Consider the following 72089-nt stretch of genomic DNA (forward strand, 5'->3'; position numbering starts at 1 on the left):
GAGTGGGTCACACGATTTAATGCCTCAAAAATCCCTTAAATATTTATTTTCGTATGTTTGTGAAACAAATATCTATCAGCTTTAGTGGTTAGGTGTTCTGGGAGTGGTTGGGAGGTCCCAAATTCAAGCCTTAGCTTAGGCAAATTTTTGTTTTTAAATGAATAAACTTCTATCTCTAGTCAATAGGCTTATAAATAAATATTGGTAAAATATGTCAGAATGGGCCTGCTGGTCTGGTGGTTAAGTGGAGTGCAATTGAGTAGGTGTTGGCCTACCTGGGCTTGCAACATGGGCCTGTGGGCCCATTTTCACTGTTTGATTGCTAAGGTTTCACAGATCGTCCAAGTCGACTGTGAACCTACTGAAGGGTCGGTAAGTTTACCTAGACCCCTAATTGACTAAAATGACTGAAAGACTGTTATATGCCTATATGAGATAGATATGTATGTTTTTACTTTGAGCATGCTATATATTCTATACTGTTTATACATGAAACCATGACATGACTGTATGATGTATTGCATTGGGTTGGGGATTGATATTGATTGGAGGAAGTGTACTGAAAGGCTTCGAGCCTAACTTGCTGGTAGCTCAGCTACAACTACTGTCTAATGTCACATTTGGTACTACTTTGGACTGTAGGGATGGGTGGGTTGATTATATCCCCACAAGGAGTGTAGGGTTGGACGGAGATGGAGTGTAGAGGCTGGCTGGGTAGGACCTATATATTGTATAATCTGTTACTTTACTGATTATTGTTACTGTAATGGGCCAAGGCCCAAACACATGATTGCTTGTATGCTGAGACGAGCTAAAGCCCAAACTGGTATTGTCTCTGACACTGAAAAGGGCTTAGGCCCAGACTGTGATTGCTTTCTATTTGTTTGCTTTCTATTTGTTTGCTTTATATGGGATTACACACTGAGTTTTCGTAAACTCACCCTTTCGATTTGACTATACAGGTAATCCTTAGACATAGGCGAATCGGTGCGACGGAGGACTCACAAGTGCCACACGACCTATTTAATTCGACTTAGTACTTAATTATAATTTTGATTTTATTTTGGGGGTATTTTACTGTCATAATGGCCTCTTTGGATTTTTATTTTTAATTTCAGATTTATATCTTTTTGGTTTATAACTGTTAGTGATAGGAATAATCGAGTTTTCAAAATGAATCAAACGTTTTAACAAAATATATGCAAATACGTAAATTGTCTTAAAAGCTTCCGCATAGATTAAACGTTTTGAAAATTTTTGACTGATTAATTAACACGACTTTAGAATTAATAAGAAATTCTTAAAATTTTCTAAGTGGAAATTGTTTTAAGCAAAGTTACGATTTTCCAACATAACCTCTGGTTTTCAAACACACTACCATGTGACATCGCTAGATTCGGCCATAACGTCCAGGCTGGGTTTGGGGTATTACACACGAGCTAGTCAAACAGTTGTGTAACCCCTGTAGGAAAATTTTTCGTTCACACATGAGCATGTGTTTCTGTCACACGGTCACGTATCTCTATCACACGAGCGTATGTTTTAGCCATACGATTATTTATCTCAGCCACACGAGCGTGTGTTTTAGCCACACGGTCGTGTCTTTCCTACGTTCTAAATAAGTAATTTTGTCACACAACACAGCGAGTTACACAGTCTACCCAAACGACCAAGTACAAACGAGCATGTGCCTGAGCCACATGGTCGTGTAACTTAGTCACACGATCGTGTTTCTCTGTCATACGGCCATGTGCCCTTATTACACGGCCTGGACCTTTCCACATGGCCTGGAAAAACGGTCGTGTGACCCTATTTTTGTAGTTTTTATTCTTTGTTCGTAAACTAACATGTTTTAGCTCCTGTGTAATCCAATGCTTGTTTAAGCCTCTGTAAATGTGTTTGGGACTCCGGTACAGCTTGGATTCGTGTACGTATGTGTACTTATATGATTAAATTTATTTGATCGTTTAAGTGTTAATGTGATGTGATGAATGGATTTGAGTTTCTTGTTGTTATCGTCACTTAGTAAATGAATACAAGTGTAACTGATTCTGAAAATGTTCAACCGAATGTGTAATCCTATTTTTTTATGTTCGTCTACATGTTGTGTGCATTTTTGGATTTGCATAAAAATTTAAAATTTGGTTATAGAGAGAAGGAAGTTTGATTTGACAGTTTAATTGCAAAATTTTGTTATAGTGGTAATACCACAATATATATATGTCAGCTCAGCTACATATTTTCATGTGAGTGGCTTAGATCCACTATCATGGTGGGTAGGGTGGATGGGCCTACCATAGCCTTTTGTGGTGTGCAGGGTGATCGGAGTGGTGTTTTGTTTGGTTGGGTGGGTTTTTATTGTTACATATCCGGGCATGTCTTGTTTGCATGAACATTTGTATATGAATGTTGGAATATTAGCAAAACAAGTTGTTTATACAAATGTAATTAAGTAATATGAAACATAAATGTGCTATGTGTTCCAATAATGAACCTATTTGGCTTTCGTGTGTTTGGGAAATTTTGCATGCTTATGACTTGCATATTTGTTGTGTGTTATTTTAATGTGAAACATAAATGTGCTATGTGTTCCAATAATGAGATGATTAAGTTTGTTGTGTTTCCATTTTTTTTGAAAAACTTTGTTATACTGTTGGCATTTGTTATTTTTCATTCTAACATTACCTAACTACTTTAGTTTTAAGACTTAGACTGAGCTTGTGTAGCTCACCCCTTTAGTTTTTCCTCTTTTCAAGTAACCTTCGTAGCTAGGTCTTGGATTCGGCGTATCGGAAGTTTCAGAATGTTTCAAATCATTTTGGTTACTAATAAAGTATTTCTTAATTTTTTCTTAATAAATTGAACTATTTTGGACTGTAAATATGTAACACCCCAAACTCAGCCTAAACGTTATGGCCGAATCTGGTGATGTCACATTGTAACACCCCTTACCCGTATTCGACGCCGGAATAAGGTACGAGGTATTACCAGAACATATACACTTATAAACGTATTAAACCAAGTTATAAAATTTCATACAGATTAAAAATTTAAAAGTATTGTCTTCGAATCGCAAATTAGGGCTTACGAGGCCCAATATATACTCATTCGATCCAAGCCTTATAGTTACCACCATTGTAATATATTAGATATTCAATATCTCGTAGAGATTCTCTAATCTATCCCATATACTTTGACACAGATTAATTCACAATTCACAATTTTTATCATTTCAAAGCTTATAAGACACATGTACATATCTATACTAACTCATATGAGTCTCATACTCATTCATATGCTCAATAAATCCGTTAAATCATTTCAACATCGAAGAATCCACATTATGTCAAAAACAATACTAATAACAATCATAAATCTTTTCATATTAATTTCATGTATCATTTACTGAACTTCATATATCATTTCATAAATATGTAATTCATTAACACATCTTGCCATATACAATATCCAATTGGTGAAATCACTTAATTGAATTCAACTTCAACAATCAAAATAAATCTATCACTTGAATATAACTCCATGTAACACTTACCAACTTTTTCAAATTAGTGAACGTCTTACGGAATTGAGTACTTATTTTCTCGATACCATAGTCCAACTATGGTCTTACACGTAATCACATAACATATATCGATGCCATAGCCCAGCTATGGCCTTTCACGGAATCACATATCACTTATTGTCATGGTCCATCCGTGGTATTTTTCGTCAATTCATCTTTATCACTGAACGAAAGTACTCAACCCTACGTTCTACTCAATTTGAACTTTCATTCCAATTTATCTATCTTTCTCAACAATCATAATTCAACCATGAATATGTATATAGAATAATACATTATGTCATGCATAATACTTACAAATAATTGTTTGGTTTCAGCCATATGAATTTACAATTCAATTCATAATAACTAATTGAAATGAAACATTATGTCATTTCTAATTCAACGTTTATCAAATATAATCAGGCATATGACTAATTTATACACAAATCATTCATATATTTTATATTTCCTCCTCCTCCTCCTCTCCATTCCACATCCTTAATTACATAACACTCTTATAAATAACATTTTCTATAATTTTACTATTCACTCACATGTATATTCAAAACTATCTATCCGAGTTAGAGTCACTCAATTATTTTTATCTGAAGCTACAGTGCTCCAAATTAAGATATGTTAATTTTCCCTGAAACTAGATTCACATATATTCTTACCATAAAATTTTCATAATTTTTTACTTAGACAATAAGTACAATTTATTCTTTAAATGTTCCCCTATTTCATTGCTTAATAGTTCTGACTCTCTTCACTAAAAATTAATTATCTCACTGTACAGAATTTGGATCGTACTTACGTTTATTTCACTTGAAAATATACTCATCCAGAGTTCTAAACATATAAAGTTTAGCCCGTAATTATTTTTTTACAATTTTAACAATTTTCCAAAGTTAGATTAGGGGATTCCAAATTCATTCTGGCCCTGTCTCACTAAACTTAAAATATCTCAAAATATAAAACTCTTTTGCTTACTCTATTTCTTTTATGTAAAAATAGACTCATTGACCTCTCATTTCATCTCTTATTCACTCTCTAATTCGATTTCCACCATTTTTGGTGATTTTTTAAAGTCATACAACTGTTTCTGTCCAAAACTATTTTGCTGCTAATTCTACTATTTCATAATTTCACTTTTTCACTTTCGATCACTATTCAATTCAATTCCACACATATATTCATCATTCAATTACACTTATTTGTTACATAATTTCACTTAGTCAATTTCCCATTGAACACTCAGAATATACACGAATACGTAGAGAATTAGTACATAAGTGCCACACTGATATGTAGCTGAAGCTACCACTGATACGTAGCCGTAGCTACCACTGAAATGTTGCCGAAGCTACCACTGATATGTAGTCGTAGCTACCACTGATCAATAACACTAGAAATGTCCACGGGCCTACTCACACAAGCTTTCAAGTGTCTGCAACACATGCTAGATCACCCAGCACCCGGGACTCACTGTAACACTATAACACTGGTCTCTAGTGACATGTCACTTTTATCCACTTCTATTCCTAAGTTCAACCGGGAATTTACACTTAACACTTTATTTTAAACACTTTATCACTTGAATAATTCATAAAAAATTTTCCTTCCACATTCAATAATAATTCACATATCAAATATAATTCACAATTTATAAAAATATATTGTTATTATTTACACATAACTTACTTTGGTGCAACAATATAAAAATTTAGCAATTTAGTCTTTAATCATTTCTTTTCTCTGACCAAGGTTGATTCCACTTCTTTCTTGATCTATAATAACACATTTGACTTATTTAATACTCAAATTTATCAAAACAGTCCTTGACTCAAACTTTGGCAAAATTATAATTTTGCCTCTAAACTTTTGCATATTTACACTTTTCCCCAAAGCTCGTAAATTAAACTTCATCCCTTATTCTTATGTATTATGACATGCTGAACATTTTTCCCTTCTATGGCAACATCAAATTCACACTCTAACACTTACTTATTAACATTAGGTATTTTTACCGATTATGTCGTTTTACTCGTTTTCACTTAAAATCACTTAGCAAAAGTTGTTTAACATAATTTCAAGCTTCATATTCTACCATAAAACATAAAAATAAGCACATTTCACCTATAGGTATTTTTCCAAATATAAACATTGGGTTAAATTATTGCTAGAATATGCTACATAAAGTTATCGGGACTCTAAAATCGTAAAGAACATTAAAAACGGGGCTTGGAATCACTTACTATGGAGCTTGGAAGCTTGAAAACCCTAACTATGGCTTCCCCCTTGCTATTTTCGTTCATCATGGAGAAGATACGCACATTTTGCCATCTTTTTCCCTTTTTAATTCTTTTTATTACTAAATTACCAAATTGCCCCTAACTTAAAATTTTCCTATTTCACTTATCTCATGTATATTTTTGTCAATAATTTAACCAAAAAATGGTCTAATTACCATATAAAGACCTCCAATTTAAAGTTTCATAACAATTGGACACCTCAAACATGTAGAACTCAACTTTTGCACTTTTTACAATTTAGTCCTTTTGACTAAATTGAGTGCCCAAACGTCAAAATTTTCGAACAAATTTTTTTACGACATTATTTCGTAAAATCTTAGACCATAAAAATATAATAAAAAAAATTTTGTCCTTGCCGAATTTGTGGTCTCGAAACCACTATTCCGGCTAGGCCCAAAATCGAGTTGTTACAAAATAATTTATATGAATTATGGTATAATTTTGTTTTTGGACTTTAGAATCTATAGTTTTTATACCAAACCAAAAATTTTGGGTTTCCATGCTTGTTTTCTTGTTAAAATGGAAACATGAATTCCCGAGACTATGATGATTTTATACATTCAAGTATTAAAGTATTACTATTACGAATTCTGAGTTATATTAAAATAATGGGTTTTTTTTTTGTTACACTGAGTTTGAAATACATGTTAACTAAAGTGTTTCTAAACTAAATGTAAGGTTTCAAATTGGTTTTCATGTAACTTAAACGACATTTCAAACCACTGTTTGCAAAATTTGGTCGGAATTTTCTAAATTTAGAAAAAAAATGGTTTTCAAAAAAGAAATTCAAGATTTTTAAACAATGTTGTGTTTTGGCCATTTCGATGGCCATTGTAACCTTCAAAATTCGATTGAAACTTCTGGGCCAAGTTCTGGGGTGTTACAATATGATTCCAAATAATCATTAAAGTTATACTCGGTTCCATTAGTAGTTCGCAAAATCTTAACCTTAGCATCAAATTGAGTAGTAATCAATTTATGAAAAGAATGAAAACACGAGAAAAGATTACTTTTGGACTTTAATAAAAATACCCATGTCATCCGAGTGCAACAGTCAATAAAAGTAACAAACCAACGATTACAATATAAAGAAGTAAGGCAAGTAAGTCCCCAAACATCCAAATGAATAATCTCAAAAGGAACAACACTTTTATTATTATGCAAAGGATAATTGTTTCTTATATGCTTAGCAAACTCACTGGCATCATAACCTAAAGAGTCTAACTGAGTTCTTGAAAACAAACTAGGAAACATCTTAGCAGGAATAGTAAATGATGGATGTCCTAACCGCCTACGCCACTGAATAATCTCTCGATTGACATCTTTATTGTCTCCAAATAATGCTTGAGACATATTGGATGATCAAACTAAAAGATTTAAGCCATCACACAATCTACCACTCCCAATCATCTTCCCTGTCTAGAGGTCCTAAAAAACACAGTGATTGAGAAAGAGTTCTAGTTTACAATTTAAGGCTTTAGTGATAGTACTAACAAATAAAAGGTTAACTGGGAATTTAATGACATAGAGGACAGAGGATAAAGTGATATTGGGAGTACAAACCATAGAACATGTTCTAGAGATGGAGGTAAGGGAACCACCGGCTAGTTGCACACTATCTTTAGATGGACAAGTAGTGCAACACCCCTTACCCGTATTCGACACCGAAATAGGGTATGAGCCATTACCGGAGTTTACTAATTAACTTTCAGACATTCCAGTTTTATCTAACATTCATATTCATAACCAATTTAACTTATACACACCATTATAACAAGAATCAAATCATCCAAAATTATCGATAGAACAAATGGATACAGTGACATATCTCCAACAAGCTTCCAACTCAATCGAGCTTCCGATAATCATTTAAATGCATCAAATAATTATACATATTACCAATAATAATTCGATTCCAATAATAAAACACATATATATAATATTCATTACCAACTAGCATTCACTTCAATTAAAATTATATAGAATATAGCTCATACGAGCTTACCAGACTAAATTGCAGAAATACCAAAATTTAGGGACATTTTGGAAATTTTCTATTTTTCTCAAATTTCCACCCAATATTGTTCTAAATTTCATTCAATTTTGTAATTTAGATAAATGACCAATCCATTTCATGCAATTTGGTCACTTTTTGACATTTTTACAAATTTACCCTTAAAGTTTCACATTTGATCAATTTAGTCCTTGAACCTAAAACATGTAAATTGGTCATTTTTAATGAAAACTCATGCTAGTAAAATAATCATATATTTTCCTCCTCCTCTCCATTCCACATCCTTAATGTATATAGCATGCTTATAGGTAACATTATCTATAATTTCACCATTTACTTATATATATTCATTCAAAGTTGTCCACTTGCATCATAGTCACTAAATTATTTATATCTTGAGATAAAGAACTCCAAATTAAGATCCGTAAATTTTATCTAAAACTAGACTCACATATGTTCTTACTATAAAATTTTCAGAATTTTTGGTTTATCCAATAAGTACATTTTATTCTTTAAAGTCATCCCTATTCTGCAGTCTAACAGTTCTGACCCTTCTTCACTAAAAATTAATTATCTCCTCTTAAAGAATTCTAATGATGTTTATTTTTGTTTCTATTGAAAATATACTTATTAAGGATTTAAAAATATAAATTTAAGCCTCTAATTATTTTTATCCAATTTGTTATGATTTTCCAAAGTCGGTATAGGGGAACCCGGAATCATTCTGACCTTATCTTGGAAAACCTACTATATATCATAATTTACAATTCTATTGCTTACACTGTTTCTTTCATGAGAAACTAGACCCAATAATATTTAATTTCATATTTTTTTCATCCTCTAATTCAATTTATACAATTTTTGGTAGATTTTCAAAATCAGACTACTGCTGCTGTCTCGAAACTATTTTAGTGTAAAATGTTGATAACTAAATTTATAACACTTTCCTTTCCTTTCTCTTCAACATTTTCCATCACTTTCTCTTATTTCCTTTTTTTTAACATAACAAGAATATAGAACCTTATATAATGAAACTCTACCTTAACATTAATTTCCTACTTTTTCAATAATATCAAACTCAAAAGTATATAAAAATCTTGATGTTCTTACCTTATGCCATTGATTTCAATATTTAACTTGATTTTCTCCCTCCTCCAGCTTCTATTTCTTGAATCTAACTTGATATTCTAGCTCCCGCTAGTCTCCTTATCAATTTTCTCTCTTGGTGGCTATGAAAATTTTTTTGATTTCTAAGTGAAAATGGTGAATTTTTGGTGGGAAGACCAAATTGTAAAGGAAGAAAAACTTCTTTCTTTTCCTCTCTTCTCACGTTAGTTTCATGGAGAAGAGATGATTTCTCATCATCTTTCCTTCCTTTTATATTAATCATTTATTAATAAAATAATACTAAAAATCTTAATAAAATAATAATTAAATAACATTTATCTAATTAATTAATTAAAATATCACCAACATCATCATTACTTTCTAGAATTCACTCTCCTTCTAATTGACCATTTTTCCCTTCATAATCTTTTGAAATTCCATCCTTGAGTCATCACTTAATTTGGTAAAATTGCAAGTTAGTCCCTCAAAATTCTTCATCTTTTCAATTTGGTTCTAATTCATCCATTTTCTTTAGTTTCTAGATTATTCCACCCTTAAAATATTTACACTATTGGTCCTTCAGCTTTTTCATATTTACACTTTAACCCCTCAAGTTTTGAGTATTTACTCTTGAGCAACAAAATTTTTCTCACCTCTGCGATTTAATCCTTTCTTGAATTAATATGTCATAATATACCTTCCATTGTTGACATAACTCAATTTCCCTTTTTATCACTTTATTTCCTTATTTTACCATATCAGGGATATTATCTTACTTCTTTTTACTGTAGTAATTTTCGGGGTATTACAATTTCATAGCTAGTTAACCCTTCTAGCTTCTAGAATTGAAATTCTACATTTTATACAAATAGGTCCTTTCCTTAATTAATCACTAAATCGATAAAATTTTCATATCAATATTTTCATGCAACCTTCCTATCATAATGCAACCCATGTCATAATTTTAAAATAAATTTTTCCTTGTCGGATTTGTGGTCCCGAAACCACTATTCCAATTAGACCCAAAATCGGGCTGTTATAAGTAGTATATTTAAATAAGCTTTTGTTTGACCCTGTCATATGTCTATTTGCACAGGAATCAATAATCCAAGAAGTAGATGGAGCATTTAAAATAGTACCTGAGTTTGCATGATTAGACTTGGCAATCGAGGTAGAATCTAATTGAGACAAGATGCGTCGAAGATGTTGAATCTCATCTAAGGTAAAACTTCCAGCAGAAGTAGACTTATCCTCTGTTGTCACAAAGTTTGAAAAATGTGCCTGAGGCCGAGAATTACCCCCTCATTTTCCACCACAACCTCGAGTGGGGCGACCATGCAACTTTTAGCACGAATCTTTAGTGTGCCAAGGCTTTCTACAATAGTCGCACGTCAAGTGGTCCTTGGCAGACTTACCAGTCGATGGACCATCCTAGTTAGCAATAAGGTCAGCTTTCTCTAAAGGTGGATTATAAAGCATAACAATATGACGACTCTCCTCATGTTATACATAAGAGTATGCCATATAGAGGGAAAGGAATAGAGTCTTACCAAGAACTTGAACCTGAATTTGATCATATTCAGTATTCAACTCAACCAAGAAATAAAAAAACACGCTCCTTTTCCACCACATTCTAAAATTTTTTAGCAACCTTGGCACAATTCACTTGTAAATTTTGATAAAAATCAAGTTCCTTCCATAACCCACTTAATTTATCAAAATATTGAGAAACTGTTAGCTCCTCCTGTTTTGTACCATGAACCTTATTACGTATCTCAAAAATTTACGCACCATTCCCAACACAAGAGTAGGTGAGAGCAGCAACATTCTAAATCTTTTTCGCAGTATCAAGCAACAAATAGGTTTTGGAAATATGGGGTTGCATAGAGTTGATAAGCCATGCCATAACAAGAGAGTTAATTGAATCCCACTAACTAAAGGTTGAATCAATGATTTCAGGGTTTGACGATTTAACTGTGATATATCCCTGCAAGCCATGAGCCTTGATATATCCTTGCAAGGTCTAATTTGCAACGAGGGATTATCGGTTGGAATCACGTGCTTCTCGTCTACAGACATAATGCTGGAAAAAAAAACTAAACCCCTAAAAAAATTTGCTTGCATAATTAGAATAAAAAACCACCCAAAAAAAACACCAAATAGATCCTACAAAAAAAAACTTAGCCAAAACACACCACCACTTAGAAGAGAATGATCAGAAGAGAGTAGAGAGCACATCAATGACGTCAGATAAATCACAGTGGCAACAAGTGGAATCCACGCGTGGCGCGTGAAACGAAGCCGTAGAAAACTTACGACGATGCTTGAGGCATACGCGCAGGTCTTTTGGTCACCAGAGTTTAGGGTTTCACCGGAAAGTGGATGTTGACTCTAATGGTAGGGGTGGTGAGAGAAAAAAAATAGGGCTAGGGTGGAAAGTACCAAATTTGGGTTTCTATGTAACAGCCCAATACTAGGCCTAGTCGGAACAGTGGTTTCGAGACCAAAAATCTGACGAGAGAAAATATTATTATCATTATATTTTTATCGTCTACAATTTCATGAAAAAATTTCGTAAAAATTTCGTTCAAAAATTTCGACGTTTGGGCACTCAATTTAGTCAAAATGACTAAATTGTAAAAAGTGCAAAAGTTGAGTTCTACATGTTAGAGGTGTCCAATTGTTATGAAATTTTAAATTGGAGGTCCATATGTGATAATTAGACCATTAGTTAATTGATGGACAAAAATGGGCATAGGATTAGTGAAATAGATTTTTTTAAGTAAGGGCATTTTAGTCATTTGGTAATAAAAAAGAATTCAAATGGGAAAAAAGATGGAAAAATGGTGTTCATCTTCATTAGTTGCTGCCAAATTTTGGAAGACACCATAGCTAGGGTTTCTTCATTTTCTCAAGCTCATAGTAAGTGCATCTTAGCCCCGTTTTTAATGTTCTTCGCATTTTTGAGATCCTCGTAGCTAGGTTTAGCTATTTCTACCATTAATTCATGTTAGGGTTCACATTTGGAAAAATACCCATAGGTGAAATGTGTTTATTTTGCTGTTTTATGATAGAATATGAAGCTAGGAATTATGTTAAACAACTTTTGCTAAGCGATTTTAAGTAAAAACGGGTATATCGACATAATCGGTAAAAATATTTAATGTTCATAAGTACATGTTAGAGTGAGAATTTGATATTGCCATAGAAGGAAAAAGTGTTCAGCATGTTGTAAGACATAATAATAAGGAGTGAAATTTAAATTTCGAGCTTGGGAACAAAAATGTAATTATGCAAAAGTTTAGGGACAAAATCGTACTTTTGAAAAAAGTTGAGTCGAAGCTTGTTTTAATAAATGTGAATGTTAAACAAGCTCAATTTGCTGTTATAGATCAGGAAAGACGAGAAGTCAACCTTAATCGGGGAAAAGAGAAGATTGGGGATTAAATTCCAAAATCTTTACATTTTGTATCGAGGTAAGTTGTATGTAATTAATACATTGTTATAATTATTATTTTTATATTTCGTGACAATATATGCGAAAGGGTTGGATATGAAATAGTTATGTTAAAGTTAGAAATTTGAAATTGATAGTTGATTTGTTTAAAATCAGTTTGGTTTATAGATATACCAACTACAAGTAATGGTTGAAGTGATTTAAATCGAATTATTAAATGTGTTATGGAGTTGAGTGGAAAGATTGATATTATAATGTGCTATGGAGAAATTGTAAATTATTGGAAAGTGAGAATCTTTGTGGAACTATCGGAATGGTAAAGATTTGAATAAGGTATCGATGAACACGTGTATTGTACTGTGTGAAGGCTACTACGTGTATCGATAAATGATGGTCACATGTGATGTACTAAGTGAAGGCTACAATGTGTACCGAGAAGCTTTGGTCACGTGTGTAGTATTGTGTGAAGGCTACTACGTGAATCGATAAATGATGGTCACATGTGTAGTACTAAGTGAAGGCTACTATGTGTACCGAAAATTTTTTGTCACGTGTGTAGTACTATGTGAAGGCTACTACGTGAACCGTAAAACTTGATCACGTGTGTAGTACTATGTAAAGGCTACTACGTGAACCGTAAAACTTGATCACGTGTGTAGTACAATGTGAAGGCTACTACGTGTATCGAATGATAAAAGTAACATGGGTAGTACTGTGTGAAAAACCCCAAATATTTGTTGTTCTACTGACATGTTCAATGAGATATGAGTATGTAATTGGAACGTGATAAGTTGCGAAAGAGTGACTGAAGTGATGAAGTCTTGTATTTTGTTATAAAATAAATGGTTATAGTGCTATGTGAATGATGGATGTTGGAATAGATTAGATTTAGACAGCGACAGTGATGTTAGTTTGAAAAATCACCAAAAATTATAGAAATTTAGTTAGTGGTTGAATAAGACATGAAATTAAATCTTAATGAGCCTATTTTCACATAAAACAAAAAGAATGGCCAAAGGAGTTATATATTTTGAGCTATTGGAATTTTAGTGAGACAAGGTTTGAATGATTTAAAAATCCTCTGTTCTGAATTTGGAATATCACTAAAAATTGTAAAAAAATAATTATGTTTTTCAATTTACATTCTTAAATTTTTTATTGAGTCTATTTTCAAAAGAAATAAGTTGGAACATCATTTGAACTCTGTACTAAGAGATAACTGACTTTTAGTGAAGAGAGGGCAGAAGTGTCAAGTAGTGAAACAGGGGAATTTTTAGAGAATAAATCGTACTAATTGGCTAAACCAAAAATTCTGAAAATTTTATGGTAAGAAGGTATATGAGTCTAGTTTTTTGAAAATTATCTGGATCTTAATTTCAAGTTCTGTAACTCCAGATAAAAATTATTTAGTGACTGTGATGCAGAGAAATAGTTTGCTGGAAATTGAATAGATAATAGATTTATGTATGATAAAAGTTATATTATATATGGTATCATGCTAGAAATTTATTTATCAATTACATACATACTTAATAAGCTATAAGCTTACTCGTCTTTATTTTTCTCTTGTTTTATAGTGATATTAATCAGCTCGGGAATTGGACGGGGTCAGAACATCATATACACTACCATAATCATCTTTTGGGTATTTTGCAACCAATACTTTGAAAAATGGCATGTATAGATGACTTAATATAATGTGGTATAAATTTATATATATATGTATAAAATATTGTTTGGTTTAAAATGTTGGTGTAATTAATTGATAAATTGTTTCCTTAAACTATTAACAAAGTAATTAGAATGTTGTGGATGGATAAATTGTGTATGAACATATAATTGTATTTGGTTGAAATATTGAAGTTGTTTGAAATTGTGTTTCGAGAATTTGCAGGAGGAATTGAATGTTTATGAAAAGAAATTATGTCAAAATTTTTGTAAAAAAAAATCATATCGTTTGATAACACTTCTTACTTTGTTTCGATGATGAATACGGGTAAGAAGTTAAATTAGTCTAGTTTTTGGGAAAATTAGAGATCTTAATTTGGAGTTTCGTAGCTCCGGATAAAAATTATTTAGTGACTATGACGAGAGAAACAGTTTGCTGGAAATTGAATAGATAATAGATTTATGTATGATAAAAATTATATTATATATGGTATCATGCTAGAAATTTATTTATGAATTACATACATACTTACTAAGCTATAAGCTTACTCTTTTTTATTTTTCTCTTGTTTTATAGTGATATTAATCAGCTCGGGAATTGGACGGGGTCAGAACATCATCCACACTATCATCATCATCTTTTGGGTATTTTGCAACCAATACTTTGAAAAAATGGCATGTATAGATGACTTAATGTAATGTGGTATAAATTTATATATATGTATAAAATATTGTTTGGTTTAAAATTTTGGTGTATATTAATTGATAAATTGTTTCCTTAAACTATTAACAAAGTAATTAGAATGTTGTGGATGGATAAATTGTGTCTGAACATATAATTGTATTTGGTTGAAATATTGAATTTGTTTGAAATTGTGTTTCGAGAATTTGCAGGAGGAATTGAATGTTTATGAAAAGAAATTATATCAGCATTTTTGTAAAAAAAAATTCAGATCGTTTGATAACACTTCTTACTTTGTTTCGATGATGAGTACGGGTAAGAGGTGTTACATTCTAGGGTTTTTGGAAAAAAAAAATAAATCCCAAAAATCGGATGAAAATTTTGATACTGTAATGAAATTAGAGATGAATACTCTAATGTATTGGGAAAAAATTTTCTTAAAGTATATATTTCTTAGAAATATGAACAACTATATATACATGTAGGAGTTAACAAATAAGGAAATAATATCTCTTATTTAGAATCTCAAAAAAAAATCAGTTGTAATCTCTAAAGGTACTATTTAATAATATAAAAAATTCTCAATATCAAAGATTCTCAACTAACTTCGATCTACGAGAGTCAACAGTACTGCGACCGACAAATGATACCTTTCGTAAGCCTCCCAATGTGTGGTAGCGAGGCCCTCATAAGCCTTCCTCATGTGTAGAAGTAGAGAGCAACCTCCAAACTTGGTTAATGAAAATTTTAAAACTATGAGCACACGCATTCAACAATTATTCAATTTTTACTTGTTAAAAGCTCAGGCCAAAAGCTATATTCACTACAATTATTTATAATGACAAATAGTCCCCCCACTCATATTCCAACGAATAGTTTGCACTTTTTACATTTTATATCGCCAACAAATCGTTCGTACATTTTACATTTTATATCGCTAGTAAACAATTTGTACACCTCTTACGTTTTATATTGCCAATAGATGGCTTAAACCTCCTTTATTTTACATTTCCAATAGTCACATCTATGATATATATACGACACCATTCGAGTATACATTATACATTCTCATATTTTTGAGTCAATGAGCCTACCTCCTATTAAATAACAAAACAAAATTTATAAAAGTCAACCTCGAATAGAATTACCCTTCCCCAGCACATTGTTAAAAAGGATAGTAATAAATTTCAATAGCCTCGCAAGGCATTGTACATTCTTGGACTACTGCGCTAATAATTGCACCCTCCATCCAATTGCTTCATTTAAAACAACTACCACCAGCAGGGGCAAACTACAAATTGTCTCAAGGCCGATCGCTTTATAACAAACCTTGTAACAGCCCGATTTTGATCCTAGTCAGAATGGTGGTTTCAGGACCATAAATTCAAGTCAGAAAAAAACATATTTTAAAATTATTTTTGGTGTCTATAATGTGTGAATTAGTATGTGCTAAAATATCGTTTAAAAATTTTATCGTTTAGATGTCCGGTTTAATAAAAGGGCTTAATCGCGTAAAATGAAAATTTGGTAGTTTAATGTGCAAGAGCCGAATTGCATGTCTTTTTAACATGGAGTTTTTAAGTTAAAATTTGGCCATAATTTAAGTTAGTGGACGGTTTTGACATATTTATATAAAGTTTTTATATTTATTATTAAAGGTTAATTAAGTAAATGATTTAATATATTATATGTTATAATTTAATAAAATGAAAGTGGTCATTCATTTTGTTCATTAACTAGCCAAAAATACTAAGAAAAAAAAGAAAAGAAGAAGTTCATACATTTGGCCATTGTTGGAGCTAATTCAAGGTTAGTTTTGTTTCGGTTTTTGATAATTTTACGTTTTCGAGATCGTTGCTTCGAATACTACCCGACCCATGCTTCAATTTCTGATTTTGATGAATATTTTGAGTTATGCCATTGATGAATAATTGTGTTTGTGATGTTTGATGATGAATTATTGAAGATATGTTTTGGGTTAGTATGTTTTGTATTGGAAATTTTGATGAATTTGAGTAATTAGGGCTAAATTGCAAAAAAAAAAACTGAGGGACTAAAATGTGAAATAAATGAATTTTTTGGGCTTGTATGGGCATAATGAATATTCGGCCAAAGCTTGGTATGTGTAAATTTTGTATATTTTGTGTTTTATGCAAATTGGACTAAATTGTAAAAAGTATAAAATGTCAGGGGTAAAATAGTAATTTTCTCATTTATGTGTTTTTGGATTAAATTGAATGAAATTTTGTTTAAATGACCTTAATTTGAAATTGTATAGATCAAGAACAAAAGAAATCAGACTTGGATCGGGGGAAAAATAGTAGTTGAATAGTCGTTCTATATACCCGTCGATATCCGAGATAAGTCTATAAGCAAATATATATTGTTATTTTAATTAAATATGAATTTTATATGCTAAAAGGAAATATGTGAAATTATACATGTGTTAACCAAATGAAAATAAGCATGCAAGCTATGTTTATGAATTCGTTTCGACCGAGCTACAACGTCCGAAAGCCCCGTACGAACCTTAGGAATAGCTAGGATACATATGTCATGACATAGGATTTTTGATATGTGTTCTCGTGTAAGACCACGTCTGGGATGATGGCATCGATATATGTAATTACGTGTAAGACCATGTCTAGGACCTTGGCATCGTATTTGATTCGTGTAAAACCCTGTCTGGGACAGTGGCATCGATATGAGATAGCATGTAAGACCACGTCTGGGACGTTGGCATTGTTCAATATATGTGATTATCTGAGTATCCTATTAAATTCCGAATGGTTCAACGGGCAATGATAAGTTGTGATCGAAGGTGTAAAACGAGCTAAAACGACCAGGTATGAGTTACTTGACTACCTATTTAAAAAAAAGGTAAGTTGGCCAGTTGGTATGTGATACAAATTATATAAGTTACTAATGTGAACATATGTACATTGGTGAAGTATATTCAGCCATGTGTTATGTATATGCATATGATGTTATATTTTGATTCAAAATTATATGTATATGTGTGTAAATATATATTCGGATATATAATGATATTATGTCTTTGAATTGAATGACACTTTGAATATATATACATATACATTCGGTTAAGATAAGATTTACTTAAGAAAACACATGTTTTATATGAAACGTTAAGCTTGAAGTTAAATGTGATTATGCTAGTATAATTTAATTTGGTTAAAAAAGAGTTGATAATGTAGTTTATATATATATATATTCGGCCAAATGTTAAACTTATGTGTATTCGGTTAAATATGGATTTGATGTATATTATGTGTTTGATAAATGTATTTTTCGATTATGGAAATGGATATGAATATTGAAAACATTATTTGATTTTGTTGTAACTAATTAAATGTTGTTAAGTTATTTAATTACTCATGACTTACTAAGCTATAATAGCTTACTCTGTGTGTTTTTCCTATATTTTTAGAGTTCCAAAGACTTGTTCGGGTTGGAAGTCGTTGGAGTCGTCATCACACTATCCGGTTATCGCTTCGGTAAATTAAAGCTTTGAGTTTTTGGTTATGTGGCATGTATAGGCTAGTTTTAATTTAGTTGTTGTATATATATTTAGCCATGCGAAAATGGCTTGATCTAATGCAAATGATCTGAGGCTTAAGTAATTTTGGTCATAGTAAAGGTGTGGGGTATGCTTGGTATATGAATTTGGTAAGACGTAATGATATATATATGGTTTATAATTATTTTATTTTGGTAAGCTTGATATGGATGATGGTTGTGTTATGGTTGTGGTTTGTTAATGATGCTAATGATAGTGATTTTTGGTCATGTATTAGCTTAATTTGTAAGTATGAATTATGGTCTAATTTGTGTGATGGAATGGTATTGAGTTTTGGCTTGATTAAATAGGTAAAATACGATATATATTGAAGATGAAATAAAGGTTATTTCGATTTATGTGATGTAAATATAGGTGATGGTCATAATCTAGTTTGTGATTCGGCATTGGTGATCAAATCATGTAGTTAAGTATTTAGTTATATGTTAATTTTGAATTTGGTTGTATTCATTATGTGTGGACTATGTTATGCTATGAATATTTGGTAAATTAAAATGGTTAATTTGAGTAAATTTGTAATGGCATGAGTACATTGGTGAAATGGATTGAAAATGGAAATTGATATATTATTATATATATTTGGTTGATGAAACGTAAATAAATATATATATGTCTTTGATAAGTTATTTGATAATTCGGTATGTAAAGGACTAATGGTTTTGATGCTTGAATTACAAAATGTGCTATATGTATACATAGTGGTATGATCGATTATGGTAATGACTTATTATTGTAAGTATGAAATATTTGCATTGTATGTGTTCTTTTAAATTTATGAATTGTTTATGTCATTATTATGATTTGACTATTTAGGCTTAATATAGGATGGCAACGGTTGTATGTGATTTAAATGATATATAGAAGTTAATTTGCATGACCGGATATATATATAATAAATTGATTTAGGTGTGTATATGAAATTTTGACATGATTTATACTGTATGGAATTGGCACGTTTTGAATTGGCTAAAGTACTTGGAAAATGGCTAATGTTAGTCAAGTGAGTAAAGTATGAATTGGTTTTATATGTATTTTAGGCTTAATAATTAGCTTACGAATTGGGTGTAAATTGTATGGTTAGTTTGCTAGCCGAATAGAAGATAAGATGAATGGCAAAGCATACACATGTTTTGTACTTAAATGGGAAGTTAGGCATGTATGTCTTATTAGTTGAGTTTTAAAAAAAATGGTGCATATTTGATAAGGTTAAATGCATTTGTGGCTAAGATGTTTATATGCTAAACTTGACTATTTGGTGAAATTGATTATGCTACATTTTCTCAAGGACAATAAGCCGAGCGATATGGATTGTTTGGTTTCATGCACATGAATGGAAGTATGAATTAATATGTTTGATATTCAGCTTAAGAAGTAAAAAAAATGCTTGGATGTCTTAATGTATGCGCATGGAATTTGTAATGTGGTGAGTCATCCTATAATTTGATTTTTGAATGATATGAGTAAGAAGTATATATGTTTCGAATGGTGGGATTTTAAAACATGTGTAATATGACTATTTTGAGTTGTGTTTTATATGGTAATGCCTTGTAACCCTATTCTGGCGACGGATACGGGTTATGAGTGTTACAAACCTCTAGATTGGGAAGAGGGACTATTGTTAAACCCCTACCCCGATGGGACACATGGCAATACGAAAACCAACCAGAGAGACCCACGGATAACCACTCATACCTTATACCATTTGGATAGTTGCTTAATGACCAACCACTAGTGTGCTTCGTACCATCCATAGGAGAGACCATCCATCCTTGACCACCCAAGAACTATGACCTACCTATAAATACCCCAAAAACACAATATAAAGGGAGACTATCCCTCCCTCCTAACAAATCCTAAGAGGCTAAGTCATTTCCATTCTTTTACTTTTTTGGCTCTCGGCTCCAACGTGGGTGAACCAGCGTTCCTTGACACCATCCTTTCTCTATTCTCGTTGATACTCTATATCAACAAAAGGATTTAAGCGAGATCAACTATTTGTAGTCGAACTCTCTACTTCAATCAAAATTCAAAAAACAAATAACAATAATAATAACAAGCAAGGCAAAGCAATACCTTACATTAACTCAACAATGACGTTTTGTGTAAGAAAGAAGTGAATTACTTAGGGTGCAATACAATTATAAACAGTTCAAGCACTTTAAAGCACGATAGTCGTTATTTGTTGTTAATTAAATGTAAGATCGAGTGACGTTGGAATTTAGTTTAATTAGGATTATATACCCACGTTGGAGATTTTTTTGTTGTTTGTAATATTTGTACACATTTATATTATATTATAGTACATTAAAATATGACTAAAAAATATGTAATAACTATATATTTATTAAAATTTTAAGATTTAAATGAATCTTTGATTGAAATGATAAAGTTTGATGTTTAAAGTTTATTATGTTGTGTGTTCAATTTTGACTATGATTGAGTTTTTGTTTTATTTATATAATGTCGAAGCCTTTTTTTTTTTTGAACAAAAATTAGCTTCACGATATTTGAGAAAAAAATATTTTAGATATGCCATCTGTCCTAATCAGGGTAGGGTTATAACAATAGTTTGGAACGGTTGTCAGCACAAGAACCAATCGAAGAGACTCACAAGTGACCCTCACCTTGTATCGTCTAGATGGTCACTCAATGATACCCCCCACAAGAAGGACCGTTTTTCCTTAACCACCTAATCGAATCCTCTGCTAAGCCATCCTCTATTTACAGGTGCATTCTCTTCAAGATGGGATCACTCGGGAACCCTCACTTGCCTATAAATACTCCTAAAGCACAATATAGAAGGGGGTTCTCTCCTTCCCTCCCAATAAATCCTAAAATGTTAAGCCCTCATCCTTCTCCTTTTCATTCTCCTACTTATTCGGCTCTCAGCCCCGGTGTGGGTGAACTAGCCTTCCTCGGCACCACCCCTTCTCCTCTTTCTTTCTCCACCCTCGTTGATATCATGTATCAACAATATATAATTTTTGTATGTTTATATAATGATAAGTTGTTAGTTGCAAGTTTATATTTAATATTTGTATTTGGAGCAAATTACATAAATTGTCACAAAACTAATGGTAAAATTACATTTCAATCATCCAACTTTAAAAGTTACGTAATAGTCACTAATATTATGGAATTGTTAAACTTTGGTCAATTGTTTCTTAACTTTTGTTACTCCTTAATGAAATGATGATGTGACACATTAACTCAAAGGATTAATAACTAATTGGACCCTTGAACTAGAAGTTCTCATAACCCAGATTCCAAAAAAAATTCCCAAATTTGAGCTCAGGCCTAGCCTAATTTGATCTGCCAAAATGACGAATTTCGCAATTTAATTTTTTTTTAAATTATTTAAATTTAATTAAAATATATAAATATTAATATATTTTTTATATTTTATACAAATTTAAAATTTTTGAATAGTAAATTGGGCTGCCCAACCCAAAGTTAATAAAACCAAATCTAAGAGGAATTGCTATTAAATTTTAAAATTATAAAAAAATATATTTTTTGAGCTTATATGAAACTCATAATTTAGTTTTTAAAATTATAAAAAAAAAATTTAAATTCATTTTACTATACGTTAATATTTAGCCCATGAACTTGACAACTGGCACGTTGGTACATAAACTTCTTTTTTGGATCTGAATGGTATCTTAAATTGGAAATTATTAATTAACTTAATACTTTTTTAGGTTCTTAGTTGATGTTGTTAATTTTTGCACCGGAAACCAATAAAATAGTGTCACATGTCTTCAAAATTTTAAAAGAATACCTTTTAATATAATTTTTAAATTTTAAAAAAATAGTTATAAAAAACTTTTTTTTATTTCACGTACATAATAAACTTGAATAAATTAATCTCTAAATTCATTTCAACATTAACTTTCAATTAATTTTTATTCTGGATGTGTTTTTTAAAATAATTTTATAATTTGAAAAAATAATAATATAAAAAAAATTTATTATTTCACAAGCATTATTTCTCTAGACAAATTAATGTCAACAAGTGATATTTATGCATTTTTTTAAATAAATTTATAACTTATTAAAATTGATAATTTTAGAAAATAAATTTACCTTCAAGATATACTATTATAGGATAAATAAATGAATGGCAGCAACTACGTTATTCCCTACGACATCACAGTTTGATGTTTTAATTGAGAAAAAAAGTAACACAACCATAATTCCAAAGCTAATTAGCTAAAAGGACGGAATGCGCCAATTATAGGAGTTTAACACATGCCTAATCATCTTTGGAAACTTTGGGTGACACACAATATTTTATATTTTTACTCACTACCTAATCATTACATAGACAAACCTATTTGTCTCTTCACAATATTATGATTAAAATATTAAGTGCACTTAATATAGGAGCAATTTTTTTCCTATAATTATAATTTCAAAACATATTTTATAATTTTGAAAACAATTTATGAATTTTAAGATTTTTTAATAAATTTATGATATTTTTAATTATTTTTTAACCATGGTTAATAATTTTTAAATGTTAAATGTTAATTTAAATAGTTTACCCTTGTATTTATATGATGGTAAGGTTGTTATAATTAGATGTCTAAAAAAAAGTTGTTACGATTAATATAAGTATTTAAAGTTTTGATTTAATTAAGGCTTTTTTAAATCACTAATTAATACCAGTGTGATGGAATCTTGAGGAATAATGTTTTCGAGTGTTTGGAACATCAATAGTGAGACATGTTAAAAAAAAAACCCAGTCAAACTGTTTTTCTTTTTACAATATCAACCTTTTATGTAATTAATGTTTGTGTTGTTGATTATTTTTATATATATATATATATTGTATATAAAATTAATATTAATTAAAAATAAACATTGTAAATACTTTTAATATTTTATTAAATGAAATTATAAATTCACATATTTTTAATAATTTCATAAAAGTAAAATAATTTAAAAAAATTCTATTATATATCATTTCTAATCTAATGTCTTTAATAGTTATTTTTATTCTCACCCCATGCATTTGAATCCAAACACACACCCCACCACTGTTCTAACTTTATTGATACAGTATCTAATCTCATCACTATAGTAATTAATCTTACATTCACCACAATTTTTAACCTCACCGAGAGTAAAATATCACTCGGGTCTAAACATGATTAGAGTCAAACTATAATATAGACAACACTTATTATTAAAAAAAATTGTGTTTTAAACATGTATTCAAAACTTTTGTTTTTTAATTTGACATTTTAAGTATAATTTAGTTTATGCTTTCGTAAAAATAATAAGATTTAATTATTTATTGATGATTTTGAATTTAAGAATTATATTGTTTTTACACAATATATTCATTTAGTGTGTCTTTCAATTGATGTACATATATGCATATGATAAATATTTTGCCCAAAAAGAGAAATACTCTTAATCAAAATTATAAAGTGCCAGAGAAGATTTTCATTTTCAGATTTTAAAAAGAAAACATAAAAACAAAAGCATTCCATATGAACAAAATTAGAATATTTTACCCATTTGACTCAAAAAATTTAATATTTATAAAAATGATCTTCGTTCAAAAACATTCTCCCAAATGATCTGAAATAAACAGTAAATTTGAGTTATGGAAACTAGATGTCCGGCACCACTATTTTTCTATTAAAAAATAATTTTTGAGATTTTGGACACTAGATAGCCGGCACCTATGAATTTTTTTTAAATCTTTTTTTATTTTTTTGGGGTGTGTGGTGCCGGCCAACAAATGGCGAAAGTCACCCAACAAAAGAGATTGGAAATATTGCAACATAACCCCTCCTTGTTTTTCCATCTTTTTTATTTTCCAAGTCTAATTACATATTTTATATTTTAAAATAATATTGAACTACTTATCATGTTTTTTAATTATTATTCCATCACTCACATTATTATTAAATTTTAAAATTAATTTAAAATATATTGAACTACCTATTTTATAAATTTATTACTTGTTATTTTTAAAAATAAAAGAAACAATAATTTAGCAATGTTTATTTAAATTATTATATGAGATAAAAATCATTAAAACATGTTCTAATTTTATCAAAAAAAATCTAATTTAATTGTGCTGGTTAAATTTAAATTAATTTTAAATTAACTACTTTTGATTTGAAAATTAACTAGTTTAGTATCAATTACTGTCATTTTGGATACTGTATTTGGCATTTTAATATATTTTCACAATTATAAATTTCAATATTAAAATTATTAAATATTTTTAAAATACTTTCGTTTGAAGTTCTCAAATAATATATTAAAATAAGATAACTTTAACAACTTTTTATCAAAACCACCTTTAAAAAATTATCATTAAATTTAAAAAAAAATATAATTTTTAGGCTTAATTTATCATTTATACTTGAGTTTAACACTTTTTAGTGTAGTGTTTGTCTTTTTTTTTCAATGTGATACTTAGTAAAAATTATACATTTTAAAGTTTGAAGGTAATTTGTTGAATTTTTAGTGTTTAAATTAAGATTTAGAATTAATTTAATGAAAAATTATAACTAAATAAGAATATTAAGAATTAAATTTGATCAATTCTATTCCAAAACTTGAAGTAATCACAACAATCAAGCTATATTTAACGAAATAAAAACAAAAATATTAAAAAATCATGAAAATTCAAATATGATAATATTAACACATTATTTAAAATTAATTTTAAATTTAATAATAATGTGATTGATGCAATAATAATTAAAAAACATGATAAATAGTTCAATATTATTTTAAAATATAAAATATGTAATTAAACTTGAAAAATGAAAAAGATGGAAAAACAAAGAGGGGTTAGGTTGCAATATTTCCAATCTCTTTTGTTGGGTAATAATTTTTTTTATTAGGTAAAGGGGTGCTTGCCAACAGTGTACTAGCACCCTCAAAAAAATTTTGAGAAAAAAATACATGGATGTCGGCCATCTATGTGTTTAAAACCCAAAAAATTATTTGTTTTTAATTGAAAAAATAGTGGTGCCAACCATTTAGTTCTCATAACCCAAATTTACTATTCATTTTAGGTCATTTAGGTGAATGTTTTTGAATCAATGTCATTTTTATAAATTTTTCTTTTTGGTTAGATGGGTAATATAGCCACAAAATTACATATTTTTTAAAAAAAAGTGTGTATTGCTAGAGAGTGAAGATTGTTGGTAGTCATTACATGACTTGTCTTTATTCATGTGCTATATCATATAGCAGTCTATAAAACCCTATTTTAAGCATCATGCCTCAAGTATGCATGCTGTAGACCAAACATTTCGTCGACATCTAACCTGTAAAAACAAGACCGACAACCCGTTTTATAACAATCAATGAGGTCTATAAACCATTCAACATAACCATGTTCTATTTACTACATAAATTCGTCAAACAAAATAGAAAAAAAAAGTTGATTTCTAAAATATTCATCTATTTTCATAATTTAGTTAAACCGAAATAATATATATTTAATTTTTCTTTATTTTATGGTTAAAATATGCTCTTAGTCAATGTAATTTGATAAAGTTTGAGATTTAAGTCCTTGTACTTAAAAAGTTCAAAAAATTAAACCCTCTTTTTTAATTTAAAAATATCAAACTAATCATTAACATTGTTAGTATTTTAGGTCAAATTTTATCGACTTAGCATATTGATTAAGCTGTCTTCATATGATTGACAAAAAATACGCATGTCAAGTTGATAAATTTTGACGAAAACTACTAATGATGATGATTGTTGGGCTAAGATTTTTAATTTGAAAAGGTAGAATGATTGAATTTTTAACTTTTATAGAAGTACAGAAACTAATTACATATTTTTACTATACGTTGCAATTACATGTCATCCTCTTAATTTTTTTGGTAACAATCATCCTCTTAATCTTGCCCATATCTCTACTAGTATTAAATCATTTATTCTACTACTACTAAATCTTTTAGGGTGTGTTTGGTTGGGTGGAAAAGTGGAGGGATGGGAGGAGGGAAAGGAAAAGTGGAAAGAAAATAAATTTTGAGTGTGTTTGGCTAGAAAGAAAACAAGAAGGATAATCATTTTTTATCCTAATGCATAAAAATCAATCCATCCAAATTAGAATGATGAGAGGAGAGATGTATGGTAGTGCAATATTATGCATTTTTAAATTATTTTATTCTCTTCGATTTCATTTATCAACTTTACCAAGCAATGGATGGAAAGAAATTGTCATTTTTTTTCATTTTCCACCTTTCCTACTAAACACAACTATGAAAAGAAAAATTATGCTTTCCATCCTCTTAGGTTTCTACCCCTTCAATTTTCTCTTAGGTTTCTACTAAGTAGAGTCTTATTGAGCTTGATATCATCAGCCAACTAAACACCAACTTAATCAGGTAGTGGTGAAAATACCTTATTTTACGGGGTAAATTGCATTATTTGGAGGGTATTTTGTTATAATTTTATATCTTTTATATAATAAGTTTGGAACCCAAACCTCTATAATTTTCAATATTTCATTTGATATTTATATCAAATTTTAATAAATATATTTATTATATAAATTTTTTTCATTCCATAATGTAATAGCATTTAAAACCCATTGATAATGAAGGAAATAATTACCCTAGAAAATATATATACATCCATCTATCTAGATAGTCATGTTTACACAAGTAGCTTGTAATCTTTATTTGTTAGAGTCAACAATGGACAACCTAAAATTATATCCAATTTAAAATTATTAAATAGTATTGTGAACGAGATTTGACTTGGAACCTTTGATCAAATTCTTCTACTTGCTTATAATACCTAATATTATAAAATTATAAATTCTATGAACAGAATTCCAATCATGAGCCAACATACTCTAAAGAAAAAAGGAAAACAAAATGAAGATGGAAGAATCAAACATGCAAGTATTCAGCAGCTGGTCCCATCTGTTCTGCTTCTCTTTCCCTCTTCAATTCTGCACCACGTTCCCTTTCTTTTATTTTATCAGTCAACGCTTTGAGAAGCTTCTCAATAATAAAAAGTTGATGGTCTTTTTCCCCATTTTGCCTGATCAATATACTCATTCTTTTTTTGTTTCATCATAGGAGAAACGGTTGATCAATCCTATAATCTGTTTTGATTTGGATCAGGAGTGGAGAGTGGAAACATGTATTTATGTAAATGGATGGGAACCATGAAAACAGTATTGGACATTACCTGTCTCTAATGATCAGTGGAGAGTGTTAATGGCAAATAATGTAACCCAACTCCTTCCTAGTGATTAGGAAGAGACAAGCACATAGAAATAGTGAATCTGTTGCAACAAAGTCGGTTCCATCCTTTCGACTGCTGTATCCAAGTTCCCGGAATCCTATCTAATCACCATTCCTTTTGAGCTAAATACAACTAGCAAAACTTGCAATGCTAACACTCTAAAAGGATAACTAAGATGCTTTAGTTTCACATCAAATAAGAAATAAGAGACATTTGGAATGTGCAATAAACTAGTTTTAAGAGAGAGATTGTCCTGGATATAATTTTTTCTTTTCCAACAAGACCCAATCAAATGAGAGTTTGCTTTTTGATATTTGTTTTCTTCAAGTATATGTGAAATTGAGCAGATTAAGTTAAAACGTGTTATAAAATTCAATGTAAGAGAAGAAAATCATATAAAAAGCAAGAGAGCATGAAAGTTTTATTGTGAAAATAGTGGGAATGGAAAGGGAAACGTTTTCTTTAGGTAACTAAAATAGTAAAGAGAGCAGATTATTTTGTCTGTTGTGAACAATGATAAGGGAGAGTGACCATTGACTAGTGGTGTAGCACCCTATACCCGATCTGATCGCCGAGTCCAAGCTACAAGATGTCACATGCGTTGCCAGAGCAACTGCGATTCAATTTACCCTTTTATAAATACGCTATTAACAATATTTTCAATCTCAATATGATTTTCCTTCATTTCAGGTCTTATACAAGCTCTTGAAACCTCTTTTGCTAACTCAAGGTCGATTTAGGACTAAATTGTAAAGTTTATAAAATTTGAGTTGATGTCACGATTCGAGGCATCCTCGTCGCGATGTAACTCACTGACTAGGTCTCATCACAATGACAGAGGCTCGACGTCGCAAAATGACCGTCTGTTTGCAAATAGTCCAAAATGGTACCAACTTGCATTTGCCTAAACAACCAGAATCACATTTCCAATACACTTTTCAGCCAAATGCACATCTCCAATAGATTCGATTCTAAATAATTATACCTTTTCTATATATGTACATTTGCAATATATATCCATTTTATCATTTCTATTCAATTTATGAGCTATTTTCATGATGCTAATCATTTAAAACATTTGACATGTATACTTACTCAAATAAGCCATAAACATGGTAACAATTCATGCATTTTTAACCTTATGATAACTCAAATACTCAATCCAAATATTTGACCAATTCCAAAATACCAATTCTAGCTTCATTTATAAATATGATCACATATTGAGCCAAAAACCGACTCAACCTAGGTACATGTCATTTATTTAATGAAACGGGACTATACAAACATTAATGAGTTGAGGATCACGGGCTGGATGCTAAAATCACCTCTCAAAACTTCAAGTCCCACCTATACATGTGCATGGAATAAACGAACCATACGTTGAGCGATAACACTCAATGGTACTTTCATGATTCAAGTCAATATATGTAACACCCCTAACCCATATCCATCGCCAGAATAGGGTTATAGAGCATTACCGGAGTTTACAAATTAATTTACAAACATTTCATTTCATCAAGCATTCATATTTATAACCAATCAAAATCAAAAATTAATGAGCTAACGTTGGCCAATTTAACTTATTCATGCCATTATAACCAGAATCAAATCATCCAAAATTACTGATAGAACCAATGGATAGTGTGATATATCTCTGACAAGCTTCCAATCCAATCGAGCTTCCGATAATCATTTCAATGCATCTAATAATTATACATATTACCAATAAGAATTCAATTCCAATAATAAAACACATATTTATATAATATTCATCACCAAATAACATTCACTTTAATTAAAATTATACAGAATATAGAAATACTTTTTGACATTTTTTCAAATTTACCCTTAAAATTTTACTTTTATTCAATTTAGTCCCTAATCCTAAAACATGCAAATTAGCCATTTTTAATGAAAACTCATGCTAGTTGAATAATTATATATTTTCCTCCTCCTCCTCTCCATTCCACATCCTTAATATATATAACATGCTTATATATAACATTATCTATAATTTCACTATTTCTTTATATGTTCATTCAAAGTTGTCCACTTGAGTCATAGTCACCAAATTATTTATATCTTGATCTACGGAACTCCGAATTAAGATCCGCTAAATTTATATGAAACTAGGCTCACATATATTCTTACCATAAAATTTTAAAAATTTATGGTTTAGCCAATATGTGCAGTTTATTCTTTAAAGTCATCCTTGTTCTACTGTATGACAGTTTCGACCCTTCTTCACTAAAAATTAATTATCTCCTTGTACGGGATCCGGATGATGTTACCATTTGTTTCTATTGAAAATAGACTCATTAAGGATTTAAACATATAAATTTAAGCCCCTAATTATTTTTCTCAAATTCATTATTCCCTTTCTCTATAATATTTCTCTATAATATTTCTTATTCCCTTATTCCCAAATTCATTTTGACATTGTCTTACAAAATTTATAATATCTCATTATTTACAATTCCATTACTTACACTGTTTCTTCTATGAGAAACTAGACTCAATAAGCTTTAATTTCATATTTTGTTCATTCTCTAATTCGATCTCCACAATTTATGGTGATTTTTCAAAGTTAACCTACTGATATTGCATTTTTTGTCACCACTGACTTTAGGGTCGTTACACTTGTACCTTAATCAACTATCAATTAAAAAAATACTAAACCATAATTCAATATAATGCTACAATAAACTCGTAAATATTAATTAATAATATTTAAGGACTCGATCATCAGATAATAGGGTTCTGAAACCATCGTTGTTGGCACCACTAACTTTCAAGTTGTTACATCGCGATTAATGACTTCATCAATCAGTAAGTGTCGTCACGAACACAGGAAACTCGATGTTGATGTCACTCACTGTTGATCTAAGTCGCGACATTGGGGACTTTTCATAGCGATGTTACCCCTATTCACTTTGGTACACATTTCATGTTTCCAACCAAACACATTTTAACACACATATGCATATGTTAATTTCACCAATGCATTATCTCATGCCAAACTATGCCAAATCAAGCTTGTAACACCTTTGAAACCAAGTATTCAAGTGGCATAAAACTCATGTTCAAAATATAAACATGTCCAAGCCATTTACCAACTTGAACTTACCAAGTTACTTCTTTTTTAGAAGCTTTTAACATATAAGGCTTATGCAAGCTTGAAATCATGAACCCAAATGACATCAAACAAGATCAAAACTAAGCACCAACTAGGCGATTTATCAAGCTTAACATACAAACTAAACCTTAGCCGCAATTACAACTTTGGCATTCACAAGTAGAGATGACCATTTACGTAATAAAGACCCTATATACATGCCACGATATTAAGGCTCAAAATGAACATAATTTTACCGTCTTGTTGATAGTGTGATATCAGCAATGACTTGATTTCAAGAGTTCCGCAATCTAAGGATCTACATGTAAAGAAAACAACCATAGGTAAGCATTCAATGCTTAGTAAGTTCAAATGGAAATTACAACACTCGCCTTCCTCATAGGTGAACATGTTAATTGCCAAAGGTTTTGGCATACATTTAGCTAGAAAATGGCACTTAATGTCACAACAAGGTGAGCATAATAAACATAAGTATTCATGTGCATCAAACATTATAAACATGACTCAAAACACACAAATTTATACCAATTCACATGTACTCATCTCAATTTCATGTTCTACCATCAATCCACAAGTTCATACCATTTCAAATGAATCACGTATCATAATAGTTTATCAAATTCAATTCGTTTCATTTTCGATTTTCAAGATTCAATTTCAATGTTTCACCCAATGGAACCCTAGTAAAACGGGCTTGGACACGCAGGTGAACTACACCACTCCAAGATAACTCAAATGAGCATAAACTATACCACACCAAGGCATTAAAGTGTGAAGCCCGTAGGCATCAAGTGTTTAAACATATTCAATACATCCCTCCACCACACCAATGTCTCCGTAGAGACAAAAAGTACTCAATTATCCACAACAAATGCTAGATCCCGAAATAACTTGTCATAATCTTCATATCATCAACTATCCTATACACAAGCGTGCATATTTGCATATTCATGCTCTGCACTGTCACATATCAATTTCTAAATTCTGTTGATTGAATCTAAACATCAATTGTACATTCATTTAATGATATTTTTCATTCTTCTAGTTACAACAATAGATATAATATTTATCACTTATCTCATTTTATTTCAATTCAAACGCATTTTCTAACCATGTATGCCAATTTCCACCAAAATCTTAACTTATGTTCAAACATAGATATAATGACAAACAAACACAAGCATACCCATTAAACAAGTAAGGGTAGTAAGTTCCATAAGAACTTATCTTTTCAAAACACAAAACAAGCAGATTTCTCTGGGCCTGTTCTGTAATTTAGTTTTTCCTCTACTAGCTCCACTTTTATCAAATTTTGGTTCTATACAATTATATATATAACAATCAATATCATATATTAACACACAATAGCCATTTAATGGCTCACAACAACAATGCCATGAATTGCATTATTCAAATTAATTCCTTTTTTAATATACATATATTTTGCATTTTATTTAATTTAGTCCCTAAACTTGGGATAAGCATAACTTTCAATTCCTAGCTTCGGATTAAAATCCAACACATTCTTCCATTATGGACCCTTTACTTTCTATTTCTAGTAAAATTTCATGAAAGGTTTTACATTTATTCAATTTAGCCCCTAATGTTGCCAAGTTGATAAATAAGCTTAATTAACTTTGCAATTTAGTTTTTTTTTTATAATCTAAGCTCAATATCTATCAATTTTGAACCTAATTCATTAATTAATCAACAATGGAAACTTGCTAAAAATTTAATAATTGAACAAATTGATACATGGGCTAACTAAATAAAGTTCCCATGATCACAAATCTATAAAAAAAAATAAGAAAAAGGCTTGATTTTATTACCTTATTGATGGTTGAATGTAGAAACATAAAAAATGGTTTCCTTCCTTAGGTTTTTCTAAGCATGGACTGTTGGAAGAGAAATGAATGGAGAAGATGACACTTTCCATCCACTAACTTAGTGTGTGCATATTGATTAAGGCTTGATTAATCTAACTTAATTAGCTTAATTAGGCTTAACTGTATTAATTTTTATTATTAACCAATCTAAGTGGCAAACATCGTCAATATCAATGAAAAATGGATAAATAACCATTTTGGCTCTTTGGTTAATTTTCATTTAAGTCCTCAAGTCTTTCCTTAATTAAAAGTCAACGGCAATTGAACTTTACAATTTAGTCACTGAGTCTTAATTAGCTATTCTATCAACTAAATTACTTGTCTATTCTTCAATATATTTCTTTATTAACTTCGTAAATATTCTTGTTTTATATTTACAAACTCGGTTTACGAAAATGGAGTTCCGAAACCGCATTTTTGGTACCAATGAAAATCAAATCGTTACAACCTGTTTAAAATATGGGTTCAATGCTCAAACCTGGACCAACCCGTTTTTCTAAGTTTAAGCATCTTGTGTTATTTTTTAAATATTATGTAATTTATAACACATAAAAACTAAGTCTATAAGAATAAATACTACTATATAATGTTAATATTAAAAAATATTTTTTTGAGGAAAACATTAAAAAATTGTTAAGATGCTTATATATAAAATTTTGATAAATGAAAAATATTATGGGCGAGCCTAAAATGGACTTGTGTTAGCCATTTCCAAATATGAGCGGGCTCAGACAAAATTTTAGGCTTATATTTCAACTCAAGACAGACTTAGACAACTATAAAGTGTTTTAATGTCATACTTAACTTGACCCATAAACACCGAATTTCTAGCAAAAAAAACTCTTAAGAGTTAAAAATATAGGTAAGAGCCCATTTTTTCCCGGGCCCATACCAACAAAATTACCTACATAATAAAAACAAAAGCAGTCCATTTTCAGCAAATTTAAACCCCAAAACTACAAGCCCAAACCTACTAGGCCCAAAAATTACAAAAACCTAGCCCAAGCAACCTAAACATTTTTCAGAAAACCCTAGCCCCCTAACCCTAGATGTGCCGCACCTAGGTCTCCTAGCCTCTGCCGTCACCTGTCACCACCACCTGCGCCACACGCCTCCTCCATTGCACGCCTCTAACATCTGCAAAGAGAAATCAATTGCAAGACGATAAAAAAATAGAGATTAACAGTTTGTATTCGGCTATAAAAAGCCAAGAACCAATGCTTGTAAAACTTCTTCTTTTCTTTACGAACACTAAGAAATAAAAAAAAAACTAAGGTGATTTCCTAGTTTTTTACTTGAATCTTTCCTTTTTCTTTACTTTCATTGTTGTTTTTTTTAATTTTTTAAAAACGAAAATAAAAAAAAAGCAAACAGAAAACGAAAGTTTGAGAGTTGTTTTTTAGTCTTCCCCGATTGTTTTTTTCTATTTTTTATTTATTTATTCTGTTTTGTTTCTTTTTAACACGAAAATAAAAGAAGAAAAAGAGGTGTACCTTTGAAATCACCGAAAGGCGACGAACTTTGGGCATCCTACCGCCGTGCATGGCGGCGGCCGGTGGTGCTCCGGTGACTGGGTCCTCACCGGATTCCGAGGGCTGAGAGTGTTGAGAGAATCTTAGAGACTCCCTCTCTGTTTTTGTTGAAAAATGAAAGTGAAATGATTTTTTTTCTGTTTTTTCCTATTTATATGGGGCCCGAAACGGCGCCGTTTTGGGCTTAAGCATCAATAGCCAAAACGACACCGTTTTGGCCTCTGACCCGCGACCCGACCCGGTTAAACAGAGGATCCGCGGGTTGTCAAGGCCGAATGGGCTATTTGCGCTGCGGATCCTTCATTTTTGTTATCTATCTTCAATGAAGTCCTTTTATCCTTTTTAGCCCTTCTTAATTTGACCCCGAAAATTTTGAACCCGTTTCAATTAGGTCCCGCGCAAAACGACTCGCTTTAGGGATCGGGATTAATTCCCACTTGGTCCCCGCGCCTTTGCATGCGTTTCAATTGACCCCAGATTGCTCTTTTTGGTTCAAATTTCGCCCACTGACTTTATTTTAATTCCCATTTGGTCCCCAGTTTATTTAAATTCAAATTTTATTCTTTTTAAAAATAAAAAAAGGCAAAAACAGTTATCAAATATTTTATTTAATATTTCCTTTATTTTGTTTTCACGTTTTGTTTATTATTTATTATTGATTATTTGTTGTTATTATTTATTACTCTTATTTTCGCTATATCACTCTTATTATTCTCCATATTATCATTTATATTGTTATTATTCTCTTTGTTATTGTTCCCCATATTATTATTTGTACTCTTATTATTGTCTTTGTCATGCATGTTAACATTAGGATTTATTAGTATCAATGCTTTGTATATATTTTATGATGCATATTATGTCATGGATTTTAAATGTACGTTGTATATTCATTATAGGTCGTGCACGACATTCTTTCTGTTTTGAACAATTTCTTTTCAAATATAATCAAAATTGCACGCATATTTTTTTTAAATTCCATTAATTCGTACTCCAAATTCAAAAGGGTAAAATTTCGAAAATAAGGCAATATTTTATATTTTAGAAATTCGAGAAATTGTACCCTAACTTACTGGGTCTCGATTTTCTCGTTAAACCTAAATAGAAAAATATCTTTTTAAATTTCCAAAAGTAAAAATTTCGAAAATAAAGGCAATATTTCGTATTTAGAAAATTCGAGAAATTGTACCCTAACTTACTGGGTCTCGATTTTCTCGTTAAACCTAAATAGCAAAATATCCTTTTAAATTTCCAAACATAAAAATTTTGAAAATAAAGGCAATATTTCGTATTTAGAAAATTCGAGAAAATCGTGCCCTAACTTACTGAGCTTCGATTTTTCTCGCGTTGATCCTAAATAACCAAATATCCTTTGAAAATTAAAATAAATGAGATTTAAATAAAAAATAAAAGGCAAACTTACTCTCAAAATACGAGGTGTCGGGTCCTAACTTACTGGATGTGGCATCTTATTACTTCGAGATAAAAAGGCATTTTTCCATTTTGATTTATTCGAGTAATTTTAAAATAACACACGTAAAGAAGGATCGTATTTTTAAATTCTTTAAAGTTCTCAATTTTCGACACCAAGACATTAAGTAATCAACTAGGTACCAATTTTGGGCGTATCGAGGGTGCTAATCCTTCCTCGTGCGTAACCGCCTCCCGAACCCGTTTTTCTGAATTTTGTAGACCAAAATCGTTGTTTTAATAAAAATTAAATCGTTTATTAAAAACAACCACTTTTTTAGGTGACCCAATCACACCTCATCAAAAAAGGATTGGTGGCGACTCCCGTTTTCGTTTTTATTTTCAAAATCCAAGTCGACCCCGTTTTAACAAAAAAAATGGTGTCAACAGCTTGGCGACTCTGCTGGGGATGTTTAAAAAGAGAGTCAAGCCACGTGTTGATTATTTTTGTCTTCTTGTCGAAAATCAAAAATTTGGTTTAAATGTACGATCCTTTCGTTGCATTTCATTCGTCTTTATTTCGGTTTTTATCATTGTGATTTGATTGCTGTGGTAGTTTAAGTTTGGTATACTGCTGCATTGCATTGCATGACTAAAGGTCACGCCTTTTAAGTGGGAGTGAGAAACTAGTCCTTCGTGAGGTCTTCACCTCCGTGCAGGATAGTGGATCGCTTTCGGGACACATTTGTACCTATGTCTTCGTGAGATTTTCATCTCCGTGCAGCTATAGGGAAATGTATTCCCCTGAACCGAACTCGGTCTGTATGAGCCTATAATTGGTGAGGATCGAGGAATCTGCTGGTTCGGGTACCCTTTACTTTAGAACCAAACCGCATAAAGTGAGCCCTAAGAGCCTACCCTAGGTAGAACCACTTCGATTCCCTAGTATTCACTCGAATAGGTGTTCTATTTATTCTTGCTTGCTTTTGCTTTGTATTAACCTGTTTTCTTTTTTGTTATGATTGCATTGCATTTTCATCATAAAAAGATGTGTTAATTCACGTTCAGTTGTTAAATAGAGAGCTTGTCATAAGGAAATGAGTTTCTTGATAAAGTGGATAATAATACGGTTGTCCGAATATGGTCCAAGAAAACGTGATAACAGAAGGATGATAGTTTAATGGAGGACTACACAACCATTGCTCTGTGGCCCGAGAATTCAAGGTGACAAGGATTATTCGAGAGCCGCTGAACTTTCTTAAAAGAGAAGCCAACGAGCACCACGAGGTTGAGTGAGCAACGAGTCACGGCCCGAATTGAGCAAAAAGGAGATAGAAGATACGTCCCTTTTGAAGAGTTCGTGAGATTTATCTTAACGCTCAAATGAAGAAGAGGATCGAATGTCTCCGCCTATGAGGGCAGAACCGTATATATATCCATTTTATGTAAAGAGATTTGTTTCCTAGTAAAGTTGTTCTAATAGAATTGAATCAAGAATCAGCGTCTCTTTTTGCATTCATGCATGTGCATTACATTTCATTGCATGCATCTTTTCATTCATTAACATTACATTTCATTGCATACAATAAATTTCCTGAAATCCAAAAGTGCATTGAGTTCAGAACTCTAGTACAGAGCCAGATAGATGATAAAGAATTGGAATTCTTTGAATATATCGATAGTTTGGAAGGTAAAGATGTTTTAGGAAGAAACTAAGAAAAAACTATCAGGAATTTGTTTCTACATCCCTAAAGGCGTTCTGAGCAACGGGACTGTGGAGGAGATTCTTGTGTTTTCAGGACCAGTTCAGAGTAATATTCAGAACACTCTTATTGCTCTAAGCTAGGGAGTAATAGAAAATCCTTTGGTGAAAAAGGCACATGTCTACTATTCTTTTTTTCAACGAAATGCATCTTTGTGTCTTGTTTTGGCAAACATTCTTTTGTTCCTTCCATTTCATTCGTACTCATACCACACAAATAATTCCCCTTTGGTTCATTAGCTCTTTGAGTCTTCTTTCGCTCCTTAGAACAGGTCTCCAGATATCAGTGATATGAGCGACACTGCTATTGACTCAGAACTTTCTTTTGAGCAAGATATGTGTCTAGAGGAACCTCAAGACTTCAAAGATGATCGAGAGTGTAGTTTATCTCCTGATTTGTTAAGGATGGTAGAGCAAGTCAAAAAAACATATCCTACCTTACAGAAAATCAGTTGGAAATTATGAGCTTAGAAGAAGAGAAAAATGTGAAGATTAGAGCCTGTATCACTGCAGAGACAAAGCGAGACGTCATTAAGTTACTTCAAGAATTCAAAGATGTTTTCGCATGTTCGTACTAAGATATGCCTGAGTTACTAAGACGTGTGGACGCTTTTGAGGCTAAGAAGATCTTAGACGAGGTCTATACGGGTGTCTGAGGAACACATGCATTGATTTTGCAATGGCCAAGTAAATCATGAGATTTAGGTACCGCTGGTCCACCATGGAAGAGGATTGCATCAGTTATACCAAGAAACGCCACAAGGGCCAAATTTACGGAGACAAGATTTATGTGCTTCCTTTATCTCTTCATGTTATGACTTTTCCATTGACTTTCTCTATGAGGGGCATGGATGTCATTGGGCCGACCTCGCCAAAAGTTTCTGGCGGTTATTGATTCATCTTTGTGGTCGTCGATTACTTTATAAAGTGGGTAGAAACTGCTTTATATGCCGATATCACAAAGTTGACAATCGGCAAATTTCTTGAAGAATCAAATGTCAATATGGAATGCCAAAAAGGATCATATTAGACAATACATTGAATTTGAACAACGGCACGACATCAGAAGTTTACAGTCTATTCAAGATTAACACTATGTCGCCTAAAATGAACAATTCAGTGGAGGCAAAAAAAAAGAAAAAGAAAAAAAACCTCTACCGGGGCAACTCATTTCTCACTAGTATATGGAATAGGGGCAGTCTTACCCATCGAAGTTGATATTCCTTCCCTTCAAGTCTTGTCAGAGCTAAAGTTGGATGAAGCAGAATAGATCTAGGCCTAATATGATCAGTTAATTTTGATTGATAAGGAAAGGTTGAAAGTTATTCGTCATGGTCAAACGTACCAACAGTAAATGATGCGAGTTCAACAAAAAGTTTCACCCCAGAGAATTCTATGAGGGGGACCTGATATCGAAAAAGATCCTTCCCATACGAAAGTACTTCAGAAGAAAGTGGATCCCAAACTGAAAGGACCTTATGTGGAAGGCCTTATCTGAAAAAGTGTCAATATTGACCAAGATGGATGGCAAGAACCTGCCTAATCTTGAGAATTTTGATTCAAGCAATAAATACTTCACTTGAAAAAAAATGGAAAGAAAAAAGAAAAAACAAAAGAAAAAAAGAAAAAACAAAATAGAAAAAGGAGAGGCCAAGGTGAAAACCCGCAAAGGGCGCCTTGAGACCAAAGGGGTTTTGAATTGAAAACCCAAGAATGGGCAATTCAAATTTTTTGATCGAAGTTGGGGCATGTGGTAGTCTTGTCCTCTCTGAATTAATAAGAAGGAGAGTTGCTACATCTTGGGGCATCAACAAAGTCTTCTAAGACTTTTAGACACATATCAAGTTCAAAAGGGTCCTCAAGAAGTTTGGGGCAGAGAAGCTCATACTATGATATTTGGGGCACCTATTTCCATTTTATTTATTTTTGTATTTTTGACAAAATACGCCATCTTGATTAATTTATTCTCATTTTGTATTCTAGCAAAATTTGCTATCTTGATTAATTTGTTCATTTAGAGCTTTGCTCTCAACAAATTTCCATCTTATCCATTGTGATAATCTTTTTCATCTTATACATCTCGTATCTCAGCAAATTTTGCTATCTTGGTTGATTTATTTGTTTAGAGCTTTGCTCTCGACAAAATTTCATCTTGTCCATTTTGATAATCTTTTTCAAGCATTTTTCATTGAAATAACGATTAATGGACTGACAATATTCAAGCAGAAGGAGTTCTGCATATTACTTTGAAAGTTTCTAAATAATACGAGAACCTGAAACAGGACTATTGTTTAGAACTAACCAACCTAAGGGTTGGAAACATTTGAGAAAGGATAGTCTAAATTGAGACTATTTCTTTGAATCTTCTGTCAAAGATACTTGCTGAACGGGAAAACATCAGTGATAGAACCTTGACGAACAACGAGCAACGACAACCCAAACTTTAAAAAGGGATCATTCTCATGACATTCTACATTCATGCAAATATCATTCATACATATCTAGTTAGGAGCATTTGATTTATTCTGATCATGTCATCCTAAACACTAAGCATAAATATGTCCATAAAATGGATTCTATAGGTCATGTTCCCTAGAGAACAGATCGAAGACACAAGCCTTGCCTCCCTCGTTTACAGTGGAGCTGGTCAAAGATAGCAGATCTTGCCTTCCTGCATTAACAGCGAAGCAGATCGAAAACAAAACCTTGCCTCCATTGGTTGCAGTGGAGCTGGTTAAAGAAACAGATCTTGCCTTCCTGCATTAATAGCGAAGCAGATCGAATACACAAACCTTGCCTCTCTCGGTTGTAGCGGAGCTGGTTGAAGATAACAGATCTTGCCTTCCTGCATTAACAGCGAAGCAAATCGAAGACACAAACCTTGCCTCTCTCGGTTGTAACGGAGCTGGTTGAAGACAATAAATCTTGCCTTCCTGCATTAACAGTGAAGCAGATCGAAGACACAAACCTTACCTCTCTCAGTTGTAACGGAGCTGGTTGAAGACATCAAGTCTTATCTCCCTAAGAAGTAGTGGAGCAGATGAAAGAAACCAGATCTTATCTCCCTAAGCAGTAGTGGAGCAGATCACATCAAGTCTTATCTCCCTAAGCAGTAGTGGAGCAGACGAAAGAAACCAGATCTTATCTCCCTAAGCAGTAGTCGAGCAGATCACATCAAGTCTTATCTCCCTAAGCAGTAGTGGAGCAGACGAAAGAAACCAGATCTTATCTCCCTAAGCAGTAGTGGAGCAGATCACATCAAGTCTTATCTCCCTAGAAGTAGTGGAGCAGACGAAAGAAACCAGATCTTATCTCCCTAAGCAGTAGTGGAGCAGATCACATCAAGTCTTATCTCCCTAAGCAGTAGTGGAACAGACGAAAGAAACCAGATCTTATCTCCCTAAGCAGTAGTCGAGCAGATCACATCAAGTCTTATCTCCCTAAGAAGTAGTGGAGCAGACGAAAGAAACCAGATCTTATCTCCCTAAGCAGTAGTGGAGCAGATCACATCAAGTCTTATCTCCCTAAGAAGTAGTGGAGCAGACGAAAGAAACCAGATCTTATATCCCTAAGCAGTAGTGGAGCAGATCACATCAAGTCTTATCTCCCTAAGAAGTAGTGGAGCAGACAAAAGAAACCACAGATCTTATCTCCCTAAGCAGTAGTGGAGCAGATCACATCAAGTCTTATCTCCCTGAGCAGTAGTGGAGCAGACGAAAGAAACCAGATCTTATCTCCCTAAGTAGTAGTGGAGCAGATCACATCAAGTCTTATCTCCCTAAGAAGTAGTGGAGCAGACGAAAGAAACCAGATCTTATCTCCCTAAGCAGTAGTGGAACAGATCACATCAAGTCTTATCTCCCTAAGAAGTAGTGGGGCAGACGAAAAAAACCAGATCTTATCTCCCTAAGCAGTAGTGGGGCAGATCACATCAAGTCTTATCTCCCTAAGCAGTAGTGGAGCAGATCACATCAAGTCTTATCTCCCTAAGAAGTAGTGGAGCAGACGAAAGAAACCAGATCTTATATCCCTAAGCAGTAGTGGAGCAGATCGCATCAAGTCTTATCTCCCTAAGAAGTAGTGGAGCAGACAAAAGAAACCACAGATCTTATCTCCCTAAGCAGTAGTGGAGCAGATCGCATCCAGTCTTATCTCCCTAAGCAGTAGTGGAGCAGACAGAAAAAAAAATCAATCTTATCTCCCTGAAGTTGCAGTGGAGCTGATTAAAATCACAGATCTTATCTCTCTGAAGTTACAGTAGAGCAGATCACATCAAGTCTTATCTCCCTAAGCAGTAGCGGAGCAGACGAAAGAAACCAATCCTATCTCCCTGAAGTTATAGTGGAGCGGATTAAAACCACAAATCTCACCCCTATGGAGTTGCAGTAGAGTAGATTGAAGCTACAAACCGTATCTCTCTAAGGTGCAGTGAGGTGGATTGAAGCAACAAAACACAGTGGACTAGAATGAAGCTACTTGAAGAGAAGCGTCAAAAGAAGTCAAGATTCGGTGAGACCGGGCAAAATTGATCTTCCTTAGTCTTTGATCTATTCTCGTTACACGAAAATGAGCAAAGAGGGACAGCTGTAAGAGCCCATTTTTGCCCGGGCCCATACCAACAAAATTACCTACATAATAAAAACAAAAGCAGTCCATTTTCAGCAAATTTAAGCTCCAAAACTACAAGCCCAAACCTAGTAGGCCCAAAAATTACAAAAACCTAGCCCAAGCAACCTAAACAGTTTTTCAGAAAACCCTAGCCCCCTAACCCTAGGTGCGACGCACCTAGGTCTCCTAGCCTCTGCCGCTGCCTATCACCACCACCTGCGCCACACGCCTCCTCCATTGCACGCCTCTGACATTTGCAAAGAGAAATCAATTGCAAGACGATAAAAAAATAGAGATTAACAGTTTGTATTCGGCTATAAAAAGCCAAGAACCAATGCTTGTAAAACTTCTTCTTTTCTTTACGAACACTAAGAAATTAAAAAAAAAAACTAAGGTGATTTCTTAGTTTTTTTACTTGAATCTTTCCTTTTTCTTTACTTTCATTGTTATTTTTTTTAATTTTTTAAAAACGAAAATAAGAAAAAGCAAACAGAAAACGAAAGTTTGAGAGTTGTTTTTTAGTCTTCCCCGATTGTTTTTTTTCTATTTTTTATTTATTTATTCTGTTTTGTTTCTTTTTAACACGAAAATAAAAGAAGAAAAAGAGGTGTACCTTTGAAATCACCGAAAGGCGACGAACTTTGGGCGTCCTACCGCCGTGCACGGCGGCGACCGGTGGTGCTCCGGTGACTGGGTCCTCGCCGGATTCCGAGGGCTGAGAGTGTTGAGAGAATCTTAGAGACTCTCTCTGTTTTTGTTGAAAAATGAAAGTGAAATGATTTTTTTTCTGTTTTTTCCTATTTATATGGGGCCTGAAACGGCGCCGTTTTGGGCTTAAGCATCAATAGCCAAAACGACGCCGTTTTGGCCTCTGACCCGCAACCCGACCCGGTTAAACAGAGGATCCGCGCGTTGTCAAGGCCGAATGGGCTATTTGCGCTACGGATCCTTCATTTTTGTTATCTGTCTTCAATGAAGTCCTTTTATCCTTTTTAGCCCTTCTTAATTTGACCCCGGAAATTTTGAACCCGTTTCAATTAGGTCCCGCGCAACACGACTCGCTTTAGGGATCGGGATTAATTTCCCACTTGGTCCCCGTGCCTTTGCATGCATTTCAATTGACCCCAGATTGCTCTTTTTGGTTCAAATTTCGCCCACTGACTTTATTTTAATTCCCATTTGGTCCCCAGTTTATTTAAATTCAAATTTTATTCTTTTTAAAAATAAAAAAAGGCAAAAACAGTTATCAAATATTTTATTTAATATTTCCTTTATTTTGTTTTCACGTTTTGTTTATTATTTATTATTGATTATTTGTTGTTATTATTTATTACTCTTATTTTCGCTATATCACTCTTATTATTCTCCATATTATCATTTATATTGTTATTATTCTCTTTGTTATTGTTCCCCATATTATTATTTGTACTCTTATTATTGTCTTTGTCATGCATGTTAACATTAGAATTTATTAGTATCAATGCTTTGTATATATTTTATGATGCATATTATGTCATGGATTTTAAATGTACGTTGTATATTCATTATAGGTCGTGTACGACATTCTTTCTGTTTTGAACAATTTCTTTTCAAATATAATCAAAATTGTACGCATATTTTTTTAAATTCCATTAATTCGTACTCCAAATTCAAAAGGGTAAAATTTCGAAAATAAGGCAATATTTTGTATTTTAGAAATTCGAGAAATTGTACCCTAACTTACTGGGTCTCGATTTTCTCGTTAAACCTAAATAGAAAAATATCTTTTTAAATTTCCAAAAGTAAAAATTTCGAAAATAAAGGCAATATTTCGTATTTAGAAAATTCGAGAAATTGTACCCTAACTTACTGGGTCTCGATTTTCTCATTAAACCTAAATAGCAAAATATCCTTTTAAATTTCCAAACATAAAAATTTTGAAAATAAAGGCAATATTTCGTATTTAGAAAATTCGAGAAAATCGTGCCCTAACTTACTGAGCTTCGATTTTTCTCGCGTTGATCCTAAATAACCAAATATCCTTTGAAAATTAAAATAAATGAGATTTAAATAAAAAATAAAAGGCAAACTTACTCTCAAAATACGAGGTGTCGGGTCCTAACTTACTGGATGTGGCATCTTGTTACTTCGAGATAAGAAGGCATTTTTCCATTTTGATTTATTCGAGTAATTTTAAAATACCACACGTAAAGAAGGATCGTATTTTTAAATTCTTTAAAGTTCTCAATTTTCGACACCAAGACATTAAGTAATCAACTAGGTACCAATTTTGGGCGTATCGAGGGTGCTAATCCTTCCTCGTGCGTAACCGCCTCCCTAACCCGTTTTTCTGAATTTTATAGACCAAAATCGTTGTTTTAATAAAAATTAAATCGTTTATTAAAAACAACCACTTTTGAGGTGACCCAATCACACCTCATCAAAAAAGGATTGGTAGCGACTCCCGTTTTCGTTTTTATTTTCAAAATCCAAGTCGACCCCGTTTTAACAAAAAAATGGTGTCAACAATATATATATGATTATATAGATTAAAGCATAATTAAATAAATATAAATAATTAAATTAAACTTCACAATAATGATTTAATTAAATCTATTTTAATGAAAATATAAACCATTCCTCTTAACTCTAAAGATTCCAAAAGAGTTATTAAATTCAAAAGAAAATGGAAAAATATCGTGGCAGTTTAATTAAATTCTTTAAAAATATGTAAATCACCCCATATCAACTCTAAATATTTCAAAAGGAACTAAAAATGTATAATATAAAAATGGTAGGGTGGAGAAAAAGAAGAGAAGACAAGACATGTGTGAATTAGAATGATGCAAATGTTTAAAGAGCTTAGAACCACATGCACATGGACATGGATATGGACATGCACTACCAGCGGCATCTTGGACTGGGACCAAGCCTTCTCATCCTAAACTATCGCTTTCCGGAGGTCAGGGCGGCCTTATCATCAATATTCAATCCCTCAAGTCTTCCTTTAACTAAGTCCCAATATAATAATATGAACCATTTGTCCAAATAATTAATATATAATAATATGAACAAACATATATATATATTCTAAGTCCTGGATTTATCCCACGATGAGACGCGTCCACGCATGCAAGAGCTGCCTACCGCTAATGGACCAAACGTACGCGCGTGTCATCCATCCCACTTTGTCAACCAATCAACCTTTTTTCATTCACACATATTCTCAAACACCTTATGGCTGATTAAGCAAATCAAACAACACGGACCACCACCGTCCGAACACAGCAACTATTACGCAATAGTTGCGTACGCCCGAAGAAATTTTGATAGTTCCTAGAAAATACCAATGTTATGTAATATGCATAATCCACGCGGAAGGGTGGAAATTTAAAACTATATTTTTATGAAATTTAAAATATAATTTTTATTATAATTTACAAGTATTAAATTGAAATTTTATATTTTTAGGTTAAAATGTAATTTTACCAGATATTAATTTATAATTTTATAGATTTTAAAGGGATGTCCCGTCCTTGTATATAATTAAATTGCATAGTTGGTCATTCAACAATTTAGTAATTTTTCATTTTGAGCATTATTGACTAATATTATCAATGTCACTTATTCATTAACTCGGTAACAAATGATGGTACACTCTTTTTAACCAATGTTGTTGGAAGTGAACCGGACCTGCTTGTCTGACCGATTGAACTAAAAAATAATAGGTGTATTGGTCCAAATGGAGACATTGAATCGCTATTGAATCTCAAATCAAAATTAGGGTTCGTTTGTTTACATGTAAAAGGTTTTACGGAAAATATTTTTTACATTTTCCTGTATTTATTTAATAGTAAATAGTTTGGTTAACGGAAAATGACTTACAAGCCAATATAAAATAAGTCCTTTTTCCTGTAAAATGACAATGGTATTGGATTTTGTTAATGTGTTTATTACTTGAAATTATTTTAATTGACATTAATTATGTTGTTTACTAAAATTTATATCTTTTTAGGGAACTTGAATTTATATTGTTAATGTTGGTTTTGGTGGTTTAAATTCAATTTTTCAATATGTTAATATTTTAATTGAATTTAGAATGCTTAATTGATTTTTATGCCATTATTTTTATTTATTTGTAATTATATTCTTTTCTAAATTTTATTTTGGTGGTTAAACTAATTGAATTGAAATTTGGTGGTTTAACCCATTCGATTTTGAAAACTATGTTTTTAACTCATTGTACTATAGCTAAAGCATCGTTTGGTGTCTTTAGAATTTCTTTTAATGATAATTCTTTAAAAAAACCCCTTCTAAAAATGAATTTTTTAATTTATTTTTTGAAATTATAAAAATATTTTTAAATTATAGTTATGTGGAAGTTTCTATTTAAAAAACATAAAATTATTAAAAATTATAAACTTCCAAAAGAATATAAAATATTTAGATTTTTTTAAAATTATAGAAATACAAAAAAATATTAAATTATATAAAAATTTTCAGAAAGTTGTAAAAGATTTCATAAAATAAAAATGTTATTTAAAATTTGGGGAAGAACCTAAAATCCAAATGTAGAATGAATATGGGGAAGCTCCTCAAGATGGGATGAATTTGACATGCATTTATGATTTGATTTGTATTTTGGACGAACTCATGGTTTGAACTTATTAAAGTGAGCTTATGTGTTAAAAGTATATTTATAGTGCACGATTCGTTGCTTATGTGTTTTCCTTCAAACTAAAGATGTGTATATTTGGGTTTTAGACTTAGGGTTTGGGTTTTTTTACTAAAATATTATAAAAATAAATACTAAAATAATATACAAAAAAATTTATTTACTAAAATAATACGAAAAAAAAAAACAAAACAGCTGAATGGAGGGCCTGCCACAGGCGGCACCAATGGTGCCTGTGGCAGAGGCGGCACCAATGGTGCCTGTGGCAGAGGCGGCACCAACATGTTCGTATTTCAACCCTTTGTTCGTATTTTTTTTCCTGGATTTTATTACTTTAAAAAATATACTATTTTCTAGTTTTATTATTTTACATTATTTTAGTACATTATGTTTGAAATGTATTCATTTAGTGTGTTTTTTATTGAAAGTAATAAAATTCGGTAAAAAAATACGAACAAAGGGCCGAAATAAGGGTTTTTTTAATTTATTTAAAAAACACACTAAATGAATACATTTCAAACATAATGTACTAAAATAATGTAAAATAATAAAATTAGAAAATATTATATTTTTTAAAAGTAATAAAATCCGGGGAAAAATACGAACAAAGGGCCGAAATAATAGTTTTTTTTAAATTTATTTAAAAAATACAGTAAATTAATACATTTCAAACATAATGTACTAAAATAATGTAAAATAATAAAACTAGAAAATAGTATTTTGTTTAAAGTAATAAAATTTGGGGAAAAAACGAACAAAGGGCCGAAATAAGGTTTTTTTTAAATTTCAATAAAAAACACACTAAATGAATACATTTCAAATATAATGTACTAAAATAATAAAACTAGAAAATAGTATTATTTTTAAAGTAATAAAATCCGGGGAAAAAATACGAACATGGCTGAAATACGAACATGTTGGTGCCGCCTCTGCCACAGGCACCATTGGTGCCGCCTGTGGCAGGCCCTCCATTCAACTGCTTTGTTTTTTTTTGTATTATTTTGGTAAATAATCTTTTTTGTATTTTATTTTGGTTTTTTTTTGTAATATTTTGATAAAAAAACCCCTTAGGGTTCTTTCAAGATTTTTCTTTATAGGATTTTATCAAAATTTTCTACTTTTTAGATTTGTTTGGAATTTTCAGAATGTTAAATATGTTTTAAACAACTTTTTGGAAATTTTGTATCTTTTAGGAATTTGTAAAAATTTTAGAATTCCATGAAGATATAGAATTTTTGGCGTAATTATAATTTTAATTAACAATTGGCTTTTTACAAAAAAAATCCAATGGTCTTGGGTTCATGCTGGAAATTTTAAGAAAATTTTTAAAAATTTCATGAATATTCAAAAATTTTAAAATTATTTTGGAACTGTAATTTAAGGATACTTTGGGAATTTTAAAGAATTTATTACTTCTTTTAATAATTTCCTTAATTTTTTATAATTAAAAAAACCCTCCATTTTTTAAACTCTTTTGAAAACTCGGGCACTATTTAAAATTTTATGCATTTAAAGTTTTTTTTTAAAAATCAATAGTTATAATTTTTAAAATGAAACAAATTAACATTTTATTAGTAATTGGATTCCAACCATGAATGGGTAAGAAATGCAAAAACTTGGCAACATGTGAATCAGGTAATGGTACAACATGGTATACTATAATCAATCCTACAGGCTGTTTCATCAACTTTACAAGGATAGATAATGAAAACTAATACAAACCATAATAACTTCTCTAAAATACTCAAGGAATCAAATTAAAGTGAAACATACAATACAAAGCACATTACTAATGAACTTAATTTCTATTTATTCTCAGACTGCTTACATCTTCTCTGCCAACACTTTCCACTTTCTCACTTCCATCCCAAAATTTTAGCAGTCGCAACATTCATTCAAGCCTTGTGGCTGTACGTACAACATCTTCACCTCACCTCTCATCTCATCCAACAAATAAAATCAGCCTTTGTATGGTCTTAGGATCTGGTAATTTACCACAATCCATTATATATTGGCCAAAACGAGGGGCATAGCCTGAAGGATATCCCAAATCTCAGGTTTGCTCACAAGCAATCAGGCAGCATATGGAGTCTGCCCCTATACCACCCAGTTTTATCCATCAAATTCCCTTAGGCTCAATTCAATTTTCCAGTACAATGAACCATGCACAACCTGCCCCTAGTTTGTTACTTGCTTCAAAATGATTTTTACCCATACCAACTAAATTGTGCCAAAATCCAAATTTTCCCACTTGAAGGGAGAAACGCGGCCAATGTTTGGTGAGCCTCGCAGGAATAAGCACACACAAACACAGACAGCAGCAATGGCAAGCATTGAATGAACATATGGACGTTGAAGCAAACGTTGTGAACCCGGAAACCTATTGTTAGATCTTGTTGCCACAACTGCACACTTGGCACAAGACCTACGATCTTGTCTGAACTGCAAACTTATCTTGTTTAACTGCACTGCAGACACTCCTGAGTGCTGATCCTCAACACCAATAGTCAAAGAAAATTGACCATTCCTTCTGTCAGCATATTTACCAGCCACCAATTTGTTGTAAGAATGGTTGTTTCTCATCATAGCATAGGCATATGGAGACTGCCCATTTGCATCCAGAAGGGAACTCCAGCAGGTTAACCCAATCTACAAAAAAAATTGAAAACTTCAAAAACTTGCTTGCAAATAAATGAATTTGAGACAATCGACCAAGATATATAGAAATAAAGTACCCACCACCTTCCCATCTCCTTTCACAAATTGAGAGAAAGGTCTAAACATGGTTTTCTCATTTAGGGCCAGGATAAGATCAGCAGTGTCTCAGTAAAGAACTTATAATCTAGGTTGCAAGAAATGGACTGTATATTTAACTAGAGTCTTATAAGGATTTTCACGGAGAAATTTCAATTCCTTACATTAAACCTAAAAAACCAGCTCATAAATAATAATATGACACTGTAACACTCATACCTCCTGAGGATCATTCGTCAGCACATCTACCATATCATCCGAACCAGATGTACATGCAGCCAAATGTAAAGGTGTGATTCCACCAGCACCCTCAAGATTCGGTGGAAAGATATACTTTTTCGAGTTTCCATCGTTACTACTGATAGAATAATGTATGAGCAAGTCAGCCATCTTCCTACACCTTCTTTTCACTGCTCGGGTTAACAGCTGAATCTCAGAAAGCATGGCCAGCGAATCCTTGGATAGGTCATCCAAATCCAAGTTACTTTCCACCAGCATGTCAAGAAGTACCTTGACCAAAGCACAATAATCACTCTCAACAGAGAACATGAGCAAAAATTTGAAACGGCGAAGGGAATGATCAGAACTCTTGGGCAAGGGAGCAGTGCTCCTCTGGAATAACCATCCAAGTTCATTCAGAAAGTGCAGCACTTCCTCCCTTGACCTTGGACGGTGAGAATCATAAGCATGCTCTTCAGAAATAATATCAGAAGCTTTAGCTTCTGTGTCAAGTTCAGATTCCAGAAGTCTCAATTCTTTACAAATGGCAGCATCAGCTATTATTATAGGAAAACTGTTTCCCTTGAATCCATTCTCCACCTGTTCAAAATTTGGGGAAAAATAAAAAACGCAACTGCTTCAGAACCGTCCAGAATACTGAGGATGACCCAAATAGTCAAAACATAGCAATTGTTTGACATGAAGTATTACCTCAATGAAGCAACGACCTAGTGCTTTTGGTGATGGAACCTGAATCTTAAAACTGCCCATGTTTACCTCATCATATGAGGCTCCCTTATATGTTGACCCATTAATTTGCATTGATGAGTATCCACCCATGTATGCACAATGAATCCTGCACAATTTTCAAATCAACATTTCTGAAATACAAAGTATCAAGAAATTCAAAGTTGATCGTTTTGCTTACTCGGTGCCAGGATTAGTCAGATTTCTACCCCTCACTAAAAGAGAGGTTTCTTGCCCGCTCACAACAGCCAAAGGAGAAACTGAGATCAACTCAGGTGAACTCCACGATAGCCAGGATTTGCACAGATGGATCTTTCCTGAGGGGGAAAAAGAACCGTTTATAATCAAAGCAGTGTAATACAATTGCAGACTCCAATCAATCAACAAAAAAGTATATCTTTGAAGTCATCTTAACATAGTTAGCAATAATAAAGCCACTTCCAAGAAGTATCTAAATAAATTATGATGTTTTGTATCAAGTAGAACAGTTTGAAGCTGAGCAAAAAATAAAAAAACACAAATTTCCATCAGTGCTTACCATCTTTATGTGACGCTAACTGACGGTTCCCTGTATGAACTAAAAACCTAGCCTTTCTCCAAAAATTTGAATCAGAGTCTTGCAACAAACAATTGACATACCGAAGCAGGTTTCCTTCAAGCTGAAAAAATTAAACACGCCCAGAAAATGGTCAGTTCAATGTTGCACAAAGGGGAAGTTACAAATGCAGAATGTAGTAGCACACTCACTTGCTCCCAGGCAGCAGCCGGCATTGACACATAAACCGACAGAACCACACATCCAGGCCTTATATAGCTCTCCATTTCAGACGGACTATTTGAAAGCCAATTATAAATCTGCAAAAAAAGTTATCAGAATCATCATTAATCCCTAAAAGAACATTATGGAATCTCCACTTCCAATTATATGTAATAAGAAAGCCAAATTTGGCAAACAACTCCTCACCTGGGTCCGTAGTGTACCGGGGAAGTGGCTGGGGTCCTTGTCAAATAGCTTAAAAATTATTCGCCCGGTACGATCCTGCTTAGAAACCATTCAACCATTAGAAATGTTAATGTAACACACATACCAAGCGCAAGCATGATGCATGGTAAAAGAAAGCAAAATGAAGTATAACCTAAATAAAAATTAGAATAGGTACTACTTATATGATACCTGAGCATCAGAGTTCAAGCTAGGGGGGGAATGATCTGACCCAGAAGAAGACGTATACCCCGCTTGAGAAGGGAAATGTTGAAATGAACCATGCCCTGTTCCTCGCTTTGACCCACTAAAAAGCTCAAGAGGTATAATAGAACCATGAGCCCTGCTTGTCTCAGCATTTGTATTAGCATGTCTGCCAATGGGCACTTTCTCATATTTGACAGCTTCAGGTGTGCTATGCATTGGGAAGAATTTTTGTACAACTGGAGATGAAGATGGAGATCTTTCCTCCATTGGATTGCTACTGTCAGAAGAGAAATATTTCCTAGATGATGCTAGCATTGGTGGGCTATCGTCCTCAGGTGAGGAGCTAAATAGCTGCAATGGTAAATTAGCTCGAGTTTCTTGAATCTGGCATTCTGAATCTTCAACAGGAGATTGATAACTGGTACTGCTTCTTTCTCCTCCGACTGAAGTAAACTCCAGAGGAGCTCTGTTTAACGAGCTGGAAGCAGCTACATTATCAGGACAGATCGACTTGGTCTTCTGGCTATCACTGCTCTGGCTGCTTCTTTGAGATAGCATTGCAAGGGCATCAGAAGAAGAGGACGTCAATGAAGCTGAAAGGGCAGCAAGCAAATCTACTGTAGATGGAGAAGATGTGTTTTTCCCATTCAATTGGTTTTGATTGCCTAGCGAAGGTTGCTCCTGGCTCTTCCTGTTCAAAACTCCAACATTGGGCAGCTTTGCAGCCAGCTCCATTGGCAAAGGTAATGAATTAATCTTACTAAGAATCTGAAGGAGTTGATCTCTATTTGGAACCAGTGAGGGATTAATGCTTTTCTCCTCAGTTTTACCTATATGTTAAGCGCACAAACATCAGCTTCAACTTAAAAAGTATAATTTGAAAATTTTACTCATTTAGAAAAAATTTCTTGCCTTGTGTCCTAGCCAAAAGAGTCAGCAAGTTGACAATATCTAAACTTCCATTCCCGGCATTATCCCTGTTTACAGGGAGTAAAAGCCGTGAGGTCACATCTTCAGGTTGTGTCTTCCTTCTACGGCGATTATGCCCAGCAAGCCTACGCCTACAACTTCTCTTCCCCTCATCAAACTCAGAAAGCGGGTGAAACCTGCACATAAGCATTATAAAGGTGATGTGGGTTCAACCAATAGCTAAAAAACTAGATGCCAAGGGTGAAAATTTTAAGAACGAGAACATAAAAGTAGCAACCTGCTACACTGCTGGCAGAACCTCTGCATCTGCTTCTCAACAAGAGCTTTAGTCGCTTTACTATGAATCTCACACACTTTATGCCGACGGTGATAGTCCTTTGCATTAGAAAGATCTTCCTTACAATTATCAACCTGACACATGGGGTAGCTGGTACTCCCAGGCGATCCACCACGGACCTTTTTGTTAGGCCTAGAAACAGGCTCTTCCACAGAATTCAATCCCCCACCTAGATTCAGTTGCAGTCTCTCATCATCACCATTTGCTGCAGTGGCGTTTTTGGATGTTATAGAGTTTTCATTCCCATTAACATGACCTTTCTTTCTCTGTTCTGCTGTAGCAGTCCCTGCCTGAAGAATCTCGGTGTTTAAGGGTTTAGCAATGAATCTCACAGCATCCCACTCCCATTGCTTTGGGTTCCAGTTGTCCCTGGGGTTGGCAACACGCTGCTGTGAAGGGTTTTGGTACAGAAAGTCTGAGGCCTGATAAGAAAGGTCACGTTTCCTGGGTAAAGAAGGCGGATCACAGAAGCGGCTGGCAAGGGCCTGGTGAATATAAAGGGGAGGAGCTACTTGCGCGCCTGCATCCTCCATGGGTCTGAAAATAACTTGGTTTTCCAGACACCAAATGATCTCTGGACAAAAGAAATGGCTATTTTAACAAGTTATTTTGAGAATCTATAACTAGTAACATAAGAGAAAGTAGTTCATCTCATCCAAAAAGTCAAAATAAGAAAGATGAATAGTCAAATCTTATAGGGGATGATAAGGCTTGAGGATAAACACTCCGGATCATAATTTTCAGGGCAGATTATCAGATCAGACAGATTGGGACTTGGATAAAATCATATCCAACGACTGACACATGTAGAAATCAAATTAAAATCTAAAAAAGAGCAAGATGAATGATAACAGTTATCCAAATAAATAGCAAATATATGCGCACAAGTAAATAAAGAAGATTTGAAACATACCTTTCACGAAAACCTCAGCTTGAGGATTTCACGGCTGATTATCAGATCAGACAAAGATTGGGAACTACTGGAGACATGTAAAAAAAATTAAATTAAAAAGAGCCAGATGAATGATACAACACAAGCAAATAGCAAATATAGGCGCGTAAATAAATAAGATACCTTAACCAAATCCCAGCTTAACGCTTCATCATCTCGTAAAAGCAAATAAAAAAAATTAAAAAGAAGTGAAAGCAACCACCGCCTTCAACCTTTTCAGCCTTTTACTTCATGTTAATCACAGATCTGAATTCTCCTTTCTCCCAGATACCAACCATCAGACTTGGACTTGCGTCTCTCTCTTTGTAATTTAAAAAAAAAAGGAAAACGGGAAAAAAATATAGGAATCAAAGGTAGAACAGCAAGGAAACGCAGTCAGATCCGAGAAGATGAAGATGAAACAACTGGGAACTTGGGTTTGGCTCCACAACTTTGGTTTACTTTTTTGTTGTCTCTCTCAAAAGAAGAAGAAGAAGAAGAAGAAGAAGAAGCAAAAAGTAAAACGTGGTAGCAGACTAGTTAGTAGGCTGGTATTCCATTTCTAATTTTTTTACTTTTTCGCTGTGACTGCCTTTACCTTTGCCTTAGCTTGAATTATTTTATTTATTTTATCATGTTTGTTTAATATTAGGGGTTGGGTGCTGCCGTAAATCGTAAATTGAAGCTGGATTGAGGTTATATTCATAATTTATGGCCGCCCACGGAGCAACGAAGAATCCAAGACTCTTCCTTTCCTTGTTCTTAACTTGTCTAGTTTAGTCATTACTCATTAGTGTAAGTAGTACGTTCTTTGTTGTTGTTGAGTTGTACTTGTATGTATAATAATGGTTAACTTAGTTCTTGAATTTTGTGTTTAATAACCCCTTCAGAACTAGTTTAATTACTATTGATTGCGAGTTGGAATGTATTTGGATATGTAATGATTTTTTAGATATTTATATAAGATGATACTCGAATTTTTAAAATTGGAATTTTGCTATAAGGGGTTTGGATTTATTATAAATTAAAGATCTCTCTTATATTAAATTATGTATTCAATTTTTCTCACATTGACCCCTCTAATTTTTCTAACCTTAAAATTTAGTTCATAGGCCTTAATCTTTAAATTCTCATTATCAACCAACTAATATTTCTAATTGCTAGAGATCGACTCGATTAAGCCAGGAACAAGTAAAAATAGTAGAAGAAATTGAGAAATTGAACACACAAATTTAACGTGAAAAAACTCCTCTAAAGAGGATAAAAAACCACGGGCAAAGATAATTTTACTATAATGGCAAAAGAAACAAAGAGTACAAAAAAAAGATGGAGATAAAAACTAAACCCTGAAAACCCGAAAACAAAGAACCCTCAAAACGTAAACACAAAATTCTCTAAATGTGTTATGAGTTCTAATAACAAATGAGTGTATTTTCTAAGGTTGTAAAAGAGCCTATTTATAGGCTAAATTCATATGTCAAATAATAATAAAATAATCTAAACTAATCAGTGTTTGATTGAAACAAATAAACAGAGTTTAACTAGAAGATTATTTCTCAAATTTGAATGAAATAGGAGTCATACTTAACAAATCTCCACCTTGACTCATATTTCTTCAACGCCATCTTTGCCAAAGCTCGCCACGAGCCTATCTTGAACTATGCAGGAAATTAACTGAGTCGAATTTGTGCTTAGAAATTGGAAGACTTCTAGCCTTCGACTTGTACACTGCCAAATCAAAACTAACCCGGGTCTGATTTTCACGAACACAATGCCCTAACTTTTCAAAACCTGCATCCCAAAGAGAACCTCTCTTCAACGAAACGGTCATACATTTTTCCTTCCTATGACCAAGTTGCCTCGGCTCCAAACGAGTTGACTTTGACTCTAAAACGGATGAGGGACGTCCGATTTCACCAGTCAGTGTAGAACCTTCCAGAATATAAAGGCTGTCAATTCTTTTACCTTTTAACAAAATGAGAGCTCCACGAGATACTTTAATACCGCTCGACTCGATGTTGATTTTGCATCCTTTCAAGTCTAAAATACTCAAGGAGATGAGATTCTTTCGTAAATCAGGTACATACCTGACATCTAAGAGTGTCTTAATCGTCCCATCGTGTATCCTAATTTTAAAAGTACCAATACCAATTACCTTACTAGATGAATCGTTTCTCATGCGCACAACTCCACCTTCAACCGAACTGTATGTGGAGAACCATTCTCTATTGGGACACATGTGGAAAGAACATCCCGAATCTAGGATCCACTCGGACATAAGCTTGGAGTTATCGCTCGTTGACACTAACAATAAATCATCACCACTTTTATCGGCCAAATTAGCACCAGCTACATCTTCCTCGTTACTCTCAGTAGCTCTTTTATTTCGCAGTTTATAACAATCTGCTTTGACATGACCTAACTTTTTGCAATAGTGACACCTTTTGTCTCATTTCTTTGATAATATCAAAACGGAAGTTTACCTATCTGCCTTGCTATCCAAATGAAGCTCATTGTCGAGTTTGTCTCTGCCATAAATCAGGGTCTCCCTGAAAGACTTGTATCAAAAGGGGTAAAGAGTACAATAATAACATAGCTTGATCTTCATCATCAATATAACCCCAACGTTCTTTAAATCATTTAAAAGAATAATGAATTGACTGATGTGATCTCTAAGAAGCTCACATTCGTTCATACGAAACATAAATAGACATTGTTTCAACACTAAACGGTTAGCCAGAGACTTAGTTGCATAAAGAGTTTCTAACCTTTTCCACAAGGCAAATGAGGTCTTCTCCATCAATACCTCCTGCAATACCGTATTCATGAGGCACAACTGGATTGCAGACAAAGCCTTTTAATTAAGCTCTTCCCATTCTGTTTTATTTAGATTCTCAGGCTTTTTCCCGGTAATAGCCTTTTTTAAACTGGATTGAACTAGAATTGCCATCATTTGAACTTGCCATAAATTGAAATTTGTCTCACCATTGAACTTCTCAATTTCAAACCTTATTGCTGCCATATCTGAATGGGCTGATTTATGAAAATTAAACTAGCTCTGATACCACTTGTTAGAGATTGACCCAATTAAGTAAGGAACAAGTAAAAATAGCAGAAGAAATTGAGAAATTGAACGCTCAAATTTAAAGTGGAAAAACTCCTCCAAAGAGGATAAAAACCACGGGAAAAGATAATTTTACTATAATGGCAAAAGAAACGAAGAGTACAAAAAAATAGTGATAAAAACTAAACCCCGAAAATCCAAAAATAAAAAACCCTCAAAACATAAACACAAAATTCTCTAAATGTGTTATGAGTTCTAATATCTAATGGGTGTATTTTCTAATGTTGTAAAAGAGCTTATTTATAGGCTAAATTCATATGTCAAATAATAATAAAAAAATCTAAACTAATCAGTGTTTGATTGAAACAAATAAACAGAGTTTAACTAGAAGATTATTTCTCAAATTTGACTAAAATAGGAGTCATACTTAACACTAATTAATACTTGGTCACTAACTAATGAGCCTCTAATTCACTATCGTGCCCACTCCAAAAAACTTCTTGATTTGACTTTCCAAAATAGCTAGGTTTAATAAATTTGACCTAAAATCGATATTTCGAAATCCAGGCGTTACACTCACACTTCATATGGGTTGCCCCTTAGGGAATCTCTTTGTCTTCCTCTTCATTGGTCTAAAGCTTGAAGAGGAAGGTACCGGACGTGTACTAATAGTTTGAAACTTCCTAGATCTCATACCAAAATTTTAAAACTTATTTACTTATGTTTGCAGCTCTTGTAAAAATAAGATGTTGCGTCCAATAGCTACGTTGCAAAGCTTCATAAGGGATGGAAGAGTTAAGAAGACAAGTTTCTTTTTTTCTTTGACCCCCTTCTTACTTCCACTCAAGTGGTTTTCCTCGTGTCCTTCTAATTGGCGATGATAAGATGTAACAAATGATATGCATATATCTAACAATAAGGTTTGGGGAGTGATATGTTTAGATGAAAGAAATTATCAAGGTATCTCTTCATTACCTCTTTAGAGGAAAGGCTTTTTTCTTTATGCGTTTGAGAAGTCGGCGTTGTTTATGATCTTTTTCTTTTCTCACCAAACTACTTCCTAAAGTGTTATTAGGCATTCTTGTTCTAATAAGGAGATCTGAAGAGGGGACCATGAATATGAAATCAATTTTATCCTCATGTTAACTTCATACGAGTGCCTTGACTTTTTCATGTGACCATTGTGTTTTTACCTCACTTGGCGTAACAAAATAGTCTCTTTTTGTCATTAAAATGAAGGTATATCGATCTATTTAGGGTTATTTTCTTCCTATAAGGCTTGTGTACCTTTTATCTTAAAAGGCATTCCATCTTCATTTTAGGTTACCTTCTTTGTCTAATGGTTGCTGAACAATTATTTTGGTTTATATGGAAAGGTTGGATTGCTTGTCTTGCCAAGCAGTCAACCTTGGGGGATCATATTCACCCTTTTACCCTATTGGCTTTATTTGTGAATGGATGTGGCCATCGTGTGCTAACATCCTAAAATCCCCTACTTTTGTACCAATATTTGGAGACTCCTAAGATTCCTTTTATTGTGGTGCCCCCTCTTCCATCTTCTAAGGAACGGAGTCTTCGTTTCACGGATCTTTCCAATTGTTCTTTTCTTACAACTACTTTTGTGGTATCATTCAGCTTAAGGTAGTCATTTGTTGTGTGGCGCTTTATCATTGTGATAAGACGCTCAGCTATAGACTTTCTCTTCTATGGGTTGGACTGTATGGGTGGTAGAGTTCTCAACATTCCTCTAACCTTGCTAAGAATATCCTTTTACGGGGTATTTAAAAGAATGTAATGAAGATACGACGTAAATGACACCCCTTTAAATGTTTTAGATGTCGATAGCTTTGACACCTTATTACAGCATCATCTTTCATTTACTGGGCAGAGAGATGATTTGGTTACGCCCTTAAGTCAGGGTTGTGTTGACATATTAGATCCTGTCTTTAACTCTAAAAATATTTTTTCTTCATTTCTTGGTTACTTATTGTCTCCCAATAAATTGTGGAAAGAATGAATGGGTATGATTATGGCTCCATCATTGAAATTGCGGAAAGAATAGGTTATAGGCTTCCACAACGTCGTTTTGATCTTTATATCTAGTACCAACATGGAGTTGATAGTGGATGGCTTGTTGGCTTTCTTGTTCTTAATGGCAATAGCTCCCTAAGGGTAGAAACATAATTTTTTATTTGTTTCCAACAAACAATGCCAATTATTATAACAATTAAGTTATACAAGTACTTAGGGTGTACAATGATGATGGTTCACACCATAAGTGGTGCAAAAAGCTACTAAGGATGGAGGGTTAAGCTGATTAGGAGTAGTTGTAGAGTGTTTGTATTGTGAGTAGATGAGTTCTTTTCTCTATGGGTTTTTCTCTTACTTTGATGCAAAGAGAAGATATTTATAGGGGGAGAGTGACTATTAGGGCCCTAGTCGTCAAGCACTCCATTTTATAGGTGCAGGGTTTTAGACTTGTAGATTTCAATCTAAAGGCATTCTTGAAGTCGATGTTAGATGACTAGACAGTGCGTCGTCAGAGTTTGAGTTGGAGTTGAATTAGCAAGTTCTAACAAGAGCTCTTTTTTATATATCTTCTAACGATTACGCAAATCCACTTTATGTGATATGGTGTTTTGGTGAGGGGAAGCTAAGACTGCACTTCTAGTAAAGCCATGAGCCTGAGCTTCATGAGTTTTACCTTAAGTGTAGACGTCATATAGTTCAACAATGAATGATATGCTTAGAGATATAGCTATATTTAATATTTTATAATTGATTTTAAATAACAACATGCCTAGTTTATTAAAATAGTTAGTAGGATCGGTTCATCCCAATTGAATCGTGAAATACCTTATTCAAAATTACTGAATCTAATCGGTAATTTAATTCTTGGGGAATTTCTTTTTTATGAAAACTAATAATTATTTTAAAAAGTTAAAATGAAATCAAGGCATCAAAGCTATCATTGATACTATGGTGATTCACGTTACACTTCAATTTAATGCATTTCTACTCTTTTAATTGAATTAATGCCTGTTGTAAAGGAAATTACATTATCACCGGTTCATTCGGAGGGAGACTCGTGGGAGTCTGAATTTAATTAATGGTAATTTAATATTTGATTCAAATTAAATCAAGTATTATTTTTTAAGTTTGAGAATTGAGATCGATCGGTATATATATATAAAATTTAAATATTTTCAAAAATAATATAATAAAAGAAAATTTCAAAATCTGTAAACATCAACCAAATCCAAAAGTAAAGTTAGATTCAAAAACTAGATGTACATACAGCTTATCAATAATCTCAGTTTGAAAGGGAAAAAAATCATTACCTGTAGAAGAAATACAAATTAAAAAAAAAAAAAAACTAGTAACCAACCAGCAAAAAAGATTTATTATTTGAAGTATTATTGACAGCAACAAACAAGTAATTATAAAATTTAAAAAATATTTCAGGAAAACCTTTAAAAAATTATTTCAAGAATGACGTATTTTATGAACTAATCACAAATTTCTTGTGTACACTTAAGAAGTCAATTAAAGAGTAAATGATGGTTACGAGCTTTAAAGTTGTTTCATATTCCAGGCGAGAATTGAACTCTCAACCATTGGTTAAAGTGGAAAAAACTATTATCATTTCACTTAACTTTCGTGATTCTGACTACATTATTATTCAGCATTTAGTCTTAACAGAATGTATAATTTAATTAAATTAAGGGTTAATTTAGTAGTATTGTTAGAAAAAGGTTAATCAAATTGTTGAAAAAAAGTTAGTTAATATGAGATAAGAATTTCCTCAAAAGTAATTTTCCACTCTAACAATAACTCTGAACTATGATTTACTATAAAAAAAATATATGTTGGTGAAAATTAGTATAAAAAATTATATATTCTTTAAATATTGGAGAACAATAAATTATTTGATCCAAAAGATCAACATCTAAAACTTGAAAGCACCATTTTCTTAATTTTTTCTTATTTGATTTGTCAACCCATAATTTTAACATTATAATTAAAATATATGGATATCCGTTTAAATTGATTTGTCAAATCAATACACATTGACATTATAAAAAAAAAAACCAAGCCATTCCATTCAACTTCCAATCATACACATTTACACTAAAACATGTAGTTAATATTGAAATTAAGCAACCTTGCAAATTTATGAAGCAACCAACAAAAATATTACCATATAATCTTCAACCACCTTAATCATGTGGTGGGATATAATGATGTGGTTAATATTTTGGTTACTACCAAAACCAAGAAATTCAGCTGACGCCTCACGTTTTGGATATAGCAAGAAGCCAAAGCAAAAGTACATGCCAATGAATCAATAACGCCGCATTACACGTCGTTGTCATGTTTCTTCTAATATTAAGAAAAAGAACATCAAAATCTTATCGGAGAAGTCTTTCATTCAATGAATAACATTTAAATATAGATTGAATAATTAGATTTGGGTGTAAATATTAGATGAGCATTATAATTTGTTAGTTTTACTAAGGGTTTATTTAGACAGTATAATATAATTGAATGAAAGTGTAATTATTAGGTTACTAATTATATTCTGTTGTAATTATAAAGAATTGTAATTTTCTAGACATGTTTGGCTGATAGAGTATAGTTACATCGTAATTTCTTATGTCATGTTTGGTAGTACAATTCGTAATTATATTGTTACATACCTTATATTTTTAAAAAATATTAGTATGATAAAAATAACTTCTTAATAAGTAACAAAAATGAAAATCAAATCATCATATATATATTATGTTAATCTAAAAAAGTAGTTGATAATACGATTACTAATAAAAACAATAAGGAAAATAAACACCATATGGAATTTTATCTAATTGTTCTAGTGTATATTTGTTTGGTTATTTCATTTTTAATATTTAGCATATGCTTCTTATCGTCATTTGTTAGTTCTTAATCGAGTTCATCATCATCTGAATTTGAATCTGCATTATTAATATTAACAAGATCTCTTTCTTTGAAGAGTATATGAACCATCTCAATTCCACCTATGATTTAAGTTCTAAAATATGAAACATGCTAGTACGATCCACCTTTTTATGTTATACAAAAGTGATGTTAATATGAGAAGTAATTTTTTAGAACAAAAAATTTCTACTAAACCACATTTCAGAGCCTTGAACGTGTCAAATTAAAAAGTTCGCGAGTTGTTTATGGTGCTTGTGACTGACACCATTTTGTCAAATGATATCATACCCCACGATATGGTGTAAAAAAACTTTTTCTATTTGTATAATTAACATCGACCTTATAATATTTAGGTCCACAATTCAAATAGCCTATAACTTTAATTATAAAAAAAACTTATATAAACTTAATTTGGGAAAAGACATAAATTAGGTTATATCCCTTTTTATAAGACATAAATCAAGTCAAAATAATATAAATTTTATAATATTTAACTTTATAAAAGTTCTATAAATTGTCCAAAAACTTTTAAAACACTTCTTATAAATAATATATTTTGTCATTACTTTTAAATTTATTTTTTTATAAATAAGTTATGATAAAAAAACTATAACAATTTTTTTATAAATAAGTATATTATTTTTATGATATATAGCATGGACAAATAGATTAGTTATATCCATACTTTGTCATAAATTTTTATAAATAAATATACTATAGAACTTTTATAACATCTAAATTATTTTTTATAATAAACTTTTTTGCCATAACTTCATAAAATTTTTAGGATTTACATAATATATTTTTTATTATAATTTTATAAAATACAACTTATTTTATAATATAATTTTTTTAGGATTTATAATAAAAAATTTGGTTATAATAATCTCAGACACTCATACATGCCATGCCTATATTATAATTTAGGGTAAACTACAAAAATAGTCACTTTTGTTTGTCTTAGATTACATTTTAGTCACTTATGTTTGAAATGTTATGTTTTAGTCACTTACGTTATCGTTTTGTTACGAAGTGATCACTCTATCGTTAAGCTCCGTTACCTCCCTAACGGCGGTCCTACGTGGCAGTCCAAATGGGTTTTAATTGTCAACTTGGATGTCCTACGTAACAGTCCAAATTGAATTTTATTTAATTAAAAACCTATTTTCATCCCAACAACTAGACATCCAAGTTGACATTTAAAACCCATTTGGATTGCCACATAGGACTTCCATTAAGGAGGTAACAGATTTTAACAGTAGTGTGACCGCTTCGTAACAAAACGATAACATAAGTGACTAAAATGTAATACTTTAAACATAAGTTACTAAAATGTAATTTGAGGTAAACAAAAGTGACTATTTTTGTAGTTTACCCTATAATTTATAACTTCTATAAAAAAAATTAAAATTGGAGTTAGGAGTAATTACTCTAATTCTCACTCCTCTCCTAATAATTGAAAAGTGTAATGGGAATGCTCTAATTACACTCAATTTAGTGGGACCGACCAACTATAATGGTTATCCAAATATATCACTTTTGTGTAGTTACAAGCATTTACACCTAAATCTAGTTACTAGGTGGCTTTCCAAACACTACATGAATTGAATGTAAGTAGAATAATTATGTGAGTAATTACAAATAATTATATTCAAATCCAATTATCTTAGGGCTTTTCAAACATGATTTTAGTTTAAAAATTATTTTTATACAGTAATAATATTTAATTTTAGGATATGTATTCTATTTTTTAAAAATATAAAGATATGTTATTTTATTAATCTCGTTTAAATAACCTGAAAATTTTATTGACGAGTTATAATTTCCTATATGTATTGACCTACCAAATAATTAAGTAAATTACACAATATTTACTATAATTTATTTATATTAAATTTATCTAAACTACATAATATTTATTATTAATTATATATACTTGGTCAAAGGCAAATCGATAATAACAAGGAGTATATAAGTTTAATGTTAATAACTTAATCGATATGGAATGTTAGACTAATTAGATAAAAGTGCATCTTATTAATTTTATTAGTAATCATGTTGTTGAATACTTTTTTGAACTAATATATTATATACAATGATTTAGTTTTAGGTTTTGATACTTGTTTAGATAAATTTTTTTCTCGAGTATTATTTATAATTTTTATAATAATTTCTATTTTTTAGAATTTAAAATTAAGTAGTTGTGTAATTACAATTTATACTACAAAGATGACATAAAAAATCACGATGGAATTACATTCTATCAATCAAACCATATAAAGAAATTAAAATTCCTTATAATTGGGTGTAATTACTACCCAAATAATTACACTTTCATCCAATTAATTTAATATGTCCAAACACACCTTAATACATAAGCCAAAAGCAAAATCAAATTCAACAAAAAGAAAAAACCTAGAATTTCTTCCCCACTTAGCATAACATCCACAATTATCAATTCCTTAAAAAAGAGTCGAAGCATGCTTTAAAGAGCATTGAGATCTGGATAGATAACTCGACTTTCAATCTGATTAATGCAAGAGAGTAGGGGGAGACTTTGAACCAAGGCCTTAGTTAAGCACAAACTAAACAACAATAAAAAAGAAAAGAAAAAGAAACCAATGATGTTGGAACAACACCACTGTCTAACACATTAAAACCACCTAAAAAACCCATCATTTGGGGGACAACCACTACGTCGCCACTGGATCTGTCCCTCAAAAATCTTCCATTGCATCGGGTTGAAAATAATGAGACCAAACGACTTAGTTAATATCTATCTAGGGAACCGACATCATGGATCGCCAAAGATCCTTGAGCTCCTACCACTGAAGTTGCTTGTAGAAATTTCCAACCACCAAGCACTTGGAGGAGTTTATTTCATCATTGATGACAAAGAGAGGGAGGGTGACAAAGGAAAAGTGTCCAACCGCTCAGACGACTAGATTTAAAGGTGTTTTTGTAAAACCCGAAAGTCAATGGTATCAGAAAATACAGTTTTGAGATCCCGTTTTCTTAAACCAATAAGAACATGTACAGATTTACATTATAGGTGAAGTAAATTTTGGATAAGTAAATTTTGGATAAGTAATTTAGCCGAAATTGTGGTTAATTAGGGCCTACGGACTAAATTGTAAAGTCCAATGACTATAGATTTTTAATTAAAAAATGGATTGAGGACTTAAATAACATTTAACCAAAAGTCCAAAACAAAAAATAGACCATAAATAAACATTAGGAAGTGGATGATAATATAAAATGAAGATTAATTTAAGTAAATTGGAAATTAATTAAAATAAAACATGGTTTATTATTTAGTTATGATTTAACTTAAGTATAAAAGGCAAATTGTTAGTGGAAGGAGGGAGAATTGCATCCCTTCCAACCGGCCAAGGGAGGAAAAGAAGGAGAAAACCTCCATTGTTGTACCTTCAAGGTTTAATTCAATAATTTGGTTAGTGTAATTTAGTCATTTTATTGTAATTTTTATGTTTTTGAGGTTATGAGAGTTTGATTTAGCTAGCCCATGTACCAGTTTTTGAAATTGTTAATTTTTGAAATATGCCACTGTTGAAAATTGAAAGTTTTAGGTATTAAATTAATAGATTTTAAGCTTAGATGCGAAAAAGAACTAAATTGTAAAACTAATTGATAGTTTCATACAATAGGGACTAAACTGCATAAAATGTAGAATTTACAATAGGAATAAGAAACAGGAGGTCCCTAATGCATAATAGTGAAATCAGAATTCATTTTGGAGCTTTAAATTGAAAGTTATGTTAGTCTTAATTTTAGGGACTAAATTGAACAAATTGAAATTTTTTTATAATTGACAATTGATTGTGAATTGACTGGTTTTTGATAGTTCCATATGTTTTGTGTTAATCTATAGCTAATGTTGACCCGAATTCATCAAAAGGGAAAGGAAAATCCAAAACTGTCGACGAGTAACTCGAAATTTCAGTTTGTATTTCTATGATCCAACACTCATTTAATTATTGCATATCCATGTTATTTTATATTTTTTAGATGAGTCATTATTGAATTATTGAATCGAATTACTATGGTTTAAATTGAATATCGAGACAAAGACTAAATTAAATAAAATAGAAAGTGGTTTGAATTGATTGATTGTGATAATTGGTTTGAAATTGAGTTGTTATATGATGTTTATATAATTTTTATAATGAATTGGATTGTGATTGTGAATGTGATTGAGAGTGTGTATTGAATTGAATTATGTAACGGTATTGAATGCCAAAACTATGTATTGGTTAAATATAGGGAAAATGACTACGATATGAAATGATGACTAGTGTGCAATGTATGAAATGTATTGATAATGAGATTGAAATGTGATATATGGTTACAATATATATTTATTCGATGTTACCCTAATAACAGCCCTGAGTACCAACGAATTAGTTAGCATGCCTTAGGTTGAAAACCATCGTTGTCGGGCCATCTGGAATTGTAGAATGTTTAGATATTGAATGACATCATTGTTGGGCCATCTAAGATGGTAAATTTGTAAGAATAGTAAAAGTCATTGTTGTCAGGCCATCCGAGAAGGTAGAAAATTGAAATAGAGTAAACCATCATTGTCGGGCAATCTAGGATGGTGATATGTTGTATAGTGAAAACCATTGTTGCCAGGCCACTTGAGGTGGTATAGTGAATATAGGTAGTGAAAGTTATTGTTGTCGAGCAACTCGGGGTAACGAATTCGTGTATCCATACCGAGTCCGTGTCTGGTTAATAGGGTTATAAAATGTGATTTGGCTATATGGTATATTAATGGAATATAAGTGATATAGATCATTATGCAAAAGATTATGTGAAATGAACCTTGGGGGTCGAGTGAGTAATTATATCCAATAGGCCCAAAAATGGATGAAATGTTTATATGAATTAAATACATGTGAATTTATATAGTGATGATAGTAGATGAATAAGTCTTATATGCAATGAAAGAGAAATGGTAAAAAAATTGGTATTAAGTTAGTAAATTTATATGAAATATTGATTCTAAGCAATATGTATAAAGAAATGAAAGTACATATTATCATATGACATAATATTGAGTATGAATGGAATATGTGCATACACATAGTATAATTTTATTGTTTTGAGTCATAGATTTACCACCGAATGTTTTAATCAGCGTACGATTTGTTTTCTATGCTCAAGTTAGGTTCAATTTGAGTTTCCCAAACATTGACTTCAGCATCCAGTTAAAGATCCCAAACTCGATGATGTTTGTGTACCTTTTTTCATTAGTTAAATGGCATGTACCTAGGTTTGGTCGATTTTGGTACAAGAACATATTTTATGCTTTTTTGTTTAGAAAGTATGAACTAAGTTGATAAAATGTATTATGTATATGACATTAAAATGCGGTTTAATAAGCATTAGAAATCCACAACTATCTATAACTTAGATGAATTGAGTGAATGGGTTTTAAGGTTTGAAAGTAAGGTACTAATTAGATAGGTTTTAAGTGCTATGCTGTATACTTTGTTGATTAAGAGTGTGGTAATGCCTAACTTGGTGTTTTATTGTTGTTTGAGATGTTTGGTCTATGTGAAAAAGGGTAATATGCTTGTATGGAAGAATTGTAGGTTTTATGCACACTGATTTTGTAGATACAGTATGTGACGTTGCGATGTTAATCATTGGTCATTGCAATAAGGGTTAGATTCTAGACCACAGCGCGATAAGGAACCTCATCGTCTCGACATAATTTGACAGTTTTTCATGTCATGATGAGAAACTTCCTCACATCACGACATTGGTCTGGTAATTTGATTTCTTTACAATTCAGTCCTGATTTGATCTTAGACTAACTTTTAAGCTTTAGTAAGCTCATATAAGACCCGGAAGTGATTAATTATGGTATTGTTTGCTCATAATTCTTATGTTTATATGCTTGATGGTGAAAATCGTATTTGATTTAATCGTAGTTGCTCCAGCAAAGAATGTGGTGTCCTATGGTTTAGACCCGATGATTGGGTCGACAAGGGGTGTTACAATTTCTAAAGAGAAGTTGGAGAATTTGGTTTTTAAAGAAAGAGAATAACTAATTATTCATTCTTTTAATATTTCATTCAAGTTTTAACATTTTCACAACATTTCATATGTAGTTATGTACCTCTTAATTTTTATTCTTTTATATTTTTATTGATATGATCTAAGACCTTCGATATTTAGTAATCATATTGGATTTTAACTAAATCTAGAGTCAAATTAGGTTAGACCTTTAAACGGGAAACAAAGCTAGTTCTCTTAGCCCTTGCTTGGTAGAATGAAAAGATAAAAAAAATTGAAAGAATAGAAAAATAATATGATAGAAAATATAATTTTTCTTTCCATAGGTATATTCAATAAGAAAGATGAAAAAATTGCATATTGTCTATTAGAGTTGAAAAATGAAAAGAAAGAAAATGATTTAAAAAGAAATGCATATTTTGAACTAACATACATCACTCTATCATTTTCTCTCCTTTTATCATTCTAACTTGGGATGATTTACTTTTATGTATTATGATAGAAAATAATAGTCTCTTCTATTTTATTTCCTCTCTACTAAACACATTTAAAATTTAATTTTTTCCACTTTTTCATCCTTAGCTTAGGTTTTTTCATCCACAAAATTGAAACCCTAAACTTTACTTTAAAAAAAAACATCAAATATCCATATATATTGTTACTTCGTTGGTAAAAATTTAGTTTGGTCAATAAAGTTAGGCTATGTGTCCATTAATTCCAATTTGAAGAAAGTGAGTTGAAAACTTTGAAATTAAATTGCAAACTACTTAATTATGAAGACGCAAATATTATTTCTACACATATATGTATATATCACTCAATTGTTCCGTGATTCACTGCATTTATGATAATACCTTCACACGTCTTTTAATTTGATTCCGTCCTTAAAAGTGGATTGGGATGGAAGCTAGCTTAAATGCACACATCAACTTTTTATTACGGGGGTGTTTGGTAAATAAATTTTTTGGTCTTTTTTTTATTGATTTGTGTATAATTAAATGATTGGATAGTCAAATCCTTTAATTATAGTATCTGGTGAATGGAGATTTGCAAGAGTTTATTAAGCTGGAATGAACAACTTTTTTCATAGCTAAAACCTCTAACTCACTAATTAATTTCCAAATTGGGTGTTTATTTAAATAAAAATTACTTGCGCAAATGAGGAACTTAAGAAATTTGTTTATTTAAAATTTTAAAATTATTCACTAATTAATTTCCGTAATGGATGTTTTAATTCCTTGGTAATAGTTTTTTATTTCAATAATTTCACTCAATAAAGATTAAAGTATTATAAGCAAATAAATACTTAACAATAAAATGTGTCATGCCCTTATTTGTCATTTTACACATATCAGTTTTCAGCTATTAGCTAAGTTTTACCAAACACTTTAAAATAAACAATTAATAAAATCAGTTGATCAAACCAACCGCTACAATCAATAATCAATTATCATCTATCAGTCAATTACTAAACAAATACTATTATTTCTAAATTATATATCTCTATTAATGTTATCATGGTTGCTTTTTGAGTTATTTTGTTTATGTTATTTTTTATTCATGGTCCCTCTTTGTATATATCATACAACTAATATTTTTCAAAAAAAATTAATAAACCTTAAAGGGCTATTTTAAAAAAAATCATGATTTGGTCACATTAATGTTTTTAAATTTTATTATTTTAACCATTTCTTGTCATTTAACTATAGCGATATGCAATATGAAAATTTTTTGAGATAAATCTTAAAATTATATATAAATTTTAGTTTAACCTGTAATTTTATATATAAAATTTTGATTTTATTCAATTCTTATAAATTATTAACATAATTATTGATATAACATCATTTTTATGTTTATATATTGCATACACATATAATTATATTTTTTTAATATAAAAATAAATTGATGTATTTATTTCTTTAATGTACATGATTGAATCAAAATTAAAGTTTTATATACATTTGAACCAAAACCAAAGTTTCATGTGTATAATTACATCAAATTAAAGTTCATGTATCAACTTAGACATTAAATTAAAGTTCATCATTTATAATTTTAAGATTTATCTTAATATCATTTAGCATTTTGATGTCATGATGTCAATCGATTTTTAAAGATTGAGTTACAAAGAAATTTTAAATTTATAAAGTGATGATGATTGAATTGAGCTACAAAATTAATTTAATTAAGAATATATGTTTTTATTAAAATAATCATTTAACTTGGATGAATTTGAGTGAGTCTGAATTTAATTTGGTTGAAATTAGGGTGTTCATCGCCAATAGTAGTGACTAATTCTTTCGTCGCGGGTGCTTTTCAAGGAGATAAACGACTGGTCATGAAATGTGCTCCAGTTCCGTAAATAAGGATTGAACCTCAAATTTCATAATTAAGAAATGAAGTAAACAATTAACACACCATATCTCATGATTAAGTTTACGATGTACACATTATTCCCAGTTATATACGTGAATTGGGACGAGTGGTACCAATAAAATTATTACCAAAAAAGAGCATATACGGAATTCACTATAACTGAATAAGACAAAGACCAAAATGCAAGTTCAAAGGAAAGAAAGAAAAAAATGGTTCAGCAAGCATAGCATGTGTATGAATGTATGTATAAGTTTAGTCTAGCATTGCTGATGGGGTGGATTCGTCAACAAAGTGGAAATATGGTAGCCAAATTTTCTGACGTGAAGCGCGTAAGCGGTGTCGTCGGCTTCACGCAATTATCCTCGCACCAACAACTTCATATTTTCACACCAACATTAACACAATTTGACTACGTGGACTGCTTAAGTATATTATCATATATCTTATGGATAATGTGTTTATTATCATACAGGCTTAAATTTAAACTCCCGAAAACGACAGCGTGTCGAAAAGGAAATGAACATATGGGGTTAAAAAGGTAAATAGAGAAGCAGGGCAAGGGTAACTGTTATGGAATCGTCCTTGGTCCTGGATACACCACATGCAAATGCTGGACACAGACGTGTGGGAACCAGCTGTGTTGTTTAAATTAGTTCGTACGGTACGATGCATCTGGTCGCTTTGCTTTTGCTTCATTTGCTGCTCTCTCTCAACCGGTGGGTGACTTTTCCGCACCACTTTCTTTTCAATTTTTCACTATTCGTACTCCACCCACAAAAAAATAATTCACTATTCGTACACTTGGTGCATCAAACATCGTAGTATTGCCCAATATTTTTATATGTATTGAAGAAATTTTAATAAAAATATCTAAAAAACTAAAAAGAGAAATTGGCTTTTCTCAAGCAGATTGTAACTTCACTACCAGGAAAGCGATACGATTGATCTCAAACACATCGAAAAGCTCAAATCAGACGATAATCAAAACACCATATGCATGTTTGACATAAAATTAAGCCATACCAGACAAGAGCAAATAACACTTGTAACAGGCCTTTACCGCTTGAAAGAGAAATTGATTATGTTTACTAGTTATTTCAATTAAGTAATACAAAGTTTCATTTAATAGCTCGATTTGTTGGGATTTAAATTTGATTCAATAACAATCAAATTAGATTAAAAAAAATTGCAAACCAAACTCGAGTAGCATAGAAGATAAGCACTAGTTTATTCTGAACCCCTGCTATTAACCCATTAGCCAGGGGCATTCATCCTACAACCCACGTTATGAGTTCGAATCATAGGGATTGCCTGCTTGTGATGCGTGTGTGTGGTGGTAGTAATTTACTACTACAAGTGGTGTATGAGTTGTACAAAAAACATTAATTTAATCCTTATTCATAGCCCCATGATTAATATGGTATTCATAAATCACATAACTAACCGTCTCCTTAATTTTTTGAAAATTTATATCATAAACTATTAATAGAAAATTTAAATTTCACAAACAACATTAAAATAATTACATGTATCTCTATTCGCTTAAAAAAAGAATAAGTATACACATAGTGACAACAGTATATCGATTTTATAAGTAAGGGGATATGCTTTTTCCATTCAACAAAGGTGATAAGCAAGAGAATCTACTAATCTTTAAGAAAAGAAGTAGAGCCACTAAAAAGGTGAAGTTAGTAAAGGAGGATCCTCCTAACGATCTTGAAATGATTATAGATTCTCAATGTGTGAATGTGTTCGTTAAAGTCAAACTTCTAAATCTCTCAAGAATAGGCAGAAATATAAATGGCCCTACGGAGGAAAAGGACATTGAGTTACATGAAGGCAATGTAATAACCAATTTCATGGATGAATCCCTTCGATAAAATTCTTTA

General features: G+C 31.8%; 1 protein-coding gene across 3 annotated transcripts; it reads right to left on the reverse strand.

Moving 5' to 3' along the window:
• Nucleotides 1-48274: 48274 nt before the first annotated feature.
• LOC107921988 (squamosa promoter-binding-like protein 14) lies at nucleotides 48275-54367 on the reverse strand. 3 transcript variants are annotated; one of them, XM_016851793.2, is made up of 12 exons: nucleotides 53895-54367; nucleotides 53733-53796; nucleotides 52760-53393; nucleotides 52465-52658; nucleotides 51538-52382; nucleotides 51328-51402; nucleotides 51111-51218; nucleotides 50902-51022; nucleotides 50545-50680; nucleotides 50328-50472; nucleotides 49617-50216; nucleotides 48275-49292 (listed from the first exon to the last, which is right to left on the reverse strand). In XM_016851793.2, exons 3-12 carry the CDS (start codon nucleotides 53350-53352, stop codon nucleotides 48864-48866), a joined length of 3246 nt encoding a protein of 1081 aa, XP_016707282.1. In that variant the 5' UTR covers nucleotides 53353-53393; nucleotides 53733-53796; nucleotides 53895-54367; the 3' UTR covers nucleotides 48275-48863. The 3 variants fall into 3 exon arrangements, with proteins under 3 accessions (XP_016707282.1, XP_040942179.1, NP_001385790.1); XM_041086245.1 differs by having other exon boundaries at nucleotides 52760-53410; nucleotides 53733-53799; NM_001398861.1 differs by having other exon boundaries at nucleotides 48362-49292; nucleotides 53733-53799; nucleotides 53895-54064.
• Between the last annotated feature and the right edge of the window lie 17722 nt (nucleotides 54368-72089).

The sequence above is a fragment of the Gossypium hirsutum genome, chromosome D01 (assembly GCF_007990345.1).
Source record: "Gossypium hirsutum isolate 1008001.06 chromosome D01, Gossypium_hirsutum_v2.1, whole genome shotgun sequence".
NCBI classification, from domain to species: Eukaryota; Viridiplantae; Streptophyta; class Magnoliopsida; order Malvales; family Malvaceae; genus Gossypium; species Gossypium hirsutum.

What these genes read in the sequence shown, in the direction of transcription:
- LOC107921988 (XM_016851793.2), bottom strand. Translation starts at nt 53,352, where the DNA reads ATGGAGGATGCAGGCGCGCAAGTAGCTCCTCCCCTTTATATTCACCAG. An exon ending in TCTTTTGGCTAGGACACAAG is followed by an intron (nt 52,383 to 52,464) that starts GCAAGAAATTTT and finishes CTTAACATATAG; the next exon opens with GTAAAACTGAGGAGAAAAGC. An exon ending in GTTAGCGTCACATAAAGATG is followed by an intron (nt 50,681 to 50,901) that starts GTAAGCACTGAT and finishes TTTCCCCCTCAG; the next exon opens with GAAAGATCCATCTGTGCAAA.